The following is a 72,089-nucleotide window of genomic DNA, read 5'->3' as shown; positions in this document are numbered from 1 at the left end:
GAGCTGTCCAGTAAGTGATGTTTTCACCTCATTTATAAATAAGTTGAGAAGTTCCGTGATTTCCTCACTAAACTGGTTCATAAATTAGGCAGTTGTAGACTATTCCTTACTTTGTGAAAATGCTCTCCATTTTAAGCACTGAGGACCTACTCTCTCCTGGTTATGTGCTTCACTTCTGACTACTTCTGCTGTTTCTTCCCCTTCTTCAGACTGAATCCACCCCTTGAATGTTGCTGCCCCTGCAGGTCTGCCTTTCTCTCTCCTTTGGCTCTACATGTATATTTTCCACAAATGAATGCATTCATCCTCATGACTACCCATCGTACACACATGTCTCCTCCCATTAAGTTTTCAGCCTTAATTTCTCTCTACACTTCAAAGTTCACCTGGTTATCCTGAGGGCAGTAAAGCTACAACTGCAGTTAAAATTACTATGGGAAACTACCATCCCTTATCCCTTCCACCTGTTCAATACATGCTTCCTTTTCTTCTTGTTACCAGTAACATCAACACTATTTACCTCTTTACTGGAATTCTGACACTTCCATTCTTAGATGCATGAGTTCAATCATTGAGTTCTGTCAATTTAACCTCGGGAACTTTCCCCAAGCAGATTCTTTCTTTCCACTTTTTGCTGTCACTGCCTCAGCTGAGGCCAATACCGCCTCTCTACTTGGATTAAAGGCTCTGCCTTCTGCAAATCTCTCCCCACTGCCAACCCTTCTCCACACAGTTGCAAGTCTTAGCTTCATAGAGAGCAAATCTGTAGTTGTTACTCTTTTGCTCAAACACCTATCTTGGCTCCCTATTCCTTGCGGATTAAATCCAGATTAAATCCAGATGCCTCTGGTCTTGTCCTCCTTGTCGCTACTGGTCTGTTGGGCCAGTGAAAACAGAAATTGGCACCAGGATGAAGCAACTGTGTATTTTAGTAAGACTGTGCTTTTTAACTTCTTGTTCCTCAATGTCATAACTTATAAATGGCTATAGCACAAGTCATAAAGAGAAAAACGACCTTATTTGTCGTGTAAAAAGTATAGACCATGAGGTGCCCAAAGTGTAACATGGCTTGTCTGAATTGATTCCTACCCTGTCCCTTGTATTACCTTAAGTCAAAAAAAAAAAAAAAAAAATTTATCAGTTGCCCTAAATGAAGAGTCTGAGAAGAACAGGGCTTAGGCAGAGCCACGTTAAGATGTACAGAACAGGTCTTAGAACTTTATCTCCATCTCTGGGCTCTGCTTGCATCTGTTTCATTTCAGTCTCGGACAGGTCTTCTCCATGTAGCACCGAGATGGCCACTGGTGACCCTGAGCCTATAGCATTTGCTTAGATCATGATTCCATAGACACAAAGAAAATCTCTTTGATTGGTAGGCCTGAGTCACAAATCTACCACCTTGGGTTGAAGTTCTAGGCTCACTCCTACTCAAACTATATGGGTTAAGCAAGACTTTTTTTTTTTTTTGGACGGGGTGTGGAGGCAGGGCAGGGGGTAAAGGATAGTTTCCTAGTGAAAAGGACAAACGATATATGTCCACTATGCTTCTCAACATATATGCTTTTCTTCATTCATTATAATTCAGTATCTACACGATAAACTTCCAGGTGTCCAGGCACCAAAAATAGGGCTCATGTAAAGAAGAAACACTAAAGACAGGAGTTCCTGACCCAGTGAACAGAGGTGATAGAAATTTTTCCAAAAATGGCATTCTGATAAGAACCTCAACAGAAGGACCAACTACAACACTGATTCTGAATTTGATTCTATTCTTTCCTAATTTCAATGTATCTAAATCTTCGGTATCATGGCCCTAGAATTTTCCCACAGACCTAGCAACAGCATGCCCCGATTTCTCAAGGCAGTTATGGTTGTAAATATTCTGTTCCAGGCCCACTTGTAAGTTCACTGGCATATGTCAAACCACAGGAACAAACAGGGGGTTCAAAAAAATAAGAGCCCTATATAAAAAGATTTCCTTCTTCAGTTTTCATTTAGCTCACTCAGGTCACCAGGGGCTCCAGGAACTCCAGCAACACCCCACTCCTTAGAGAGCAGAGCTGGTGCAGAGATTGTCTACTATGTAAATTGATGAGAGCAGGAGTGAATCTCCCATAGACAAATAGACCGAATGATGTTAAACTGAAAGGTAACGAGGGAGGAGGAATGATCATTTGTAAAGAGAGAAGTGTTGAAGGGCCCTTCTGCCTAGCAAACATAAATACCCTGAAGAATAGAAAACTGTGGGTGGATGTGGGGCCTGCTTAATGTGAATCCTACATCAGGCGTTTGTAGGTGATATAAAACTCTGATGTGCTGTAAAATTTATATCGCTCCCCAAAATGATCTACTGGTAGAACATATAAATTTTGCAGAAACTGTTAAAGCTGTCATAAAACCTCATTGCTACAGATACAGTAGGTGTTTCAGAAATACACACCAAAGCAGAGATTTGTAATCATTTCAGTGTGGTTCATAAAAAGAAGCACATTGTGTTTCAACATCTGAGAAACTACAAAGGTCCCCTTCTTCCAAAGGCCTGTTTTATCTTATTTTGCATACTTAAAAAAGAGACAAGCGGAGACAAATAAACAGTCAAAATATTTAAACTCAAGCATTTCCTTATATGCCCACGTTGTTAGAAAGGTAGGAGCAAATGATTATTTCTTTACCAAGTTCACATAGAGTTGTTGGCTCTGTTTAATAATAGTCGATCTTGTTCAGGCTGAACAAACTGGTCCCTGTGGGGGGGGGGGGGGGGAAGGCAGCAATAAATCAATGCCCTAGATGTAATCTTGGTGTCTAGAATGCAGAGAGAGATTTTGGTGCATAATGGCACTGGTTTGTCTATTGTCATTCAGACATGAGCTGCATCAGAAAAGGGCTTGTGGGAACCTGATAAGAGGTGGTCAAAAGTGGGCCATAAATCACAGAGAGGCAGTATTCTGCTGATTTCATACACACGCAATTTCTGGGGCAAAAAAAAGAAAAAAAGTGATAGATTTGCAATTTACTGCTTATCACATCTGCTAGAAGTTTCATAATACAAAAGCCTGACCTTCAGTGAATAAACACCCTGGTTGACTACCTGCTTTTGTGGAGGAAATATGGCACTCCAGCCACCTAGAGCTGGGAAACCCTCCAAAGACCTATTTAACAAGCCCCCTTAGATTTTGAGCCATGCAGTAGTGAGTTTTACTCATGGGCATCTCCTCAAACAAGGAGTGGATGGTACTTACTGAAAGAAACTGGATATTTAGGTCTAGGGGAACGAATGGACTGAAGGGATCATATGGATTGCACACTTGTTCAGCACTTGTTAACTTTCTGCAGATCACTGGACCACAACATCTTCTCAAATAGTGGGGGCAGGGGGTGAAGGGGCAAGGGGAGTAGGAAGGATGAGGACTCGAGGAATTTGCTGCAGCCCAGGGAAGGGAACGCAACCTTCCCAGGCAAAGAAAGAACCATCTAGAAAGCAGAACAAAAATTAGTGCAAATTTTCAGTCAGTCATGTTTTAACTCAATATTTCTGGCTCATATTTCTTCCAGGGAAAAGTTTGAAAACACTATTTTTTTTTAATTGAGGCACTTTCAAAATTAATTTATATGCGATCTTCATTTCAATATAGGATGGTTCATCTATAGTTAACAGTGTATATGAAAACAATACATCTTTATAATTTTAAGCTATGTGAAGTGAGTCAGTACTCCAACAGTCTCCAAATTCTCTCCTTGTTCCCAGATTGAGAGAATCTACATTTTCCTTAATATATTCTTCCCTGAGTTAAAAATGCTTTGAGTGGATCCAAGTTTTAAAAGAAGTAACATTATGTTTAAAAATTATTTATTAACTAAAACAAAACACCAAAGATGTCTTTTCAAGCTTGGATTTGTAATTACAAACCAAGTTTGTAAAATGTTTCAATTGCTTTATGCTTGTTCAAATGAAAAAAAAAATTACTCAGTCTTTCAAAAAATATTGATTATTTAGCTGCTATGTATCAGAAACTCTTCTAGATTCTGGCAATTAGCAGTGAACTGGATACCAACAATCTCTGCCCTAGTGGAGTCTAGAGCGTAGTGGGGCATACAGATAGCAATGATGAAGGAACTCCAGGATATAGAATGTCAAGACAATAAATACTATGGAGAAAATAAGCAGGCAAGGGTCTGGAAAGTGCTGAGGTGAGTGCGGAAGATGGGTGAGGTATATATATTCTTTACATTTTAAATACTTCCCAGTAGTCAATACTTTAACATTTCTCCCACACACCTTTTAGCCATGACAATAGCTAGAACTGGAAGTGATTCATTTGAATCTCATCTCTTTGCTGTGTCCTTATCTACTTGTACATGGACAGGGTTGCAGAATGGCCAACAGGCTAGGCAAACCAAGATCATGCTCTTGAATGATCAGGTTGGCCTATTTCACAATTCACCATAGCACCTCTTAAAGACAGCACTGATAACTGGGCATGGATGGAAATATTAGTACTACCACCTGAATATCAGTTACTAAGAGTCTCGAGGGATACAGGAAACTCCTACTCCCTTTTCTTTACAATAGCTGTTTGTGTTTGTTTGTTTCCTCTTTGCTTCTTGGCAAAAGTAGCAAGATTTAGGTTCTACTCTTAATTAGATCAGTCTGGGCTTTGTCACTGTCTTCCTCTATCTGGGTAAGCAGAACTGGGTAAAGTATTTTGAAAGATTATGAAAAACTATTTGGCAGTTTCTTGATGACCACACATATTTTTTATTCAACTCTCTGGAAGGAATTTTAACGATCTTTTGTATCAAGTGTGATGATTTGGCTGAAGTAACAAAAACCAGCTTCCAGTGGCTTAAACAAGAACTCCCAACGACCCACAAAACTGGGTATCCAAAAATGGGTTGGGCATCAAGCCTTTATCTCTCTCCCATTCTCTCAGCTCTTCCTTGTGTCCTGGGCTACTAGTTTTGTCTTGCGGTCTCAAGATGACGGGGGCAGGAAGGGCTGAGATAGTGTAAAGGAGCAGAGTGAGACAGAGAGAGACAGACAGACTGATGACAGGGGTGGGGAAAGGGTTAGAGTTCTCTTAAGAACCCAGAATTTTCTTCCTCAAAACCTTCGAGAAGACGGATTCATTTGCTTTACTGGCCAATATTGCCTTAATTCAGCCCATCTCTAAGCCAATTACAAGCAAAACATTGCATAATTGGCTTAGCCCCAACAGAGCCCATCTCTCAATGGCAGGGACCTGTCTTAATCATGTTTTGTAGGTGCCTCAGGCCCAAACACTATGATTTGTCCATAGTGGATAGTCAATTATTTATTTAATTCATTCATTTATTCAAAATGTATATCAAGTGCCTATACTTTTCCAGTTCTTAGCACTCGGGATTTATCAGTTAAAAAATTTATCAGTAGAAAAACAATATGTTCTTGTTCTCATGGAGTTTACAACCCAGTGGAGGAGATTATACACAATAAAGAAATGAGTAAATCAAGTGATAGTAAGTGCTTTGTCAAATCTGGTGATCTTAAAAGAGAAACTCAATTCACAAGAATTAGCAATCAGTGGCAGATTCATGAGTATCTTCCTAATCCAGAGATGAGTTGAATACTTCTCTTGTCCTAGGGCCACAGCTGATGTATAAGATGCCTCCATCAGACAAAGAACATACTAGAAAATCATGTGCAAATGCCACACTTCCCTTTTCTTAACCCTACATATTTAGACTGGTTGGCTCTCACCTGCATTGCAGGTTTAGAGTTTCTATCTCTCGCTTCTTATTCCTCCTGGATAATTTGCTGCTTTTTAAGCCTTACTTTGCCTTTGAGAAGCCTTCACCCACTGCTGGCTTAACTGGCTGATAATTGGTATTCCCACCATCAGCGTTAGAACTGTACGAGGTGCTCTACTACTTAATCTCACATATAGTGTCGGGAGGTGGGTAGTACCATGATTGTTTTGCCGATGAGAAAACTGAGCCCCCATGGGTTAAATGACTTGTTCAGTGTGATACAGCCAGAAAGCCCCAGGGATATGATTCAAATCCAGGTCCTCTTGAGCGAATCTAATATGAAATCTATCTCTCTTCGTAAAATGTTTCTTATCATGTTAAAGGTGTTTCTCCTAAGACTGTAGAAACCATGCTACATATTTCTTCCCTCTTCCCCACACCTCTGGTACCTAACATTATCCTGAAAGTAAATCTGCTAATTGATAAAGAGTATTTTAATTGATAACTGACTGCAGAGGACCTCTCACTTGTGTGAAAACAATGCAACAGCAACCTTAGAATAATATTTTTCAAAAAGAAAAGTAGTTACTTTTAACTAGGTGACGGCAAAGATATTCAAATAATAAATGGATTTACTCTGATCGCTATGCAGATAGATATTAATGTGGCGTCAAAGCATTTCCATCAGTTACATGGGCATGCGTTGGCTCTAACAATGACATCGTAGAAGCATCAAGGCCTTTAAAGATAGTGATTAAGGAACAACATGGATCATCATTTTAAAATAACTCTTCTTCATGGCTTAAAGTACAACTGTTACCAACAATCATAACAACTCAAGTTTATAGTCGTAGAGTGAGCACACTGAGCAGTTGCTGGACTGCCTGACACTCACGTGGGATACGGAGGCCATCAATCTGCCTCTGCCATTCAAATAAGGCACACCCACTGTAAATGCCTCTTGGAATTTATGCCACACATGAATAGTCATTAATTTGGATGACCAGCACACTGCTCAACCAAAATTGAAAAACAAAATATTTAATATACTTCAGTATGATTTAGTACATATAAACATGGTGATCATAAATCAAGAGAATTTCCCCCAACAGGAAAGGCATACATTTTCCAGATCCATTTTAGAAATCTAAACAATTTATGCTATGGCCCCAACTGTCATGGGATCATGGAATTGTGGCATGATGGGAACCTGGAAGAGTGTGTGCACCCGTCCCTCTCCTTTCTCAAGGCCTCCTTCCCAGCGAGTCTAAACACAGGAAAGAAATGTTAGAGACCTGTAGAGAAGGGGCTTTTAACAGTTTATTTGTTTGTTTTGCAATTATAAAGTGTAATTACATATTACACATATATTCTCTCATGAAATTGTCTTTATTGACAAGTAGGGAAACAGCTACTGAAACAAATGGAACCTGAAATGCAGAACAAGTGAAATGCACTAGAAGATTATTTCTTGCTCACATAATAGACAAGGCAGGCATTCTTTGTTCAAGATGGTGATTTTCCCCTACCTGAGAAGCCACATGGTGGTTCAATAACCCAGGATGACTAAGGCTCTGTCATTTTCAACATAATTTCTCTAAAGCCTCTGTGGTCTTTTCCACCCTAGTCATCCAGAAGAGCTTGGAGAAGCATGTGTGGGAGATTTCTACAGACCCTGCCTTGGCATTGCCTAGGACTCTGTCCCATGGTGACTTTAGCTACAGGGGAGGCTGGAAAACATGGCTGTGTCTGTGTGCTTAGAAAGAAGAGAAGAAGGTACATTTCGGTGAACAGTGGCCATCCCTGTCTCAGTGATAAATGTTCTTTGCTCTACAGAACATTTTCCCAGAGTTATCCTACATATTGCTTCTCAGTGTCCCCTGGTTCTCTCCTAGTGTTTATCTGTATTCAGTATTCATTTTGGCACAAAGTTATGATTCAGAAGAAGGCAATCAAAAGGTATAAACCTCCAGTTATAAGATAAAATAAGTACTAGGGATGCAATGTATAACCTGATGACTATAGTTTGCTGTATGGTATATAGGAATGTTAAGAGAGTAGAATCCTAAAAGTTCTCATCACAAGCAAAAAAACTTTTTTCTTTTTCTACTTTTTTGTATCTGTATGAGATGATGAATGTTAACTTATTGTGGTGATCATTTCACCATATATGTAGGTCAAATCATTATGCTGTATACCTTAAACTTATAGTGTCTATGTCAATTATATCTCAATAAAACTGGGGAAACAAAGATTAAGAAGAGATGAAAGGGTAGAGAAGGAACTCACTGACACCTTTCTCTCCACTGATGCCTAGAACTATGCTCCAGCCTTTATTGACACTTAAAACAGACAACTACTTGAATTGAATTGAAACAGAAAAACAAAATCTTCATGATGATTACCTACCACTTTGAGGCATATTATTAAATTGGTCTTCAGTCTTCTCGTCTCCTCCCCACATGTCAGTGCCCTGCACTCACAAGCCTCACATCCAACCAATAACTATCTCCATAGATCACCTCCGAAGACCCCCTCCCCCAGGCTAAAGCAAACTAGTAAATTCATTCTCCTTCAGCAGTTCTCAGCATCATAATAAAGAGATGTGCATGATATTTCTGGAAATTAACAGTTTGCCGAATGTTTACTAAGTTTGCTTATAAAAGGTCTCACAGATCCTCTGCTTAGCTCACTTTGCCTTTCCTCATTATGACAAAGGTCAAATTACGTTCCATGTCAGAATGAGTGAGAAGGTGTGATAGGTTTACAAAATAGAGCAATTTACCTGGGTCGCTTTAAGTATTTTAGAGACTACAGGCTAGGCCCAACCAGAGACTTGAAGAAGTTGATGTCAGTCAGAGAAAGACAACTACCATAAGATGTCACTTATATGTGGAATCTGAAAAAAGCTAAACTCATAAAAACAGAGTAAAAGGGTGGTTTCCAGGGGATGAAGGTGGAGGAGTGGGACAGATGTTATTTAAGAGTACAAACTAACAACCAGTAGTAAATAAGCCCTAGAGATCTAATGCACAATATAATATATACACAATATTGTACTGTAAACATCAAACTGCTAAGAGACTAGGACTTAATTATGTCAACCACTAAAGATTAAGGATAGAGGTGCTAGTTACCACTACAATGGCAACCATAATATACAAATGTATCAAGTTAACATGTTGTACACCTTAAATTCACATGTTATATATCAAATATATTTCAATTAAAAATATATTAGAAAAAAACACATAAAAAAGAGTTGATGTCAGAACACTATAAAACTATCTTTGAATACTCCTGATTCCAATTCCCCAGAGGCCACCTTGAATGTAGCAAGTTGAACCACTGGAGATCCTCTGTACTTCGCATACTTTTGTGTCTGTTACTCATGTTAGAGAATAAATATCCCCCCCGCTTAGGACTTTGAAATTCATTGAAGAAACATGAAATAGTATTCTAGGCATTTATGAGGGTTCATTTCATTCCACTACTTCTGAGTGCATTGAAAACATTTTCTATAAGTTTTCCCACCCTGGTTTTTACGTACAACCCCTTTACTTTTCTTCCTTCTCTTCCTCTCTGCCTGCTGAATATTTCTCTTCTTTCTCTTCTAAAGTGTGGGGACTAGAATTGGTCCAGAGTAAGAGAGAGGAAGAAAAAAACCTTGAAGTGTTGCATTCTCACCCCCCACCTTGCCTGCATTGAGACTGGCCACCAGAGAGATTTCAGGCTGGCTATCTCCCTCCCATCTTCCCTTTCCTCTCCAAATTTGTGCAGATGGCAGCAACATGATGGGTCCCGTGGTGGTAGATTTTATCCCATAAAACTAGTGTCAGCAAGATCTCCAACTATCAGTAAATACCTTATCAAGGGGTTACTAACCGCTGGAAATGTATTTTAAATAGTACAGGTATTCCTCCTCTTTTTAGAATAGTGGCCTCCTAGACTTCGAAACTTAATGAATTCATGAATTAAACAGATATTCATGCTGGGAGCACATACTTTTAAGGTTATGAAATTTAGGAATCCCGTTTTATCATCATCTGATTGCCCCACTCTTAAACTGCTAAGAGTCGGCATGGCATTGTACTGGAAGTTGTATGAGATTCTGCATCAGAGATCCCTGAGTCTAAGTCTCGACTCTGTCGCTTAATACCAGTTTAACCTTGGGCAAATGGCATATCCCCTCTGACCCTTAGTTTACATATTTTTAAAGTGGGGATAAAATTCCTGTATTTTAAGGAGTGGTGGTTAAACGACAGACCACGCATTCTGTGCTTAACATTGTAGGGACGCTAAAATCTCCTCCTGGCCCTATGGGCATCTTTAGGGCAGTAAACTTGTGTCTGATGTCTGTATTAATGAATAAATGGAGGAGTGAATGAATAAATCCATCTAGTTAGTGTTCAAAATTTTTCTAAACTCCAAAAACACCAATTGATATACCAACAGCCCTAAATAAGAAAGATGCTATCAGCTACATGAAGCAAACTGATGACCAGAACAGTCACGAAATGCATGACCATTGTCCAATTAATGCCACAAAGCCATTTGTTAAATGTTTCTGTAAACACTAGCGCACAACTCCCCACTGAAACAAGAAATGGATACCTTGGGTATTGCATTTGACACTGTTCTCTTTGACCCCAAGTGTAAGGATACAGATAAACCTATCCGGAAAGACTACTGTGAAAGTCCAGAAAAGGTACACTCCAACTCATCCCCACCTCCCCCCTACAGTTACCTAGAATATCAAATTGGAAACTTTAAGGTCATTGATGACGATTAAAAAAAAATTAAACATCCTGCCAAAACGTTCCGATCAGTAGGAATTGCTTTCTTAATATTAGCTGAAGTGTATAAACCAGGATGAGGCAGAAGATGATGCCACCAGGATTTCCCACACCTGTATTTTTATTTCTTATGTTGTTATTATTTGAGCATAGAATACTTTTAACCATATCTTGAATGGCAACATTTTTCTGACAGATACGATTTGTTCCTTTAAATAAGAGTTTTGAGGACATTTTCCACATTCTGACCTGTGATTTCATTTTATTCAGGGCCAGCTGCTTTCCCGTAGACTGAATCTCTGACATTTATAATAGAATTGAACAGTGTAATAGGATTCACTTAACAAAAATGTTGCTGTTACATGAACTTTATGGGACCTTCCATTGAACAAGGGAGGCCTGTTTTACCATTGTCTTGATTCTGTTTCATGATAGAAATGGAAGCAACAAAAACAAGAGCTAGGTCTCTGCATAAATGAAGCCACACCATTTTTCTACAGGGAAGACAGTCATAAAATGAAGGCAAAATTAAAACAACATTTTACCTTTTACTCTTTTGGTAAGAGTCTCTCCTTACTTATGGAAGAAAACATTTCAATATTCTGCCAAAACTTTTAATGCAGTCCAATTGCATCCTGATTAAAGCCTCTCAAAGCCTTCCTGCGTTCTTGAAGTCTCTGGCACTGTGCTACCGCTTCCAAGTAGCTAATGTGCTGTTATTTTACAACACTCTGCCAGAGTTGCTTTTCCTCAAACAAGAATCTTACTAGCTTTACCATTTGGCAGCCTGTAGCATGTCAAAAAAAAAAAAAAATCCATAAACCAGATGGCGGAAATACAGAATAATCTGTTTGGGAAACCCAGGTTATAAATACGTGCATGTTGGGAAAAGGGCAAAAAGTTGAGGTAAAGCAGCTGATACAGCTTTCAGGCTGGGCTTCGGTCACGACCATTTTTAGCCTAGTGCACGGAGAGATGTCGATATGTTTATTTTCTATTGCATTCTCCCTCTCATGGTCAAAATGAACCCACAGGCATTAACTCTTCTCCTACACTGGAAACCAATTCGAATCCTCACTTAGAAGGTTTAGTCAAGGTTTTATCGGCATGAAAGTGTATCCTTCCATGCGGGTAGGGAGGGTGGGAGTGAGGTGTTAGGACTGGAACACATAATATTGTGACCCAGTTTCTTCCTTCCTTGACCATTCTCCAATGCGTGTGAGGATCTCTCCTTACCCTAACATAAACTTCTGAGTGAAGTAAGGTTAGAGTGAAAATCTAAGTTAACTTTGAAAGAATAAAGATGATTTACAATTGCAGCTGTGTGTGTCTCTCAGGGGTGAGTGACTGTCAGGGGTGAGTGAGTAGGTGGGAGCTGCAGTAAGGGGAAGAATAAACTCTGTGTGTGTGTGTGTGTGCGCGCGTGTGTGTAGGGGGACTGAGTGTGTAAGACCATTGAATTCATATGAATAGGAAAACCTTTTCGTGCTCCAGCTGCTGAATCACACCTCTTTCTGTGGCCTTCGAGAGTCACAGCCTACCCACCACTCATTAGCTGAGGCTACCCAAGGGTTATCTTGTCCCATCTGCCTGCTGTGTCTAGGGGGCACACTTTTTAGGCACTTCAGATGGACAGTTAACTCTTGAGAATGACGCTCTGGGACCAGCACCAACATTGCAGTCAGTTATATGAAGACCCACAAGCAACTGCATGCTTAGTTCCCTGTCCTCACCATCCTAAGGAAGAAAGCTGAAAATTACATGCTGTAGTAGCAGTAATCAAAGGCATGTATAGCCCACCGGGGCAACGGTAAAAACATCGGCTATATTGATTCTTCTCTTAGGTTCCAAGGGTTTCTGGGCTCTCTTGAGTATCGCCAAAGACTTCAATGGGCTCCCTTAGCTGCTGTCCCTCAGCACTCCCGGTCTCTGCCACTGACTGCCACTGGTGGCTGTGGATTGTGGATACTTTCCTGTGTTTCTCTCATAACTTCAGCAACACTAGTGTAATCACACCAGACTATCACACCTCTGTATCTGCTGTGTGGAGGTAAAGAGAGAATCCTCTTCCCACTGACATTTTCATCTTTCTTGTTGAAGCACCAAAGGAGAGCTATGGGCCCACCCCCTCCCCCCAGCCTCTTAGTACTCCTAGAGGCAAGTGCCTTTCATTATTTCTATCTTCCAGCTTTCTGTGGAGTTGGGACAAAATTCAAGTGACAAGGCCAGGACTGTGGCTGTGGCCAATATAGCTATGGTCAATATCAGCCCTTTTAGTCCAATGGCCTTCACCTTCCCAATGATAGGGTGTCCAAGGAGTTATTGTATGGTTTTCTGGGATCCTCTCTGGGATGAGCCATAAGCTCCAAAAACGTGCCCAGATAATCCTCCACACTCTGACATGCCCAATTTTCAAGTGATTTTATGGTACTGTTACTCCTGCATCCTTTCATGTAAATATTAGTTACAATGGTTCTATGTTATTTAGCATTTGTCATGATTGAGAGATGCTCAGCCCTACATAAATTTACAGTACAAGTTCATTATTTATATTATTAATAAAAAATTACTATTCACATTAACTAGAAAAGAGTTATTGTAATTTTCAAGTGTTTACAAAGGCCAACTCTTAAATTTCAACTAACTCAACCAGCAATCTTCCATTCTCACGGGATTCTCTAGAATCCTTTTAACAGTTTAAACAGGTACTCAAGATCCACAGCCTCTTGGCTCTGGATTATTGTGCCTCTTGAACTATCTCAGCAAGATAAGCCCTCCTAAGGAATGAATTGTATCCTCCCCCAAATTCATATGTTGAAGCCCTAAATCCCAATGTGACTGTATTTGGAGAGAAGACTCTTAGGAGGTAATTAGGTTAAATGAGGCCATGAAGGTGGGGTCCCAATCTGATGTAATTATTGTCCTTATAAGAAGAGATACCAGTCATTCCATCATCTCTTTCTCCCTTCCTCCCTTCCCCCCTCTTTCTCTCCCTCTTTCCCTGTCTTCCTCACCCTCCATGCACCACAGAGGAAAAGCCATATGAAGACAAAGCTAGAAGGCAGCTGTCTATAAACCAGGAAGAGAGCTCTCACTAGAAACCAACTCTGCTGGAATTTGATTATGGACATCTAGACTCTAAAACTGTGAGAAGATGTATTTCTGATGTTTAAGCCACGCCCTCTATGGTATTTTGTTCCGGCAGCCTTAGCAAAAGAATGTAAGCTCCATCACAATGGATCAAGTGCTTGATTCAATTAGGCTAGTTTCCTCTATAAGAGGAGAACCAGAAAATCACATTCTAATCTGTTTTAATGAAGAGCTAATAGAAATGACCTAAGGGCTCAAGAGAGGTAGCATAGGTGAGGTGGGGTGTAAAAATCATTTAAGGTAATGCTCTAATCAAAGGCAACATAGAAAAGCAGAGACTGCACTACTAGGTATTTATCCAAAGGATACAAAAAATAGTGATTTGAAGGGACACATGCACCCCAATATTTATAGCAACAATGTCCACTATAGCCAAAACATGGAAAGAGCCCAAAAGCCTATCAACTGATGAATGGATAAAAAAAGATGTGGTATGTATATATTTATATATACATAGATCTACACAGACACACACACACACACACACACACACACACACACACACACACACAGAATATTACTCAGCCATCAAAAAGAATGAAAGCTTGCCATTTGCAACAATGTGGATGGAACTAGAATGCATTATGCTAAGTGAAATAAATCAGTAAGTCAGAGAAAGACAAATACTAAATATAATTTCACTCATGTGGAATTTAAGAAACAGAACAGATGAACATAGGGGAAGGGAAGGAAAAATAAAATAAGATAAAGACAGAAAGGGAGGCAAACTAAAAGAGATTCTCAAATATAGGGAACAAACAGGGTTGCTGGAGGGGAGGCAGGTGGGGGGATGGGGTAACTGGGTGATGGGTATTAAGGAGGGTACTTGATGTAATGAGCACGGGTGTTATATGCAACTAATGAATGACTAAATTCTACCCCTGAAACTAATACTACATTATATGTGAACTAACTTGAATTTAAATAAAATCTTGAAACAAAAAAAAGCAAAGAAAGCCAGATATCATGGAATAGGGGGGAAAAAAATGTGATTTATCAAACTCCATGAATTTTAATTTTAGAGCCAAATCCAAGTTTTCTGTCTGTGAACCATTTCTTGTTTACAAAACACAAGTCTGGCCCTATCTTGCAGTTCATTTATAGCTATGGATTTGGGATCTGTAGGAATACTTTCAAGCCAGAGATTTTCTACTTTCCTTGCAAATAGTTCTATCCTACTTTGAAAGAAGACAGATTTTTAGGTCTTTATCTGTGTAAGAACAGAAACATGTTTTTTATAAGAAATTGGGTTCTTAGGGTGCCTGGGTGGCTGTCGGTTAAGTGACAGACTCTTGGTCTCGGCTCAGGTCATGATCTCAGGGTCCTGGGATTGATCCTCACATTGGGCTCCCTGCTCAGTGGGGAGTCTGCTTCTCCCTCTCTCCCTGCCCCTCCCCTCACTCACATTCTCTCTCAAATAAATAAATAAATCTTTAAAAAAAGAAATTGGGTTCTTTATTTTTTTTAAGATTTTATTTATTTGAGAGAGAGAGAGAGAGCCAGACGCAGGGCTCAATCCCAGGACCCTGGGATCATGACCTGAGCTGAAGGCAGACACTTAACAGACTGAGCTACCCAGGTACCCCAAATGGGTTCTTTATTTTCTTCATTGTATCTCCTAATTCCTTTACCATCAGGTTTCAAAGCTGGATTCTTTCTCTTGTAATCTCTTGTTTTAGCTCTAAAGATTTTCCTGGGTAGAGAGCCTTATATACTATTTTGGTCATATAACTTTATCTTTCTATATGTAGATAAATCATAAATCTATATTTTCATCTTTATCTCTCTCATAAGTTCAAGATCCATAAATCCAAGTGCCTTCTAGATATTTCTAATAGAATATTACACATCAGCCATCTCACACACTTCATGGGCCAGATGGAATTCATTATATTTTCCCCAAAACTGTTCCATTTCACATATTCAAAATTCTGTTTAATGCCTCATCTATTTCCTAATCTCCCAAACTAGATGGAAACCTCAAAGACCTTCAACTTGTCTCTCTCCTTGGCTCTCTCCAGCCTTATGACCTACAATCTAGTCACTTATCAAATCATTTTGTTCCTACCTCAGATATGTCCCTCAAAACCTGACAATCCATGCTTTCCCACTGTCAACATCTTAGTGTAGGTTTTCTTAATTTTTTCTTCTTTTATGTTTTCTTAATTCATTGTCTGGACTCCCACAACCTCCTGGTTCATCTCTCAGCCTTAATGCAACTAGAGCTAGTGTTTCCCTATTTCAAATTTATACTTCATTGGTGTCCCCATGGGCTTTTATCCAGACCACTCTCCTAAAGTTATTTTTATCCAAGCTGTCAATTACCCCTCAGGTGTAAAATTTAATGGATTCTTTTCAGTTCTCATCATCAAAGCCTCTTTTCAGCATTTGATACTGTTGGCTACCGTTTTCATAAAAATCTCTGCTTCTAGGTCTTGAACCTTTTTTCCCTTGTTATTTTCCGACCTTCTTATTATTTCTGCCCATTTCCTTTGTTGACTCTTCTTCCTCTGCTCACCCTTTAAACTGGTTTTCTAGAGAGCTCTGTCGTTGCCTTCTTTTTTTTTTAATTTCAATTAACCAACACATAGTACATCATTAGTTTTTGATATAATATTCAATGATTCATTAATTGCGTATAACACCAGTGGTCATCACATCACATGCACTCCTTAATGCCCATCACCCAGTTACCCTATCCCCCCCACTCCCCTCCTTTCCACAACCCTCAGTTTGTTTCCCGGAGTCAAGAGTCTCTCATGGTTTGTCTCCCTCTCTGATTTCTTCCCATTCAGTTTTCCTTCCCTTCCCCTATTGCCCTCTGCACTATTCCTTATATTCCACATATAAGTGAAACCATATGATAATTGTCTTTCTCTGATTGACTTATTTCACTTAGCATAATACCATCCAGTTCCATCCATGTTGATGTAAATGATAGGTATTCATCTTTTTTGATGGCTGAGTAATGTTCCATTGTGTATATAACCACATCTTCTTTATCTATTCATCTGTTGAAGGACATCCCAGCTGCTTCCTGTCATTGCTTTCTTGTTTCATTCCATTTGTTTGGCCAAATGATCTCATCTTCTCTCCCATGGCTTCAGCTGCCACTGGAATTTTTCCTTTTTTTTAAAATTTTATTTTATTATGTTATGTTAACCACCATACATTACATCATTAATTTTTGATGTAGTGTTCCATGATTCATTGTTTGCGTATAACACCCAGTGCTCCATTCAATACGTGCCCTCTTTAATACCCACCACCAGGATAACCCGTCCCTCCCCCCCACCCAGAAACCTCAGTTTGTTTCTCAGAGTCCATAGTCTCTCATGGTTCATCTCCCCTTCTGATTTCCACCCCCTTCATTTTGAAGGGCGGGGATTTTTCTTAATTAAGGCCTTCCCCCTGAGCTGAAACAATATTTTCATCTTCCAAATGAATATCTACAGTTTGATGATGTCTCACAGAAATCTTAAATCACAATGTTCCAAACTAAGCTCCTTCTCTATTTCCCATAATTTCTTTCTTAATTATTTCTTACAAAGTATTACAAAGTATTTCTAAGCAGCTATACAAAACAGAGCCTCACTTACTAAACTTTTTAATAGATTCTATTATCCAAGAAGAGGAAAGTTCAAGTTCTTTAGTATTAGTATAGCAGGCGCCTTTGAAGTCCAGCATCATCCTCCCTCAGCCCTACTCTGATTGCAGCTTCATCTGCACTGGAATGCTCTGTGAGAGCTGCCTTCCTTGAATTGCCAACCTCCCTTCCCAGAATGAGCCATTTGTCTTTCTGCCTTAGTCTTCTCTAAAGCTACATGCTTGGCCAATACACAGCACAGCCCAATGGTGGGGGGAAGGTTTATACTTCCAGAGGAAAACCTCAGCCAATGGGAGATGGAAGCCAGCAGATAAGGGACCAAGCCTCCTATCCCTCCAATTCTGGAGGTATCCTCTATTATTCTCAGAAGTCCAGGGCCAAATCACATTTCTTGCCCACATCTGTGCCATCCACAGCCCAATGTTCCTATCTCATGCTTTCTACTCCCCCATGCCAAGTCCTTGTCTCTGGCTCTGCCTTGGGGGAAATCCTAAATAAAGACAGTTGGTTCAGAAGTAGTGGTAGAGAGAAGGCCCTCAGGTTGGGTTTCTGGGACTCATTGTGGAGACAGAATGAAGAACCCCATTGTTAGTCACAAGCTCCTGGGGTGCTGTACCATCACAACTCTGAGAACTCTGAATGGCGGCTCAGGATGCAACAGAGGTGGAGGAAGTATTAGGCCAGGCAGTATTTCTAGCACTTGGACACTATGGGAACATTGGTAATTTCAAGGATTATGGATTAAACTGGTTTTTGTAAACTTCTTTGGAAGCCTTGAAACCAAAGAATGATAGGAATATTATTAAGTAAATTATGGTAGGCCCACTCAATAGAATTTTACATCTTTTAAAATAATTTGGGGGGATTTTTAAAGCAATATCAACATAGGTTTTTGATATAATATTAAGACTTCAAAAAGAAGAATAGGGACATGAATCTTCACTAGACTTAAAACTTTGAAAGGAAAGTATCTATTCTGAGGAATATCTGTGTTGAAAGGGAAAACAACTAGGTGCCAGTTTCTCTTTTATCTATTTTTAAAATGTTCTTTGATTGTGGCTATATTATTATATGGATAGGTCGATAAAACAGATAAAAATTTTACTTTACTTTAAATTAAAAGTACTTTTTAGAAGTATTGAACTTTTAAAACTGGTCTTAGATATCTAAGTAAAATTTTGGAAAAATTTTCTCTCTTTAGATGAAAAGTAATACTGTTTATAAGTTCTTTGTACGCATTAACATTTCTGTATTTGTATCTACTAGTGAAGAAAGTTGTTGCAGAATTCCTTGGCCCGTGCATGAACAGATTGTCATCACATGGATAACCCTTTTGATGTGAGATCAACTAGGTACTAAAGTTGCTGAGCTGACTAGACATGTCCATTAATGCAGATTTTTTAAAAACTATGTCTCATTCCACAAATGTTTTAAAATTTACAACACAAGTATGTTGTGTTCATTGTTGACATAATTAGAAATATGCAAAATAGAAAAGTCTTTAAAATCACCTATCAGGGCGCCTGGGTGGCTCAGTTGGTTAAGCGACTGCCTTCGGCTCAGGTCATGATCCTGGAGTCCCTGGATCGAGTCCCACATCGGGCTCCCTGCTCGGCAGGGAGTCTGCTTCTCCCTCTGACCCTCCCCCCTCTCATGTGCTGTCTCTCTCATTCTCTCTCTCTCAGATAAATAAATAAAATCTTTAAAAAAAAAAAAAATCACCTATCAACTCACCATTACATCTCAGAAGTTTTTCTGAATTAAGAAATTATAAAATATATCATGCATGCAGGAGTTTATGCAGTTTAAAACACATTTTCCAGTTTCATAGAGTTTGTCCTGTATTTTCAAAGCCCCCATGTGCTCTTTCCTGACCACATCAAACTTCCAAACTCCAGGGAGCAAATATACTGAATTTCATGTTCATCATTCATTGCTTTTCTTTATATTTTATCATATATGTGCATGTCTTCAAGCAATACATTATTTCATTTTCCTGTTGTTTTACTTTCTTTGAATATAGAGATTCCTCGTGTATTCTTGACTTCCCTCTTTCCACTCATTAAAAACTGTGATATTAAGAACTACCACATTGTATCATGTAGCTGGGCTTCATTCCCTTTTATCACTGCATGGTGTTTTTTTTTTTATCTGAGTATATTATAATTTATTGGTCTATGCTACTGCTGTTAGACATTTGGGTCATTCAACTTGTGTTATTATGAATAAGGCTACTATGTCTATTATAGTACATGTCTCCTGATACACACAGGCAATAATTTATCCAGGGTAAAAGTGGACATGGCTTAGACCAGCATGGTTGTTTAAGAGTTCCTACAGCTTCACAGTTTCACCAACACTTAATACTATCATACTTTCACATATCTGATAATCTAGCAAATATGAAACGTTAACCAGATATTTTATTTTAATTTCCATTCTCCGGATTAATAAGGAGATTGAATATTCTTTATTTGTTGGGTTTACTTGTGTGTGTGTGTGAAATGCCTGCTCATGGCTTTTGACCATTTGTCTTTTAGTTGTTTCCTTCTCTTCCCCCTCCTTCCCCTCCTCCTCTCCCCCATTCTCCTCTTCCCCAAAGACCGCCTTACATCCTAGGTAAGACTTTGATGGTTACATGTGTAGTAGACATCTGCTTCCAGTTTGTGCTTGTCTTTAGTCCTTCTGTAGGGGGTGTGTGTGTGTGTGTGTGTGTGTGTGTGTGTGTGTGTGTGTGTGTAGTTGTTGTTTGGATGAGCAGAAGTCTTACTTTAACATAGTCATTTTTTTTTTAAGTATGCTTTTTATTTGGTCTTGTTTTAAAAACATTCCTCTCTAACATCATAAGGATATTCTCCTGTATGTCTTCTCCAATAGTTTAAAAATTTTACCTTTTACTTTTAAGTCCTTAATCCATTTGGATTGTTTCTATATATTATGTGAATTATCTGCCAGCCCTTGCATCCATCATTCCTCTTCAGTCTTACTTAGCTCTGTCCTATGTCAAGTTGCCTTGTATAAGTGAGACTGTTTCTCACCCCATATTCTTCTAAATAAGTACTGACATTTAGCAAGTTAAATTCTCCTCTCCCTGCCCCCCACACCTTGTTATATTTTATTCAGTACTTTCTTGGCTGTTCTTTACACTTTGCTCTAGAATTGTCCTGTCAAATTATACACATACACACACACACACAGACACTACACATAGATTCTAGAATTTTGGTAAAGATAACATCAAATCTCGACATGAATTTGTGAAGATCTGATGTCTATAATATTGACTATTTCTATCTATGAATATGGTAATTTTCTATATCTATTTAGGTTTTTCTGATTGTCTTTCAATAAAAATTCATAATTTTCTTCATAAAAGTCTTGTATATATTTTTAAAAACTATTCCTAGATGCCTTTTTATTTGTGATTATATATGGTGTACATTCTTTAAATTATTTTTTTCTAAAAGTGTACGGTCAGTGTATTGAAATACATTTAATTTGTTTCTTGATTATATACTTAGCAGACTTTATACATTCAGGGGTTAATTCTAATAGTTTTCCTCAAGATTCTTTTGGTATTTCATATAAGCAACACTATTACCTATAAATAATGGAAGTTTTCTTTTTTTGCAATCATTGTAATTTTGTCTTTTTCTTGTCTTACTGTGCTAGCTGAAATTGTAACTACATTGGTGAGCAAAAGTGAAGATAGAAGGCATTTTTGTCAGGTTTCTTATTTTAAAAGTAATGTTCTTAATTTCACACCACTAAAATGAGGTTTGCTGTGGGATTTCTTCATAAGGACCCATCATCAGAATAAGGAAATTCCCTTCTATTCCTAGTTCATCAAGAGGTTTTTTTTTTTAATGAATGAATGAATGTTGGATTTATCAAACACTATTTGTGCTTCTTATTAAGGTGGTTATATGGTTTGTCTTCTGTAATATGTTAATGTAGTAAATTACACTATTGGTATTTTTCAATTTTAAACTCACCTTGCCTAACTGTGCCAACCAACTTGGTTATTTTTATACATTTCTAGGTTATGTTTGCTAATACATTTATTTAGGATTTTCGCATGTAGGTTCATGAGTGATATTGGCCTATAGTTTTGTAATTTTTGTAATTTTGTATCTTATTGCAGTAGCCTCATGAGAGTAGTTGGGGAACATTTCCTCATTTTCTGTTTTCTGAAAGAATTTATGTGACATTCATAATTATCTGTTCCTTAAAATAAATCTCTTTTTATCATGGGAAGATTTTAGCTATTAAATCATTTCCCTTAAAGATTACAAGATCATTTAATTTTTTTCTTGAGATAGCTTTAATATTGATAATTTTCTTCAGATTTGTTAATTTTAACTAAAATTAAAAATTTACTGGAGTGAAGTTGTTCTTAACATTTTTTTTCTATCTTTCGAGATCACTGTTACATCTTTTTTTCTAATCATGCTTTCCTGAGGTTGATCAAATTTATTATTATTTTTTTTTTAAAGATTTTATTTATTTATTTATTTGAGAGAGAGAGAGAGAAACAGCATGAGAGGGGAGAGGGTCAGAGGGAGAAGCAGACTACCCGCTGAGCAGGGAGCCCGATGTGGGACTCGATCCCAGGACTCCGGGACCATGACCTGAGCCAAAGGCAGTCGCTTAACCGACTGAGCCACCCAGGCGCCCCAAATTTATTATTTTTTAATTAATTTTTTAACCCTTGTTGACTATGTTTTCCAGTTTATTCATTTCTGACTTCATATTTTTGTCACTGTTATACTTCATTTGGGTCTATTCTGTTTGGGTTCTAACTTTTAAAGTTGAATGTTTAGCTCCTATATTTCCAGTCTTTCTTCTTTTCTAGTGAATGCATTAAGGTCACACATTTCCCTTTAAATATTGTTTTAGCTGCATTCTATTCCTTTTGATGAGTAGTATTTTCTTATTATTCAGTTTTGAGTACTTCTGATTCCTATTGTAATTTTTCTTTTACTTATAAATCACATAAAAATATTTTTTCTTAATTTACAAGTGTATAGATATTCCAAAGTGATATTTTTATTGGTACATAAATGAATCACACTGTCTGCAGAGAATGTGTTGTCTATGATACCTGCCCTTTGAAAATTATTTAGACTTGCTTTGAAGCCAACAAATGATCAATTTTCATAAATATCCCAGTGTGCTTGGAATTCATGTAATTTTCCAGTTAGGGGTAGTGGAGAAGAAGAGGAACTTTTCTATTTATGCCTATTAGAATAAGCTTGTTAACTATATTCTGAAATAGTCTATATATTTATTATTTTGTTTCCTTATGGATCATTTACTGAGTCATACATTATAAACCTCCCACCAGGTTTTGAAATTTTGTTATTAAGTGAATACAAGTTAAGAATTGTTTAAGCTTCCCGATGCTTTGGACATTATCTAGAGATAGTGACTTCCTTCCTTCCTTCCTTCCTTCCTTCCTTCCTTCCTTCCTTCCTCTAGTGATCCTTTCTCCTTAAAAACTAATTTGCCCAAAAAAAAAAAAAAAAAAAGAAATGAGGATAATAATAATGCCTATCTTATAGAATAACTAACATTTTGAAAAACTAATAGGGAACATGGGTAGGACTTTGGGGTAAATGTACTCAATAGATGTTAGTTTTCATTTTATAAGATGAAAAGATTAAATTAAAAATTCAATAGAAAATGAAATGACCAAAAAAAAAAAAAAAAACTAATTTGCCCAATATTAATACAGCTATATCAGATTTATTTTGGTTAGTAGGTCTCCTTATTTTACTTTCATTCTTTCTGTGTACTGATATATTTGATCTGTTTCAGGATTGTATGAGTATATGCCTGTGTATTCATATATATGTTTTAAACAGATTACTAGCATATTTTACATGCTGCTTTGTTGCTTGCCTTTTGCTTCAAAATGTGATGACTGTTTCCTTATGTAAATATTTCTTGCAAAAATTTTTATTAATAGCTACATAGGAGTCCACAATATGTAAGTACTCTGCTTTGAGAATATTTTGTTTTCCTCAAGTTTTTACTATCACGAATAACCTTGTAATAAACTTTCCTATACTACATCTTTGTAAATGTCTCTGGTTGTTTCCTTATATAAATTCCTAGAAGAGAAATTTCTGGTTCAAAAGATGAATTTTTAAAAATATTTTGAGACAATCATTTGAGAATATATTGAACTAACTAACACTTTCATCAGAAGTTTAGCAGGGTGACTGCTTTCCCATACCCTCACCAACATTAGGACTTAATCTTTTATCCTTGTTGTTGTGATGAGAAAATAAACAAACAAATGGTTGTCTTTAAACAAATGGAAAGATTTTCCACACTCACAGATTGTAAGAGTTAATATTGTTAAAATGTCCATACTACCCAAAGTAATCTACAGACTCAGTGTTATCCCTATCAAAATTCCAATAGCATTTTTTCACAGAACTAGAACAAATAATACTAAGTTTGTATGTTACCACAAAAGATCCTGACTAGCAATGTCCACAATAGCCAAACTGTGGAAAGAGCCAAGATGTCCATCAACAGATGAATGGATAAAAAAGATGTGGTATATATATACAATGGAATATTATGCAGCCATCAAAAGGAATGAGATCTTGCCATTTGCAATGACATGGATGGAACTGGAGGGTATTATGCTGAGCGAAATAAGTCAAAAAGAGAAAGACATGTATCATATGACCTCACTGATATGAGGAATTCTTAATCTCAGGAAACAAACTGAGGGTTGCTGAAGTGGGGGGTGGGGTGGGAGGGATGGGGTGGCTGGGTGATAGACACTGGGGAGGGTATGTGCTATGGTGAGCGCTGTGAATTGTGCAAGACTGTTGAATCACAGATCTGTACCTCTGAAACAAATAATGCAATATATGTTAAGAAAAAAAAAAAGAAGAAGAAGATAGCAGGAGGAGAAGAATGAAGGGGGGAAATCAGAGGGGGAGACGAACTATGAGAGACGATGGACTCTGAAAAACAAACTGAGGGTTCTAGAGGGGAGGGGGTTGGGAGGATGGGTTAGCCTGGTGATGGGTATTAAAGAGGGCACATTCTGCATGGAGCACTGGGTGTTATGCACAAACAATGAATCATGGAACACTACATCTAAAACTAATGATGTAATGTATGGTGATTAACATAACAATAAAAAAATTTAAAAAAAAAAAAAAGATCCTGACTAGCCAAAGCAATCTTGAGAAAGAACAAAGCTGGAGGTATCACAGTCCCAGATTTCAAGATATACTACAAAGCTGTAGTAATCAAAACAGTATGGTACAGGCCCAGAAAACAAACACATAGACTAATGGAAGAGAATAGAAAGCCCAAAAATAAACCCATGCTCATATGGTCAATTAATCTATGACAAAAGAGACAAGAATATACAATGGGAAAATGATAGTCTCTCTAATAAACAGTGCTGGGAAAACTGGATATCTACATGCCAAAGAATGAAACTGGACCACTTTCTTACACAATACACAAAAGTAAACTCAAAATAAATTAAAGATCTAAATGTAGGACTTCAAACTATAAAACTCCTAGAATAAAGCATAGGCAGTAATACCTTTGACATTACCATTAGCAACATTTTTCTAGATATGCCTCCTGAGGCAAGGGAAACAAAAGCAAAAATAAACTATTGGGACTACACCAAAATGAAAAGCTTTTGCACAGAAAATGAAATCATCAACAAAACAACAAGGCAACCTGGGAATCGGAGAAGATGTTTACAAATGATATATCAAATAAGGGATTAATATCTAAAGTATATAAAGAACTTATACAACTGAACACCAGAAAGATAAATAATCTTATTAATAATGGGCAGAGGACCTGAACAGACATTTTTCCAAAGAAGACATAAAGATGGCCAACAAACACATGAAAAGATGCTCAATATCACTAGTCATCAGGGAAATGCAAATCAAAACCACAATGAGATATCACCTTATACCTGTCAGAATGATTAGTATCAAAAACACAAAAAACATCAAGTGTTGGTGAGGATGTAGAAAAAAAGGACCCTCATGCACTGTTGGTAGGAATGCAAACTGGTCAGCCACTGTGGAATACAGTATGGAGTTTCCTCAAAAAATTAAAAATAGAAATACCATACAATCCAGTAATTCCACTACTGGGTATTTACTCAAAGAAAACAAAAATGCTAACTTGAAAAGATACATGCACCCTATGTTTACTGCAGCATTATTTATAATAGTCAAGATATGGACGCAGCCTAAATGTCTGCCAATACATGAATGGATAAAGAGGATGTGGTGTGTACATACATTGGGATATTACTCAGCCATAAAAAAGAATGAGATCTCGCCATTTGTGACAGCATGGATGGACTTAGAGGGTATTAAGTAAAATAAATCAGACAAAGACAAATACCATATGATTTCACTTATATGTGGAATCTAAAAACCAAAACAAACAGAACAGAAACAGACACATAAATAAAGAACAAACTGGTGGTTGCCAGAGGGGAGGGGATAGGAGAATGGGCAAAAAGAGGTGAAAGAAAGTGGGAAATACAGGCTTCTGGCTATGAAATGAATAAGTCACAGGGATAAAAAGCACAGCATAAGCAATATAGTCAATGATATTGTAATAGTGATGTATGGTGACAGATGGTAGCTACACTTACAGTGAGCATAGCATAATGTATAGACTTGTTAAATCACTATGTTGTACACTTGAAACTAATGTAACGTGTCAACTATACTTCAATATAAATAGTCTTGTTATTTTATATATCTCATCATTTCTGTCTTATCTAATCATATTCTTTACTCATTTTCAAAAAAATTTCATTCTTTTTGATTTGTAGAAAATCTATGTAATAGTAATCCCATGCTCTATAAACTTATTTTTTTTCTAATTCGGTTTTTATCTTTTATGTTAATAGCATTTTTACATACAGGTGCCTATTTTCATATTTTTCATTAATAAAATATAATAATCTCTTTATTTGCAGTTTATCTCTGTGTTACGCTTAGAATGATCTTCCCCTTTCCAAAATTATATAAATGTTTAGTTAAATTTTTTTCTAAATCTTTTATAAATCTTTCATGGATCTTTTAAATCTCACTTTTGATATTTAAGTCATCCCTTTATTTGGAATTTCAGTTGGTAAATTCCTTGAATACAATCTCTTTTTCAAATAACTATTTTTGAATCTTTTTAAAAAATATATATTCTTCTCTCATTTGTTTGCAGTGCTGCTTTTATTGTATATTGAATATGTAAATATTCTTCACTTGTTTCTAGACTGTTTTTACCTATTTCACCTAGTTCTTTTTAGATTGTTCTATTGATTGCCTATTTATTCCATGGTTAGTGCCACACTTATTTAACTACCGTGGCTTTATAACACGCCTTTTTTTTTTTTTAAGATTTTATTTGTTTGAGAGAGATAGAGAGAGCATAAGCAGGGGGAGCTGCAGGCAGAGAGAGAAGCAGGCTCCCTGCTGAGCAGGGAGATGTAGGACTCAATCCCAGGACCCTGAGATCATGACCTGAGCCAAAGGCAGATGCTTAACCGACTGAGCCACAGAGGCATACCTATAATACACTTTATTGTCTAACAGTTCAAGTGCACATCATTTAGTATTTGTTGGCTATTCTTGCCCAGTTACTTATTCAGATAAACTTTGAAATAATTTTGTAACATCTTGCAGCACAAGTATCTTTTTGGGAATTTGATTAGACATAGATCAATTTTATAAATTAACTCAGGAATCAAGTCTCTTATATATGACATGTCTTTAATTCTAGTTAATGGAAAAGTATAAATGAGATCTAGTTGATGTCATATGCATGGGAAGTGGGTAAGTAGCACAAATGTTTTTCTAAGACATGCTTTCCCTGTTTTAGTCCTGAACCTCAAGGAAATATGGCATGGAAAGGGGGTTTTCTTTCAGTGATTTCCCTGCCTTTTTCCCCATGTAAAACATTTCACAGCTTGTCTCATTACAGCATTTGTAAAAACAGTCTGAAAGCAGTGGTGCATAAATGAATTATTTAAGTTTTGCAGCAAATCGTCCTGATCTTGCTTGCTGCTTCTTAATGCACTTTAAGTGAGCCCAGGGAGGCGAATCATAGAAGACACGGGGTGGAATGTAAACCAAGTTTTATTAGCCACAAAAAGCCACACTATAACATTTATTAAGTATCAGAGACAGTGTGTTTAAATAAGTTTGATTCGCTGAATAATCACCAATGTTGCAGCCATCTTCCCTGGATAGGAGCACTTCCTTGTCAAAAACATTTATTTTCTTGTCACTTCTGTTAATATAATGGGCTCTTGGGGTTTTGTGAGAGTTTCTTAGCAAATAGTGATTTTCAACAAATTACTATGTGTCTCCCACTGAATACAGCTTTAATAGCTGGGGGGAGGTGAGGAAAACTACACTTGCTGTTGACTGAAAGTATATCATCTTATTATCAGTGCCACATTTAGGGGCTACAGCTGCCCTAGGAAAATGAGGAGCCAGGCACCCTCTCAAGCCCTTCCCAGGCCTTCTTCCAGTTAGCAGTGTCAATAAACTTGAAGTTCCCCTAGTCAGACTGGCCTAAGGCTAATACCTTTTCTCTTTTGGGGTGAAATAGCCCTTAAGACTATAGAATTTATACCACAATTACCAACTCTTTATTCCATATCTTTTTCTTTCCCCTGATGCAAAGTGAAAGAGACAGATGCTCAGAATGTTTGCGTGTAGGTGCACTTTTCTAATCTTACATCAATACGGTGAGTTGAGGTTAGGTGCTTCCAGGATGCTCTGCTGTCTTCATCTGCATTATAAATCCTTTTTATCTTTAGCCAAGGCCATTATATTAATTCCAGACAGAAAATAACACTAAAAAAATTAAATATACCTAAGTACTCAATGGAAAGACACCAGCTGATAAATATTTAATGCAACCGAGAGCTCACGTTAGAGATCTGTGAAACACCGCCTGTCTGTGTACTTGCCCTGCTGCTCTGACAAGATGCAGTGGCCGTTTGTAAGTGTGGGTGTTTGTGTGTGCATGTATGTTTGTGTGTTTAAACCCTAACTCTGTGAAGAAAGGAAGGAAAGAATGAAAGAAAGAGGGGAGGAAGGAAGGAAAGAAATACCCACTTACTCTTTCTAGTCTTTATTGGAAATAGTCTTTCTGACAGGGAGACTCACTGATTGTCTTCTATGCATTGCACACAGACCTCTGGTGCTGCAGGTCCAGACATACTGGGGAAGGATCACAGTATGGCACTTGGGAATCAGATTTTACCGTCCACACAGCAGTTTGGCATCGGTGAACAGATATTTTCCTCAATAAGGGTACCGACCAAGATTGTGGTTGTGAGTGAGAAGAAGATTGTTGTTCCTCTGGGTTTCTGACTGCCCACGGTCTTCAGTTCCTTTGACTGGAACATGGGCTTGTCTTGGAATATTGATTTCAACTTAAGGGTATGGGGCAATGAGATTCATTCATTCACTCACTCATTTAATCAATCATGTAACAAACACTTCCTAAATGCCTACTGTATGCTAGGAATTGCTGGGTTTGGGGCCATCTCTACGTGAAGTTTTTCATTATTTACTAAGTGATACAGAGTAAGAAACGGACATTTGTAATATAGGTAATGCCTCACATGACATGAGGAAACATAGGTGGTTACAGAAGCTGTAGGTCAGACACGGACCCATTGACCCAGTCTTGGCAGAGGTGTGGGACTGAGGAGGGTCCAACAAAACCTTCGAAGATCTGAAATCCGAGCTGAGGCTGAACAGACAGTTAAACAGGAGTAAGAGTGTCTGCAAAGGGTTGGAGGCAGAAGAGAGTGCTCAGAGTATTGAGAGGACCCTAAGTGGTTTGGTAGGGCTGGAACTTGGAGAAAGCATGAAGCTAGTGTCGTAAGCAGGGGTCTCTTCATGGCCAGCCTGAGAGCTGCGAGAATTTTCACTTAGCTCTTGAGGCTACTGGGTTGAATTACAAATTCTAAGTAGAGTAGTTACACGACCAGATTTGCAATGTAGACAAGTCACGGTTTCATTTTTTTATTGAAAGAGATCACTGTTTGCAATGTCAAAAATAATTTGCAGGGGACAAGATGAGTTTAAGAGAAAAATTAAATGGTTAATTCTGCTAAGAGCTGACTGTCTGACTCTCAATATCTCATTGGAAAGGGGTGTGTGTATGTGTGTGTGTGTGTGTGTGTGTGTGTGTGTGTGTGTGTTTTACAATTTTTCTAACAAGACTGGTGATTTCCCAGATTTATCAGGAAAAAAAGGAAAGAGTCAAAACTGAGACAAGTGTTTCTGGCCTGAGTTACAAGATAGATGTCAGTCCCTGGGTAGGATGTGACAGGAGAAGGAATTGGATTCTGAGGAAGACCCATGGAGTCACAACCCCTAGAGGGCAACCAGGTGAAAATATCTTGAAGACAGTAGACATTCAGGTCTGGAGTTCAGGAGAGAGATTCTAGTTCTTACTTTCACTGACTTAACCATTCCATAGTAGAAATGATTAGTAATATCATCTGTCTACCTTCAAGGGACCATCTGATGCACCTCCATAAAAAGATAGGTCAGCAATTTAAAATTCCCAAATAAAAACAGCATCAGACAAAAGTTTTTTTTTATGTTTTTTCCTTATAATATCAAATATTGAGGTATCAGGAAATAGCCAGGCTTAGGATTTTTTTTTCATAGTTTTTTTCTCCAATGTTTGACATTGTAAATAAGGAATAAATGTTTGCTAAGTCCAAAGGTGATAAATATTACATAATGTTTAGAAGGATTCTTAATTGGCAGTAACATTAGACACCTTTGCATTAAGTTATTTACTTAAATAAGGGTTTTCTATCTTAGGACATTAGGGCACCATTAAAAAAGAAGCCATCTTTATAGGGAATTTGAGATCTCTGGGGTCATTGGGAGCAGAAACAACCCTGTTGGAAATTTTGGACTTATGTGATGTAGTAAAACTTAATGGAGAAATTCAGAAAGTGACTGGATAAAAGAAAGCTGATTTAGGGGTGCCTGGGTGGCTCAATTAGTTAAGCATCTGCCTTCAGCTCAGGTCATGATCTCAGGGTCCTGGAATCGAGCCCCACATTGGGCTCCCTGCTCAGAGGGGAGTCTGCTTCTCCCTCTGCCTCTCCCCCTGGCTTGTGCCTTCTCTCTCATTCTCTCTCTCTCTCTCAAATAAATAAATAAAATCTTAAAAAAAAAAAAAAAAGAAAGCTGATTTAAGTTCACATCTTTTTCCTGGGGGATTCTGTTAAGCAGTGAAATGGGTTTAAGGACTTCTGGAAGAGTTAAAACAGAAAATAATACCCAATAGTGGATTGGTTTTGGTGGTAAATGAGATACAATTGAGAGAAAGTCCTTCTCTGCATGTTCTTGTGTGTGTTTCACTTTTTTTTTCTCCATATCTATTTTTGTTTCTCATTGGCCCTGTCTTGGACTGATTGTATCTGTAACACAACAATCACTGACACCATTTCATTTTATTCATAGTATTAAATAATGTGTTCTGGTTTTCTGAAGAGTTGACTTAATAAAAATTTTGAGGTCTATTTTCTACTTCCAAGGTGGTCTGGGAGCAGGTGTCTGGGTCAGAGGATAGGGTGAGTCAAGGATTTGATAAGAAAAATGCAAGGATAAAGAGGAGTTATACAATGATTGAATAAGTGCAGAAGGCAAATGTCTGCTTAAAGAGAGAATTAGAGACTACAATGCTCCTAAGGTGTAGGAGACCAGAGACCGTGCAAGAGTGCAATGATCTGTATCCACTTGGCCAAAAAGACTCACAAAACATGGACTTTCTCCACAATTGCAAATATTTTCCAAAGGATAACATGCTCAATATTCAGTAATGTGATTTTAATTGGTGTCTAAGCCTTCCTCTTTGACATCTCTTCCATCACCAGTGTTTGTATGTGTACGGGGGACAGTCTGCACCTCATACCTCACACTGGGGGTTTTGATCTCTTTAGCACCTTTCAGGAAGTGTTTACTGCTTAAGTGATTGTCCTACCTGAAATTTATATTAGTCACACCAAACTACTTTGGAAAATCCTATGTTGTTTTTCAAAGTTTTGACATTTTCTATTGGTTTAATTGTCTTAACTGGTTTATGCCTATTTCTGTTAACACAACCATCTTTTCTTTCAATCTTGGATTATAGTGTAATATTTTTGAATATATTTAAAGCAACAATTAAATGTCACCAATACAAAATAACTTAACTGAAATAATAATTGTATGAACAAATTGCTTCCATGAAAACCATGCCACACTGACTCACTCTTCTCTCGAGACTTTAAAAAATTATATTTATGAATAGATAAAACATGTCAATAGTATGTAATTCCAAAAAGCCAAAATAGTAAAAAGTAAATTTCCTTGTTCCCTTCCCCAGTGACAACCACTTTTACCAGTTTCTTATGTATCTTTCATATATATTCTGTCAACATATACACATACACGTATATGTATTATTTACACAAATGATAAATATACTCAATTTTTGTACTTTGTTTTTTTTCACATAATACTCCATCTAAAAAGTCCTTCCATTTCAGTACATATAATTAACTTATTCCTTTTTACAATTAAGTAATTTTATATCATTTGAATTTGCCATGTTACATAACTGATAATCCTTTATTAGTGGATATTTTGGGGGTTTTTTTAGTTTTTAATATTTCTGTTAATAACAATATAGCATCATTCTTATACATACATAATCATGCATATATGTGAGTATATCTGCAGGATAGATTCCTAGAAATCAAATTGCAAGGTTGAAGCAAATAAACATTGTAAATTTTGATAGATATTGACAGATTGTCCTCTATAGAAGTTGCACTAATATATACCTTTACCAACATTGCATGAGAATGGCACTTTTACCAAACTAATATAATGAAAAAGTCATCTTTTGTTTTAAATTTTGTGTTTTTCTTATTATGAGTGAAGTTAACTTTATAGGTTTTAAAAGACATTTGTTTTGGGGTGCCTGGGTGGCTCAGCCATTTAAGTGATTGACTCTTGGTTTCAGCTCAGGCCATGATCTCATGGGTTGTAAGATTAAGCCCTGTATCCGGTCAGTAGGGCGGAATCTGCTTTAAGATTCTCTTCCTCTGCCACTCCCCCCACTCACACGCACCCTCTTTCTCTCTCTATAAATAAATAAATAAATAAATAAATAAATAAATAAATAAATCTTTAAATGACATTTGTTTCTTTGTTGAAAACTCTGTTTATGCTCCTTATCTAGTTTTTTATTGGCTTTTTTTTCTTTTTTTTAAAGATTTTATTTATTTATTTGCCAGAGAGAGAGAGAGAGGGAGAGAGAGAGCAAGAGAGCACAGCAGGGGGAGCAGCAGGCAGAGGGAGAGGGAGAAGCAGACTCCCCGCTGAGCAAGGAGCCCAATGTGGGACTCGATCCCAGGACCCCGGGATCATGACCTGAGCTGAAGGCAGACGCTTAACCAACTGAGCCACCCAGGAGTCCCCTTTTTTTTTTCTTATTGGATTATAGGAGCTCCTTATATATATATATATATTTTAAAGATTTTATTTATTTATTTGACAGAGAGAGACAGCGAGAGAGGGAACACAAGCAGGAGGAGTGGGAGAGGGAGAAGCAGGCTTCCCACCAAGCAGGGAGCCAGACGCGGGGCTCAATCCCAGGACTCTGGGATCATGACCTGAGCCAAAGGCAGACGCTTAACGACTGAGCCACCCAGGTGCCACAGGAGCTCCTTATATTGATAAGAATTTATTACAATGCCTATGATATATATCTTAGATTTTTTACCAGATTTTTTAATCTTACATGTTTTCTTTTTATTGCTTCTCTGTTCATTTTTATGATAAAATCTTTTATCCAGTTGACATTTATTTTGGGATATGGTATAAGTTAGGAATCCAATTTTTTCAAATGTTTTTTCAGTAGCCTTGACATATATTATTGAATAAATCCATCTTTTCCAATTGTTAAAGCCTTCTTTTTGCTCGTCAGTGTTAATTTTTTCTTCTTGTACTATATATACAAAATTATAGATTCTATTTGCTTGTTTATTCCCTATTATCTTTTACTGTTACTATTTTGCTATTGTAATTGGGATTTTTTTTCTTCCATGATATTTTGTAATTTGTTGCTATCTCTACATAGAAAGATCCTGGATTAGTTTTGTACTCTTCCACATTTCTGTATTATATTATTGTTTGGAATATATCATTCAGTTGAATCTTTAAGATCTTTCATATGTACAATCAGAACATTAAAAATGATAATTTTAGGGGTACCTGGGTGGCTCAGTTGGGTAAGTGTCTGACTCTTGATTTCAGCTCAGGTCATGATCTCAGGGTTGTGACACTGAGCCCTGCATCAGGCTCTGCACTGGGCATGGAGCCTGCTTAAGATTCTCTCTTCCTCTGCCTCTCCCCCACTGCCTCTCTCTCCCTTTCTAAAAAAAAAAAAAAAAGATAATTTCACATTCTATTTCCCAATTTAAATGATTTTTACCTCTATTTTCCTCCCTCATTACAATGGCTATTATTACTAGAACAGTGGTAAATAACAGTAGTGATATTTGACATGTTGGTGTTTTGGAATTTACTGCTCATGCATCTAGTGTTTGTCTGATAGGCAAGATATTGACCTTAGAGTTGAAATACATTATGTGTCAATTCCCATTTTGTTAGGAAGTATTCATCTTTCCTATTTTACTTAAAATATTTGTGTTTTTCTTTTCTAATCCCTGGCTCTTTTTTATTTTTTATTCTTTATTATTATTATTTAATTAGGCTCCATGCCCAGCATGAAGCCCAACGTGGGGCTTGAACTCACGACCCTGAGATCAAGACTTCAGCTGAGATTGAGAGTCAGCCCCTTAACTGAGTCTGACTTTTTTTTAAGTCAAGTTGATGTAAAATTTTATCACATGCCTTATCAGCACCTATAAAGATGCTTATCTGACTTTTTTTCCTTTTAATCTATTAACATGGAGCATTGGAATCCCTGGAATAAACCCTACTTGGTCAGGAGAATATATTCTTTTCATATACTGTTAGATTCTTCCTAACAATATATTATTTAGCATTTACTTTGATATTCATAAGGGAGATCAACGTGTACTGTTCTTTTTATGCATTTTTAGGCTTTGATGTGATATATTGGCTTCATAAAAAGTTTGGATGCATTAATTTTTACTATCTTTAAATGCTATCCCATAGTCACTTTTTCCATCAGTATTGGAGGAAACTAAAATGTGTTTTCTCTGTTTTCAGGGCATAGAGTTTAATACATATGAATCTGATCCATCCCAAACAGGGTCCAAGAAGCTTTCACCTCTAACCCATTGTTATTTCTTGCTTACTCTTCCAGAGAACTTTTTGTGTAAATAAAAGCAAAAATTGATACACACACAAACACACACACACACACAAATATTCAAATAGTAGTATACTCTGTAAACTCTTCTTCTGTGCCTTGATTTCTCACTTAATAGTATACCTTGGAAATCTTTTTGTTTCAATATAATTTTTTTCCTGAATTTTTTATGACACCTGCATGGTATTCCAGTGTATAAATGTACATTATTAAAATGTCCCTTTTTAATGGGTTGTCATGTTTTTTCCCCATCATTATCTATTAAAAAATAATGCTGCAATAAATAACTTTATACATACATCATGTGTGCAAATACATTTACAAATAAATTCCTAAGGTAATGGCTAGGACAAATGTTACGGGCATTTGGAATTTTGATGCATCCTCACTTAATAAATGTTAAATCTAAAAAATATTGTCATAATTTATAATCCCTTGCCACTAACTTTGAAATATAAAGGTCCCTTGTTATGCTGAGCACGGTGATGGGTGGTGACTCAAATTGAAGAAACCCAGAGTACATTAGTACATTAAATTGATCAGCATAAAAGGGATAGGAAAACTTGGGAAAAAGATCAGATCCTGTGCAGAGGAAGAGAAGAAGAACAGATATAGACAACAGGAAAGGGGAGAGAACCTACAGGGACTTAAGACAGAGAGAAGAGAGTATAAGTTGAAAGAACTAGAAAGGAGGTAGTAGTTGACATAGGAATTTAAATGTTGGTGAAAGAAAAAGGTATTTAGACAATTTGCGGGTAAGTATGGTGTGTAATATGTAATATAAACCTCCCTCTCCATTGTTCCTTTGTCCATGAAAGCCTATGTATAAAATGTACATTATTGGTCATGATTTACATAATGAATTCTTTCCTTTGGGAGGATATAACAATCTATAAAATATGCCAGTTGTTTCTAAGTGATAGGCAGGACAATCTAAGGAGGTCCTGTTGCATTTCAAGGAAAAATGTGTATCTTTGTTAAGGGGGGTTTGTATGTGCACATGTGTATATAGACATGCACATATTCTTTCATGTATACACAAATATAATAATTATTTTAGAATCTCATATTAAAACTGTCTTAGAGGGGTGCCTGGGTGGCTCAGTCGGTTAAGCGTCTGACTCTTGATTTCGGCTCAAGTCATGATCTCATGGTTGTGGGATCAAGCCTGCATTGCGCTCTGTGCTCAGCAGGAAGTCTGCTTGAGATTCTCTCTCTCCTCTCCCTCTGTCATTCTCCCTGCTCAAGCACTTGCTCTCTGTCTCTCTCTCAAATAAATAAATCGGAGTGGGAAACAAACCATGAGAGACTATGGACTCTGAGAAACAAACTGAGGGTTCTAGAGGGGAGGGGGATGGGGGGATGGATTAGCCTGGTGATGGGTATTAAAGAGGGCACATACTGAATGGAGCACTGGGTGTTATATGCAAACAATGAATCATGAACACTACATCAAAAACTAAAGATGTAATGTATGGTGATTAACATAACATAATAAAAAAAATCTTTAAAAAAACTGAGAGTGAATAGTTTTTGTTTGTTTTTGCTTAACAGAATCATCACCTTTTGGTCATTTGGTTATTAAAAAACACTGATCATGGTTGCACAACAATATGAATATATTTAGTATCACTGAAGTGTACACTTAAAAATAGTTAAGATAGTAAATTTTGTGTTACGTGTATTTTACTACAATAAAAAAATTGTTAAAAATATGCCAAAAGGCAGGGTGCCTGGGTGGCTCAGTTGGTTAAGCGACTGCCTTCAGCTCAGGTCATGATCCCAGGTTCCTGGGATCGAGTCCCGCATCGGGCTCCCTGCTCTGCGGGGAGCCTGCTTCTCCCTCTCCCACTCCCCCTGCTTGTGTTCCCTCTCTCGCTGTGTCTCTCTCTGTCAAATAAATAAATAAAATCTTTAAAAAAAAAAAATGCCAAAAGGCATAGTCTGGAAGGTATAGGGAAATGAAAACAACAACAAAATAACTCTCTATGATAAATACATATTTTGAGCGTTTGGCAGCCTAGGGAGGGAAGGGCAATTAGGGGATATGGTAAGAAGCCAGAGAGATGAGGAGAGGTGAGAAAAGAAAAGGAAAGCAGAAGATAGTAGGAGACCAGGATCTAAGAAGGGACAGTCTATAAGACATTCCTAGTGGAAGATACTGTCAAGAGACTTTTATGAATTTAGACGCCTAATAATATTTAAGTTGTTTTGTTGTTGTTGTTATGTGCTGAACATCTCTCAACACACACACACCTAACCTACTGTTAGTAAAGATCTGTTTTGATCTTGAGGTACTTTGGAGGAAGTAACAGACTAAGCTTGAAGTAAGGTCTACCAAGGTGCAATGAAACAATACAAGAGATAGGATATGCAGCAAGTGGGAGGAGGCAGGGTGGTAAGCAACAACTGAATAGAAGCAGGAAATCTCAGACAAAGAAGACAAGGAAACATAGGATATTAGTGGGGCAACGTTAGACTTCCCATAAGATCTAGATGAAGACATGAGCAAGTTGCAGCAAAAAAAGATTAAGACTACATAATTTATAAAATCTTTTTTTGGGGGGGAACTTAAAAATTCACATTTCTCTGATTTTCTGAGACATTTTGCTGTCTTTTTGTTTACATGTGGAATGCTTTGGTTTAACTTAGTATTTATCCTTCAATGAGCACTCAATATTAATTGATGGTAATGTTGAAGGTGATGGTGGCCGTGGCAGCTGAGATAGAAATGGGGCTAAAACACCTAATTAAGGAAGAGCATTGCTGTGGTTATAGATAAGGAACACTTGCACAGTAAGGATTCCTATTTGGCACATGAAAGCATCCTCTCAGGAGATTAACAGAAACAAAAGAGATAGAAATCATCATCTAGGACTCTTATCTCCAACCTGCCCATCAGGTCTGAAGAAAGAATATCACTTTAATTTACAAGGCACACTTATTTAAGGCAGCTACTTTCTAGTATTCAGGTTCAGATTAAAAGTCAAAGGTTTCTATGTAACCCATAAAGAAACAGTACATTCTAATTTATGCATCACTTATGTTCACATTGGACCTTCTGTGGAAGGATTATATTTGATTTGTGATTTGTACTTTACTTGCATTGTAATTATTTTGCTTTTTCACTGTGAATAATCATAAATAAATAATAAATATTTCTTTCATGGATAATCTTGAAGTAACTGAAAAGGGAGACAGAAGAAAGGAAAGTTGGTAAATCCTATGTGTCCTCACCCCCCACAGGTTCTTAACCCAGTCCCGATGGGTTTTGACTAAGAACTCTACCTTGTAATGTGATGAGACTAGGCATACGATACAGTATCATTAGTGTTGTTGTCCACAACCCATAACTGTAATTATTAACATTCACAAATTTACCTTTAATGTATGAAGTCAAAGAGAAACAAAAACCGTGACTAATTCTTTCACATATTTGGCTTAGAATTCCAATATTTCAGAGAACAAAATATAGGCTATTGCCAAGTTGTGGCATGGAGAAGGGCATGTGGCTATGTGTCAACTGGTGGTTATAGGATCATGTGGTCAAACTAAAAGACTTTTTCTTAAATCTCAGTGCTATTGTGCTGTGTGGGAGCCAATTCTTGGCTAGCCAGCCAGTCAAATGGTATTAAAAATCCAGACTACATCTAATTTGCCCTATTTCAAGAGTGAACCTGTTTTGAACAAGCTTGATTTTATTTTTAATTTTTCAATGCCTGCAAACCTTTTACTGTAATTAGAAAGGAAAGTTCTAGCATAAGAGACAGGAGGAAAGGTTGCATTTGGCTGGCATTTGGTATCTTATACAAAGCTAGCTGAGGGTCTGTTGCAAAATATGCTCTGTCATCTAAGTTGCTGGCTGGTTTTAGAGTCAAGGGACAGTAGGGTATGGATTTGTGTCTGCTAAACTGAGTCCTCTCAAAAAAAGGTTTTATTTACCCGAGCTTTTTAAAAATCACATCAACAATAATTCTAATCCCTAAAAAAAAAAAAAAACCAACACAGGAAAATTTAATGAGTCTGAATGCTCACTCACTCACAACACTTGTGTCAGAAGCAGGGGAATTTGTACAAAGAGTAGGAAGGTTAAGTAAAGTTTCAGGAAAAGATAAAAAGCGGTTTTAGCTATAAGGATAGCTACTGGACTCAGGGCTCCATTATGTGATTACAGCTACCAGGCTGGTTGCCAAGCCCTCAGAGAATGCCAGCAGTCAGTCCAGGAGGTCATGTGGTTTGAAAGTCCTAAGATCAGAAATGGAAAACTAAATGTACTAGTTAAGAATTTGGATTCAAGAGTCAGGCAATTTGGGTTTATGGCCTGAATATAATACTTACTAGTTCTGTGACAATGAGAAAGTTCATCTTGTTTTTCCCTACCTAGGCCCTGGAATCAGCCATTTTTCCAAGGAGTTCCATTTCTAATGGGGAATGGTAAATAGTAACCAATAGCTGGGTAATAAGCATGTTTATTGCTACTTGGATGTCACTACTCTCAGTTTCTCTTAGTGGACTGGGAGCACATGAAGGCAGCTGGGGGGTGGGGGGGGGCGGGTGCAGGGCACAGTGCAGTGCAGCAGCTGTGCACCAATGGCTGGTAGCAGCACACACAACGCTTTAACAAAATTTGCACTGAGCCAGCAAATCAAGAAACAAACTCTTAATTACAGAGAACAAACTGATGGTTACCAAAGGAGAGGTGGGTGGGGGCATAGGTTAAATAAGTGATGGGGATTAAGGAGTGCCCTTGTCCTGATGAGCACAGGGTGATGTATGGAAGTGTTGAATTACTATATTGTACACCTAATATAACACTGTATGTTAATTGGATACAAATGAAACTGGATTTAAAATGAAAACTTAAAAAAAAAAAACACTAAGAAAACAGTAGAACAGATAAATGAAATCAGGAGCTGGTTCTTTGAAATGATCAACAAAATTGATAAACCCCTAGCCAGACTCAGCAAGAAAAAAAAAGAGAGAGGACTCAAATAACAAAATCACAAATGAAAAGAGGAGAATAGAGAGAATAACAACACCACAGAAACAAATAATTATAAGAGAATTAAGAAAAAGAAGGAAAACATTATAACAGATACTTCAGGCATTAAAAAATTGATGAATAAATATTATAAACTTTATGCCAAAAATATGACAATCTAGAGGAAATTAGCAAATTCTTGGAAAAATAAAACTTACTAAAAATGACACAAGAAGAAATAGAATACCTTATTTGTCATATCAGTATTAAATAAATTTTATTATTAATAAAATTACTTACTACTAAGAAAATTCCAGACCCAGATGGTTTCACCAGTGATTTCTACCTAATGTATATGGAAAAATATTTCCAACTTTATAGTAAATGAAGATACACTCCCAAAGCATTTTATGAGGTTACAATAATCTTGATATCAAAACCCAATAACAATGCTAAAAAGAACTATGAGAAGTCTCTCTCACTAATAAACTAAACTTTAGCAATTTGAGTCCAACAATATCTAAAAAGGATAGTATCATGAACAAATTGTTTTTTTCCTATGAATGCAAGCTTTCTTACATTAAAAGCAAAGTAATTAAATATAAATAATTAAAGCCTAAAAAACCATGTGCTCATAGAGTCTGACAAAGCAAATGATAAAATTCACTATGTACTAAAAATAAAAATCCTTAGCAAAGTAGGATAAAAAGAATCTTAATCTGATGATTACTATCTATAAACCTACAACAGTTTAATGGCAAATGTTAAAAGCTGTCCCTTTGAAATTGAGAATAAGAAAAGGATGCATTTATTACTACTCTACGCAAAATTTCATTAGATGTTCTACCCAGTGCAGTGAGACAATACATACATACATACATACATACATTCATTCATACTACATAAATACCAGAGGATTAAAACAAAGAAAACTTTCACCAAAGATATTATTTGTATACAGAAAATCCAAAAGATTCTAAAAATAAAACATAACATTTATAAGAAATTTCTGCAAGTTTTCTGGATATGACAGTAATGTACAAAAATAAATTTTCTTTTTATATACTGCCAACAATTAGAGGACTTCAAATAAGAGAATGCTAATTATAACAGTATCAAGAATATAAAGTACCTTGAAATAAGCCTAACATAAGATGTGCAAAATGTCTATGGGGATAACTTCAAAATTTAATTGAGAGATCTAAAAGAAGTCAAAACTACTTGAGAAACATGTGAGATTTATGGACTAGGAGATTCAATAGTATAATGATATCAATTCTCCTCAAATTGCTCTATAGATTTAATGCAATCCCCTACATAGTCCTCAGAATGGCAAATTTTAAAACCTCTGATAACACTAAGGCAAACTAATTCTATGATACGGGAATTTTTACTTATGTAGTGAAATCATATAAGTCAGTATACTGGTTAATTCAAGGATTGAGGGGATTGCAGTACATGGGGAACTTCTGGGAGGCTAGCAATCTATTTCTTTACCTGATTGTTTTCAAGGGTATTTTCTTTTTAATAATTTAAGATAAATATTTATGCTCTAAAGATATTTCTCTCTGTTATATTTCACAATAAAAATAATTTAAAAGAAAACTACTCAAACTAAACTACTTGGGAAAAAAACTGTCATTATTTTTACTTTATCAAAATAGGAAAAAAAAGACAGTAAGCATCATAGAGATTATTCACTAGCCACCTGGCATCTTGTTTTCATCTCTCTTGGACAAAATTATAGTAGTAATTGGCTGATAAATTTCAGACACATAAACAACAATTAAACCTGGGCATGTTTAGCAAATGCTTCTAAAAATAAATGATTATATTACCTTTACTATTCACCTTTGGACTATGTCAACATGTAAAATCCATGGTTTTGTGCATAGTTTCAGAAAGATTGGGATTAAACTTTAATATTTATGGTGAGAGACTATTTAACAAACTATAGAAATGATCCCTGAAAGTATAGTCTTACGGTGAGAGACTATTTAGCCCCATCATTTACATGACACCATGCTTTTGTTTTTTCCTTGTTAAAACATAAACTCTGTGAGGGTAGAGGCTTTTAATTTGTTTAACACTGTATCCACAGCACTTAGAATAATGCCTGAATCATACTAAGCAGTCAGTAATATTGTTGAAAAATAAATGAATAAATTAATCCATTTTAATTGTTATATTTCTAAATAATAGGACTTTGGAAAAATACTCCTATCTATTTACTGAAAGAGGGTTTGTTTGTCTTTTTTCCTTCTTCAATGAAATTCTTTCTTTGACCTTAAGAGAACTATTTCAGCTGGTTAATATTCTCGATGGACATTAGCTTCAGTACCAAAAGGTATACAGATAGGTTTTAAGGTAAATTAGAGAAATCTTTGCTATTTCTTATCCAAAGATCCTTCAGCAGTACACATCTCACCAACATCCTCATTCATTTAGATGTCTATTGATTTCCAGGAGATACTTGTAGATTATGAAAGACTTACACTAGCACAAAGTAAGTCTGTTTGAACTTTGGAGGCAGCTGAAAGGACACTGGTCCTAACACTTGCTTGAAACGTGAAAGTTTCCAACTCAAAGATACCCATAAGGCATTGTGCAGCTTTTTAGAGTGCACTTATTCTAATCCCAAATAGTGATAAAGCATTTGTTATGGTGATTCCAGAAAACATCCTACTGCTTTATATCAACCTTAAACAACCTTCTACCTGCTTTTCCTTTTTTCAAAAAAATTGATCCCACCAGACACCTCAGTATATGCTTTATATCATTTACTTAATCTTTTTAAAGCTGACCTCCATTTTTCAGAATTATTTGTTCCTTTAAGCAGCCAGAAGAGTGACCTGAACACATTAGAATCTGTCTATACTAGATTGTGTGACTTGAACTTTATATTTACACAGGGGAAATAAGAATTTGATAATAATTTTTTTCAGTATTATTTGATTTTCCTTTCATCCTTTGGTCTGAATTGGGAGGACTGAGAATATTAAATGACTTGAGTGACTTACTGATTTTTTTCTATTAAAAGCTAAAGATACAGCTCCTAAATGTTGTTTTGAAAAAAATTCTACTGTCAATAGGAGACATTATTAGAAAATGCACAATATGCAAATAAGCTCTTAACCAACATGAAGCTCACTTCTGTCAACCTTTGACCACATAATAAATCTATTCAAATTTCAACAAAAATTGAGATCCCAGCTAGTCCACATATACTGATGAACAATAAATATTATTTCAAGGAAGAATTATTAACATTTGAAAAAAGTGTCTTTGATAATTTAAATCCTTTCCATATTGTTGAATCATTACAGTTTGTGTCTTAATATAAAGTTCTGGATACTGACAATATTATTTTCTCCATTCCCTATGCTCTCATTTAAAGGCTTTCTCCATTTTTGATGTGATTGGATGCTTTTATATACAGTTTCCCCCAAATAGCCTTTAATCTTGAAACCTTGTCCAATAACTTTTGGAAGAGTATGGTGATCAGAATAAATATTTAGTGTTTTTTTCTTACTAAGTCTTTAATATCATGGTAGTTGGTACAGTATATTTGTAGGGAAGACAATAAGATTTGTTATTAGTCACTCAAGAGCACATACCTCTTATGGGTATAAATGACAATAAACACATAAAAAGATTTCCAACATCATTGATCATCAAGGAAATGCAAATCAAAACCATGAAATACCAATTCATACACATTGGGATGGCTATAATCAAGAAGTCAGATAATAAGCATTGATAAGGATGTCAGGAAATCAGAAGCTTCATACACTGCTGGTGGGAACATAAAATGATGTAATCATTTGGATACAGTGTGATGGTTCTATACATTTGATAAATGCATAAAGTTTTATTCAATATCATAATGATATAGAACAGTTCTATCACTCCTAATTTTTCCTCCAACTGCTTCTTTGTAACCAACTTGTTCTTGAAACACCCAACTCCCAGAAACCACTGCTCTGTAATTTACTGTAGTTTTACCTTCTCCAGAATGTCATACCAATAAAATTACATAATTTGTAACCTTTTGTTTTTCACTTCTTTTACTAAACTCAAGAATCAACCACTGTTGTGTAAATCAACATTCTGTTGCATTTTCTTGCTAAATAGTTAATATTCAATTGTATGGATACACCACAGTGTCTTTATCCATTTACCAGTCGAAAGGCATCTGAGTTGTTTCCAATTTTTGGCAATTATAGCTAACCATTAACATTCAGGTATTTTTGTGAACATAAGCTACTTTTTTTCTCCTGGGTAATCAACTACAAGCAAACATTCTGGGTAATATTATAAATCTATATTTAACTTCATAAAAAATAGCTAATTTTTTCATAGTACATTTTATACTGTACATTTATACATACTGTACATTTTTCTAACAGATATTATACTCCCACCAGCTATTTATAAAATTTCATATGGTTTTACATCCTTATCATCACTGGGCATTACATGTTTTCTTTGCTTTTTTGCAATTCTAATGTAGTGTTATCTCATTATGGTTTTAATTTGCATTTTACTAATGGTTAAGGATCTTTTTTTAAAAAAGATTTTATTTATTTATTTTTGGAGAGAGAGAGAGAGCACAGACATGGGGGGAGAAGCAGAGGCAGAAGAAGAGGGAGAAGCAGACTCCTGGCTGACCAGGGAGCCTGATAAGGGACTCAATCCCAGGACCCTGGGATCATGACCTGAGCCAAAGGCAGACCCTTAACCGACTGAGCCACCCAGGTGCCCTGGTTAAAGATCTTTTAACTTATTTAATTGTCATCTATGTATGAAGTGTCTATTCAGGTCCTTTACTCATTTTTTAGTAGTGTTTGTTTTATTGCTGAATTTTGAGAATTAAAAAAAATTCTAGATAAAGTCTGTTGTCAGAAACATGATTTCTATGGACATACACATTCATTTCACCTGGGTAAATACCTAAAAGTAGAGTGGCTTGATTGTGTGGTAGGTGTATGTTTAACTTTTTAAGAAATAATCTAACATGACCAAATAGGGTTTATCCCAGGAATTCAAGGTTGGCCTAATATTCAAAAGTCAATTATTGTAATTCATCATATTTAAAAAATAAGTTAAAAAATACCATATTATCATCTCAATAGATTCAGGAAGAGCATTTGACAAAATCCAACATCTCTCAGAAGACGATTTCAACTTGACAAAGGCATCCATGAGAACTATCTAATTTCATATGTAAGTTTAAAGGCTGAATATATTATTTTAATATTAGGAAGAAGACTCGTACTTACCACTTCTATTCAGTGTTTATTGGAAGGTCTAGCCAGTGCAAAAAGTAAAGGAAAAGAAATAAAAGACCTCTATATTGGAAAGAAAGAAGTAAAATTCTATTTGCAAACAAAACTTTTTGAAAATTTCATTAAATATACAAAAAGGCTAACAGAACAAATGAGTTTAGCCATGTTGGAGAATACAAAATCAATATACAAAAATCAATTATATTTCTATGCACCATCAATGAACAATCAGAAATTAAAATTAAAAACAATACCACTTACATAAAATGTAAAAATATGGAAAACTTACACATAAATATTACAAAAGATATGAAAGATTTGAACACTGAAAACTGTAAAACTTTGTTGAGAAAATTAAATAAGACCTAAATAAATGTAGAAATAGACTGTGTTCATGTTTAGAAAGACTCGGTGTTGTTGTGATGTCATTCTCTCTAAAATGATCTATAATATAATCCAAATCAAAATCCCAAAGAGTTTCTTGAAAATAACTGACAAATGGATTATGAAATTCATGTGAAAATACAAAGAACATAGTATATCTAAAGAAACATTGAAAATGGAGAAGTAGTCTGATTTTACAGACTCATTATAAAGTTCCATTATAGTAAGTGTGGTATTGGCATCAAGGTAGACAAATAGAACAACAGAATAGTGTTCAGAAATAAAGCCATATTACAACGTAGAAGAAATGGTTAAATTCCTAAAAACATATCATCTTCCAAAACTGAACCAGGAAGAAACAGAAAATCTGGACTGATTACAAGTAATGAAATTGAATTGGTAATCCAAAAACTACCAAAAAAATAAAAATCCAGGACAAGATAGCTTCATAGGTGAATTCTACCAGACATTTAAAGAAGAGCTAATACCTATTTCCTCCAACTATTCCAAAAAATAGAGGAGGAAGGAAAGCTTCCATAAGGCCAGTATTTCCCTAATACCAAAACCAAAGGCACCACACACACAAACACACATGCACGCACACACACACAAACTACAGGGCCAATATCTCTGGTAAACATAAATGTAAAAATCCTCAACAAAATATTAGCAAACCACATACAACAATGCATTAAAAAGATCATTCACCACAACCAGGTGGAATTTACTCCCAGGATGTGAGGATGGTTCAATAATCTCAAATCAATCAATGTCATACACTACCATCAACAAAACGAAGGATAAAAATCATATGATTATCTCAATAGATGCAGAAAAAGCATTTTACAACATTCAACATCTATTCTCTCAACAAAATGGAGTTAGAAGGAACATACCTCAACATTGTAAAGGCCATATGAAAAATCCACAGCTAACATCATCCTTAATGGTATAAAACTGAGAGTTTTCCCTCTAAGAACAGGAATAAGACAAGGATGTCCACTCTTACCACTTTTATTTAACATAGTACTGAAAGTCCTAGCCACAGCAATCAGATAAGAATGAGGCATCCATATTGGTAAAGAAGAAATTAAACTGTCACCATTTGCAGACAGTATGATACTATACACAGAATATCCTAAAGAATGCACCAAAAAGCTACTAGAGTAATAAATGAATTCAGTATAGTGTTTCTATACATTAACAGCAAGGTCATAGAAGGAGAAATTTTAAAAAACAACACTATTTACAATTACACCAAGAAGAATAAAATACCTAGGAATAAAGTTAACCAAAGAGGTGAAAGACTTATACTTGGAAAACTATAAAACATTGATGAAAGAAATTGAGGATGACACAAACAAATGGAAAGATATTCCATGCTCCTGGATTAGAAGAAACAATATTGTCAGAATATCCATATTACCCAAAGCAATCTACAGATTCAATGCAATCCCTATCAAAATACCAACAGCATTTTTCACAAAACTAGAACAAATAATACTATAATTTGTATGGAACCACAGAAGACCCCAAATAGCCAAAGTAAACCTGAGAAAGAACAAAGCTGGAGGTATCATAATTCCAGATTTTGAGACTACAAAGCTGCAGTAACAAAAACAGTATGCTACTGGCACAAAAATAGATGCATGGATCAATAGAACAGAACAGAGACCCCAGAAATAAACCCATATTTAAATGGTCAATTAATCTATGACAAAGGAGGCAAGAATCCGGGGAAAAACAGTCTTTTCAATAAATGGTGCTGGGAAAACAGGATGAAAACTGTTTTAAAAGAATGAAACTAGACTACTTCCTAACACCATACACAAAAATAAATTCAAAATGGATTAAAGACCCACATGTGAGACCTGAAACCATAAAAACAGCAGAAGAGAACACAGGTGATAATTTCTCTGATGTTGGCCACAGTAATATTTTTCTAGATATGTTTCCTATGGCAAGGGAAACAAAAGCAAAAAAAACTATTGGGACTACATCAAAATAAAAAGGTTTTGCACAGGAAAGGAAAAAATCAAGAAAACAAAAGGGATAACCTACTGAATGGGAGAAGATATTTGCAAATGACATATACAATAAGGGGTGAGTATACAAAACATATAAAGAATTCATGTAACTCAACATCAAAAACCCCAAAAAAACCCAAAAAACAAAAAAACAAACAATCCAATTAAAAAATGGGCAGAGGATTTCAATAGACATTTTTCCAAAGGAAACATACAGATGGCCAACAGACATAGGAAAAAATGCTAAATGTTACTAATCATCAGGGAAATGCAAATCAAAACCATAATGAGATATAACCTTGCACTTGTTAGAATGGCTAAAATCAAGAAGACAAGAAACAACAAGTGTTGGTGGGGATGGTGAGAAAAAGGAACCCTTGTGCACTATTGGTGGAAATGCAAACTAGTTCAGCCACTGTGAAAAACAGTATGGAGTTTCCTCAAAAAAATTAAAAATAGAAATACCATATGATCCAATAATTCCATTATTGGGTATTTACCCAAAGAAAACAAAAATGCACCCCTGTTTACTGCAGCATTATTTACAATAGCCAAGACATGGAAGTAACCCAAGTATCCATCAATAGATAAATGGATAAAGAAAATGTGGTATATATATATACAATGGAATTTTATACAGTCATAAAAATGGATGAGAGTGCCATTTGAGACAACTTGGATGTGCCTGGAGGCTATTATGCTACGTGAAATAAGTCAGACTGAGAAAGACAAATACCATATGATTCCACTAATAAATGGAATCTAAAAAAAATAATAAACAAACAAAAAGCAGTATCAGAACTATTAATACATAGAACAAACTAATGGTTGCCAGAGGGAAGGGATTTGAGGGTTGGGTAAAATGAGTGAAATGAAGAGGGAGATACAGGCCTCCAGTTATGGAATGAGTAAGTCACGGAAGTAAAAAGCAAAGCATAAGGAATATAGTCAATGATAGTGTAAAAGTAACGTAGCTAATATAGATAGTAGGGATACTTCTGGTGAACAAAGCATAACGTATAAATTTGTCATATCACTAACTTGTAAATCTGAAACTAATGTAACATGGTGTGTCAACTATACTCAAATAAAAATAAGAAAAAAATAAAGTCATATTATATTGAAAAAGGTGGAAAGGAGAGAAATAATAGCCTTTTAACTCAATTATGATAGGACAATTAGATATACATTTACAAGAAAATTAACCTTTATCCCTATCTCTCACTATAAACAAAATTAAACTCAAAATGGATTATAGATGTATGTTTGTAAATATAAAACTTAAAAGCATAAGTCTTTTAGAAAAAAGTAAGAAAATACCGATCTTCAAATAGGCAACAATTTTTAGGTATGACATAAAATTTACCATCTTAATCATTATTAAATGTACAGTTCAGTGTTACTAAATTCATTCATAATGTTGTACAATTATCACCACTGTCCATCTCCCTAGCTCTCTCATATTTTAAAATCTTTAAAACTCCAAATTCATTAAACAATAACTCCCATTCTTCCCTCTCCCTAGTTCCTGGAAACCACCATTCTACTTTCTATCTCTATGATTTTGACTACTCTAAGCATCTCATCTAAGTGGAATGAAGCAGTATTTGGGGGTATTTTTGTGACTAATTTATTTAACTTAGCATACTGTCCTCAAGTTTCCTCCATGCTGTATCATGTGTCAGAATTTCCTTTTAAGGCTGAATAATATTCTATTATTTGCATATACCACTTTTGCTTATCTATTCATCAATCAACAGATGCTTGGTTGCTTCCATGTTTGAGCTTTTGTGAATAATGCTGCTATGAACATGCGATACAAACATCTCTTTGACACCATGCTTTCAATTCTTTTGGGTATATACCCAGAAGTTGAATTGCTGGATCATATGGTAATTCTATTTTTAACTTTTTAAGGACTGTCATCTGTTTTCTATGTGACTATGCCATTTTACATTCCCATCAACAGTGCAGGGTTCCAATTTCTCCACATCCTCACCACCACCTGTTATTTTCTCTTTTGTTTTGTTTTTGATACTAGCTATCCTAATGGGTGTGAGGTAGTATCACATTGCAGTTTTGACTTGCATTTATTGAATGATTAGTGATGACCATCTCTTCATGTGTTTGCTGGCCTTTTGTATATCTTCTTTTTAGAAAGATCTATTCAAGTCCTTGGCTCATTTTTTAGTCAAGTTGCTTATTTTGTTGTTTTTGAGTTTGGTGGTTCTCTACATATTCTAAGTATTATAAAATATATACTATATTATTATTGTTGCTATTATAATTATTATATTATATATTATACATAATATCATTATTGTATCATTATATATGTGTATAATACATGTAATAATATCCAGAATATATATATATATATGTATAATTATATCATGTATTCTGGATATTGTCTGAACAGATGCATGATTTGCAAATATTTTCACCCACTCTATGGGTTGCCATTTTACTCTGTTAGTAGTGTCTTTTGATTCACAAAATTTTAAAATTTTCATCGAGTCTCATTTATCTACTTTTTGTTTTGTTGTCTGTGCCTTTGATGTCATATCTAAGAAATCATTGTCAAACCCAGTATCATGATTTTGTCCCCCCTTCTTTTTATGAGTTTTATTTTTTAAGGTCTTACATTTAGATCTCTGATCCACTTTGAGTTAATTTTTGTATATGGCATTAGGTAAGGGTCCAACTTGATTCTTTTGCCTGCGGATATCTGTTTATTCCAGTACCATTTGTTGAAAAGTCTGTCCTTTCTCTGTTGCAAGGTCTTAGCACCCTTGTCAAAAATCATTTTACCACATTTATGAGGGTTTAATTTTGGGCTCTCTATTCTATTCCATTGGTTCATATGTCTGTCTTTATGTCAATATCACACTGTTTTGATTACTTTAGCTTTGTAGTAAGCTTTTAAGTCAGAAAGTGTGAGTCCTCTAGCTTTGCTCTTTTTCAAGATCATTTTGGCTATTCAGGGCCCTTTTCTGCATTTGTCATTGGGATTTTGATAGGGATTGCACTGAATTTGTAGATCACTTTAGGTACTATTAACATCTTAACAATATTAAGTCTGCCAATCCATGAACATGGGATGTGTTTTCATTTATTTATGTTTTTCTCACTTTGCAGATCTCTTCTCTCCCATATTCTTCTCTGAACCATAGCTGCCTTGGTCTCCCTATACTCTCAGCTCTATCTCCTTAACTCAGGGAATCTACCAGGTTCTGCCTCAGTTTCTCATTCCTGTACCACAGTCTGGAAAGTCTCTCAAGACAGTAATCTAGGCAATTGTCGGGCTCACTTTGTGTATTTCTCATTGCTCAGTGATTATTGACCTTTTTGCCTGTATCCAGTCTCTTGAAAATCATTGCATACTATATTTCCTATATTTTGATTGCTTAAGGTGGATAGGTAAATCTAGTCTCTGATACTCCATCATGTTCAGAAACAGGAGTCTTAAATCAGGGTTCCTTCCCAGCTATAAGCAAACTCAGGGATTAACTCTTTCCTGGATGTTAGCAAATCTATCCTGCCTTGGTATGTCTCTGATACCCTCAATTAGATTTTTTTAAAGTATTTTTTCCACTATTTCTATGCTCTAAGGAATTTTGGTCTAAAATGAACTAGTCTACCATTGCTGGAAGCAAAATTTCTACTATGCAATTCATTTTTTATCTTGATAATATATCTTACTATCTACTGAATTCTTGATATATTCTCTAAGACTACTTATTGACCTTTCCAGCCATGGCTGGAGCAATTCAACAGACATTCCTTAAATAACTTCTGTGCATAAGGCATTATAGGAAGTAATGTGAAGGTTACAAAATGTTGGAAGACTTGGTCCCTATTTGTGTAGATTTTTATGGGATAATTAAAAAAATCATAATTAATTGGGGTATAGATATAAATGTAACAACACTATGTATACTAATAATGTTAAAAGCCACTTAAATGCCTAAAATATATAAAGGTAAAATACTTGTAAAAGTGCTTGCACTTTGGTTGTCAAAGCAAACTTTTACTATTTGTAGGTATTAATAGAGCCAACAGTAAATCAAAATCAAATTGTTTCCCTAAGTTGAATTTCCTAGAGCAAAATTAAAGACTTATAAGATGCAAATAATCTTATAAGGTGTAGGCTTCACTTTTCCTACTAATTAATTTATTTATATAACATAAAAATGTTGAATGACTCCAATGTTGTTTTAGGCCCTAAGGTAACAAAGATCACTGAGACAAAATAAAATACACAAACATGGAATAAATTGATGCACAAACATATTCAGTAATTAGTACTAAAAATAAAACTTTAAATGGAAAAACAAAATGAGATTTTCCTAATGTTATTTCAGCTTCATTGATATAAATTAACATTCATCCAAGCAATCATTTGTGAACTCACACAAATGTGTGCATACATGCATATATACAAACAGATACACACAAATATGTTAATTTAGAGTTAAACAGGAGAACAAATAGAAGTCACAAAAGGAATTGGTTATTGGAGCTCTCAATGTCACAGGAGATACTGAAGTAAATATCTATGGAGGCTTAGTAGTGCTTAGTTAAGGGATTTTTTTTAGTTTTTTTTAAAATTTAATTTTATTATGTTATGTTAATCACCATACATTACATCATTAGTTTTTGATGTAGTATTCTACGATTCATTGTTTGCATATAATACCCAGTGCTCCATTCAATACATGCCCTCTTTAAGGTTTTTTTTTTTTTTTTAGTAAATCAAAATTACAGACTTTTATCTTAGAACTATTTCAATTATTATTTTTTAAAGATTTTATTTATTTATTTGAGAGAGAGACAGCCAGAGAGAGCAAAAGCAGGGGGAGCAGCAGAGGGAGAGGGAGAAGCAGGCTCCCAGCTGAGCAGGGACCCTGACATGGGACTCTAACCCAGGACCCTGGGATTATGATCTGAGCTGAAGGCAGACGCTTAACCAACTGAGCCCACCCAGGCACCCCCAGTTATTTTTTAAAACAAGTGAAAAGAAATACAAATAAATTTCATGGGACTCTCAAAAAATAATCTTTTGACATTGCTTAATGGCTTTGAGAGCTAAGAATTTGACCCTTTATAGACAACTCTTGCACCACTACAGTAGGCACTTTACTGGCTGAAAATCAGTCAATGACTAGTCAGTTATAAACCTCCCATGATCCAAATGTTGCACATAGGGAAAGTGCATCAAAAACCACTGAGAACTCAAACTACTGAAGCTATGAAGCCCCTGATGGTTCAAATTTCAGTCAGGATACAGTTGGGATTGCAGAATATTTTCTTAAACAAGTCATTATGATTAATTCAGAGGCTAGGATTATAGTTTGCAAGGAACTTTTAGTTGTCTTTGATAAATCAGATTGAGAAAGGTCAAGGAAATACTCAGGTCAAAGCTGTCTGCCCCCAATTTTCCAGTAACATGATAATAGTTCTTTATTCATACATATTTATCCCAAACTGCTCTGCGCAGAGTTTTCCTTGCAATCATGACTTAAGAGTTGATAAAAATGGTGACTTGTCTTTCAAAAACATTTTGGGTAATAGATTTATGAGAACATTCTTCTTGTAAGAAGATTTTTCAGTTATAGGACTTTAATTTCAAATTGTACATTGTATCAAAGAATGCAAGCTTCTTAATAGCCATGGTTTTGTGATAAATATTACTTCATGTTATACTTATATCCCATCCTTCCAGTCTACTCTTAAATCTTAGAAAAATAAATACAGTGGCCTTAGTGGGTTCAGAGATTTCCCTAAGTACATACAGAAAAATAGCAATCTCTCTATATATAGATAAATAGATAGATAGATAGATAGATAGATAGATAGATATAGAAATAAATACATACCTATATACATGTAATATGGATATATAGCTATATGGCTACATGCCTATGTATATATGTATGGAGAGATCTTTGTTCACCACATCAATTATGAAGCCAGATAAAGTGTGACAAGGAATTCATAATGTTCAGACATTCATTTAAACAAATTTTTCATTCCATAAACACTGCCTCAGCTTTCAAACATAAATAAGGAAAGATGAACTATTCATATCATCTGTCCAGATGTTTTGTGTTTTGAGACTGCATATTACAGCTGGACCAGTGATCTCTGATTCCTGGGAAACAGAGAACTCTGTAGCTCAACCTTAACACAGAGGGCTCTCTGGCTGCAAGGTGGAAGCAGGTGGACTCCATGTTCTGCATTTTTTACCCACAGAGCAAAATTTTTCATCAAGCAGGAGCTTCAGGGATAAAAATGCCACAGCTATTATTTCTTGAAATGCATTAAAAAAATCTTAAGGAGAGAGTTTAGATTTCTGATATTACCTTTTTATATCTTGGACTAAATACTGATCAAAAATGTATATATTAAAGCCATGAAAATAATATTTGGTATCTAAGACCTACATGTAGTCAAGATATTAGTGGGCCTCACAAAATTAGCCTTTGAGGTTAAAAAAATGCCAAAATATTAATGACCCATTAAATAAGAATAACTTAATTTTTTGATTAGCAAAGGTTTTAACTTCATGTAAGGAGTTTAAACATTCTTTTGGGAAAAGATTTGCCACTTAAAGTTCTTGGGACAGTGGCTAATTTCCCAAAGAAACTTTCAAATAAGCGAAGATAATCGTGAAATTGTCCTCCATAATAAAATGGTGAAGAATTTAATATTGGGGGTGGGGAGGGATATCTCGTATTCTAAATGATGCAGAAAGATTGGGCACTTGGAGGAAGGGTAAAAGATGGGAGGAAAATCTCATTGGGCCATTTGGTAAAAGAAGGACTAGAAGCATTTTTTTCCCTGTATGACAATGTATCAAAATCTCTGAGGTACCTGATCAAAATGCAGGTTTTCAACTTATCCTAGACCTACTGGATCAAAATCTCAAGACATGAAGCTTCTTAATCTTCATGTTCAATGAAATTCACAGGTGATTATTATACATTAAAAAGAAGTTAGAAAACCACTGCCACCAGAAAAACAGAGATATGGGAGGAGCAAGATGGCAGAGGAGAGGAGACCTAAATTTCATCTGATCCCAGGAATTCAGCTAGATAGGTATCAAACCATTCTGAACACCAGCAAACTCAACAGGAGATCGAAGAAAAGAATAGCAGCAACTCTCTGAACAGACAAGCAACGACTTTCTGGAAGGTAGACATCTGGAGAAGTGAATCCAAGGCGATATCTGGGAAGATAGACCTCAGGGAGGGAGCCTACATCAGCCGCTACCAGCAAGTGATAGAGCAGCAGAGCACAAAATGGGAACTTGTAGAAGTCTGCTCTGCTGAGGGACGTCACTCCAGTGGCTAAGCGGGGGGTGGAACCCTCACTGGGACAGTGTGGTCCAGGACCCTCAGGGTCACAGAAAGACTGGGGGTCCCTGAATGCGGCAGAGCTCCCAGGCATTGGAGCAGGGAAGCTGGCTGCAAAGATGGAGCCAAGGAGTGGGCTCTCAGCTTGGGGTTGCCATAAACCATGATCCGTGGCACAGTCAGGCTACTGCTCTTCCAGCAGGGACCCAGCAAGCAGCAGATCCGGGGATACTCCCCTTCTTCCCCCAGGAGGAGCAGCACAGGAGCGCACTGCAGGAATCTGCTGGGTTTGGAGACTCCACAGGGGCTCTGGTGCCAGAGATAGAAATGCTCGGTCACAGGCCAGGTGAGCACAGAGTGCAGCCAGAAACTGGGGAGACAGGAGTGATTGACTGCTTTTCTCTGGGGGCTCACTGAGGAGTGGGGCCCCAAGTTCTCGGCTCCTCCAGAGTGGAGATTGGGAGGCTGCCATTTTAACTCTGATCCTCCAAAGCTGTACGAAAAGCTTGCAGGGAACAAAAGCTCCCGAGAACAAACCCAAGCAGATTACTTAGCTCCGCCTCCGGCAAAGACATTTGAGAACCACTGCAACAAGCCCCTCCCCCAGAAGATCAGCAAGAACAGCCAGCCAAGACCAAGTTTACCGATCAATGAGAATGGCAGATCTTCAGCATTAGGGGAATACAGCACATAGAATTCATGGTTTTTTTCCCCCTGATTCTTTAGTCTTTCAAAGTTCATTTTTTTTAATTTTCTTTTTTTCTTTTTCTATTTTTTTTAATATTTCTTTTTCCCTTTTTCAACCAACATCTTATCAATCCCTTTTTTTTAAAATCTTTTTTATTTTTCATTTTTAGAGTCATATCTATTCCTTCATTGTAGTTAACCGTATTTTTGGTATATATATAAGTTGTTCTCTCTTTAAAATTTTGGGATATGGTTTCTTCTAACAGACCAAAATATACCCTAAATCTCTAGTGTATGGCTTTGTTCTAGTCTCCTGCCTGATCACATTCTCTCCCTTTTTTTTTAATTTCTCTTCTTTCTTTTTTCAACCAACTTCTTATCTTATTAATTCCTTTTATAAAATCTTTTATAATTTTCATCTTTACAGTCATATTCTATCCCTTCATTGTATTTACCCTTATTTTTGTACATATATAAGTTTTTCTTTCTTTAAAATTTTGGGAGGCAGTTTCTTCTAATACACCAAAATATGCCCAAAATCTAGTGTGTGGCACTGATCTATTCCCCAGCCTGATCATTTTTGATCATATTTTTTTTTCTTTTCTTTCTTTCCCTTTCTTTTCCCCCAGCTTCAGGTCTTTTCTGATTTGTTTAAAGTATATTTTCTGGGGACGTTGTTACCCTGTTAGCATTTTGTTTTCTCATTCACCTGTTCTCCTCTGGACAAAATGACAAGACGGAAAAACTCACCTCAGAAAAAAGAACAAGAGGCAGTACCAAAAGCCAGGTACCTAAGCAATTCAGACAGGAGTAAGATGTCGGAACTAGAGTTCAGAATGACGATTATAAAGATACTAGCTGGGCTTGAAAAAAACATGGAGGATACTAGAGAAACCCTTTCTGGAGAAATAAAAGAACTAAAATCTAACCAAGTTGAAATCAAAAAGGCTATAAATGAGGTGCAATCAAAAATGGAGGCTCTGACTGCTAGGATAAATGAGGCAGAAGAGAGCATTAGTGATATAGAAGACCAAATGATGGAAAATAAAGAAGCTGAGAAAAAGAGAGATAAACAACTACTGGATCACAAGGGCAGAATTCGAGAGTTAAGTGATACCATAAGATGAAACAATATTAGAATAATTGGGATCCCAGAAGAAGAAGAAAGAGAGAGAGGGGCAGAAGGTATATTAGAGCAAGTTATAGCAGAGAACTTCCCTAATTTGGGGAAGGAAACAGGCATCAAAATCCGGGAGGCACAGAGAATCCCCCTCAAAATCAATAAAAATAGGTCAACACCCCGACATCTAATAGTAAAACTTACAAGTCTCAGAGACAAAGAGAAAATCCTGAAAGCACCTCGGGACGAGAGGTCTGTAACCTACAATGGTAGAAACATTAGATTGGCAACAGAAGTATCCACAGAGACCTGGCAGGCCAGAAAACACTGTCATGATATATTTAGAGCACTGAACGAGAAAAATATGCAGCCAAGAATACTATATCCAGCTAGGCTGTCATTGAAAATAGAAGGAGAGATAAAAAGCTTCCAGGACACACAAAAACTAAAAGAATTTGCAAACACGTAACCAGCCCTACAAGAAATATTGAAAGGGGTCCTCTAAGCAAAGAGAGAGCCTAAAAATAACATAGACCAGAAAGGAACACAGACAATACAGTAACAGTCACCTTACAGGCAACACAATGGCACTAAATTCATATCTTTCAATAGTTACCCTGAATGTAAATGGGCTAAATGCCCCAATCAAAATATACAGGGTATCAGATTGGATAAAAAAACAAGACCCATTGATATGCTCTCTGCAAGAGACTCATTTTAGACCCATAGACACCTCCAGATTGAAAGGGAGGGGGTGGAAAACCATTTACCATGCTAATGGACACCAAAAGAAAGCTAGGGTGGCAATTTTTATATCAGACAAATTAGATTTTAAACCAAAGACTATAATAAGAGATGAAGAAGGACACTATATCCTACTTAAAGGGTCTATCCAACAAGAAGATCTAACAATTGTAAATATCTATGCCCCTAACATGGGAGCAGCCAATTATATAAGCCAATTAATAACAAAATCAAAAAACACAGACAACAATACAATAATAGTACGGGACTTTAACACCCCCCTCACTGAAATGGACAGATCGTCTAAGCAAAAGATCAACAAGGAAATAAAGACTTTAAATGACACACTGGACCAAATGGACTTCACAGACATATTCAGAACATTCCATCCCAAAGCAATAGAATACACATTCTTCTCTAGTGCCCATGGAACATTCTCCAGAATAGATCACATCCTGGGTCACAAATCAGGTCTCAACCAGTACCAAAAGATTGGGATCATTCCCTGTGGTATGTATATACAATGTAATATTATGCAACTATCAAAAGGAATGAGATCTTGCCATTTGCAATGACGTGGATGGAACTGGAGGGTGTTATGCTGAGCGAAATTAGTCAATCAGAGAAAGACATGTGTCATATGACCTCACTAATATGAGGAATTCTTAATCTCAGGAAACTGAGGGTTGCTGGAGTGGGGGGGGGGACGGATGGGGTGGCTGGGTGATAGACACTGGGGAGGGTATGTGCTATGGTGAGCGCTGTGAATTGTGCAAGACTGTTGAATCACAGATCTGTACCTCTGAAACAAATAATGCAATATATGTTAAGAAAAAAAAAAAGAAGAAGATAGCAGGAGGGGAAGAATAAAGGGGTGAAATCGGAGGGGGAGACGAATCATGAGAGACGATGGACTCTGAAAAACAAATTGAGGGTTCTAGAGGGGAGGGGGTGGGAGGATGGGTTAGCCTGGTGATGGGTATTACAGAGGGTACGTTCTGCATGGAGCACTGGGTGTTATGCACAAACAATGAATCATGGAACACTACATCAAAAACTAATGATGTAATGTATGGTGATTAACATAACAATAAAAAAATTAAAGAAAAAAAAAGAAAAGCAAAGCTGGTGGCATCACAATTCCGGACTTCAAGCTCTATTACAAAGCTGTCATCATCAAGACAGTATGGTACTGGCACAAAAACAAGACACATCGATCAATGGAACAGAATAGAGAGCCCAGAAATGGACCCTCAACTCTATGGTCAACTCACCTTTGACAAAGCAGGAAAGAATGTCCAATGGAAAAAAGACAGTCTCTTCAACAAATGGTGTTGGGAAAATTGGACAGCCACATGCAGAAGAATGAAACTGGACCATTTCCTTACACCACACAGAAAAATAAACTCAAAATGGATGAAAGACCTAAATGTGAAAAAGGAGTCCATCAAAATCCTAGAGGAGAACACAGGCAGCAACCTCTTCGACCTCAGCCGCAGCAACTTCTTCCTAGAAACATCACCAAAGGTAAGGGAAGCGAGAGCAAAAATGAACTATTGGGACTTTATCAAGATAAAAAGCTTTTGTACAGCAAAGGAAACAGTCAACAAAACCAAAAGACAACCGACAGAATGGGAGAAGATATTTGCAAATGACATATCAGATAAAGGGCTAGTATCCAAAATCTATAAAGAACTTCTTAAACTCAACACCCAAAGAACAAAGAATCCAATCAAGAAATGGGCAGAAGACATGAACAGACATTTTTCCAAAGAAGACATCCAAATGGCCAACAGACACATGAAAAAGTGCTCAACATCGCTCGGTATCAGGGAAATCCAAATCAAAACCTCAATGAGATACCACCTCACACCAGTCAGAATGACTAAAATTAACAAGTCAGGAAACAACAGATGTTGGCGAGGATGCGCAGAAAGGGGAACCCTCCTACACTGTTGGTGGGAATGCAACCTGGTGCAGCCACCCTGGAAAACAGTATGGTGGTTCCTCATAAACTTGAAAATAGAGTTACCATACGACCCAGCAATTGCACTATTGGGTATTTACCCCAAAGATACAAATGTAGTGATCCAAAGGGGTATGTGCACCCCAATGTTTATAGCAGCAATGTCCACAATAGCCAAACTATGGAAAGAGCCAAGATGTCCATCGACAGATGAATGGATAAAGAAGATGTGGTATATATATACAGTGGAATATTATGCAGTCATCAAAAGGAATGAAATCTTGCCATTTGCAATGACGTGGATGGAACTGGAGGGTATTATGCTGAGCGAAGTAAGTCAATCAGAGAAAGACATGTATCATATGATCTCACTGATGTGAGGAATTCTTAATCTCAGGAAACAAACTGAGGGTTGCTGGAGTGGTGGGGGGTGGGAGGGATGGGGTGGCTGTGTGATAAACATTGGGGAAGGTATGTGCTATGGTGAGCGCTGTGAATTGTGTAAGACTGATGAATCAGAGACCTGTACCTCTAAAACAAATAATACATTATATGTTTAAAAAAAAGAGAGAGAGAAGATAGTAGGAAGGAAAAATGAGAGGGGGGAATCGGAGGGGGAGATGAACCATGAGAGACTATGGATTCTGAGAAACAAACTCAGGGTTCTAGAGGGGAGGAGTGTGGGGGGTGAATTAGCCTGGTGATGGGTATTAAAGAGGTCACATATTGAATGGAGCATTGGGTGTTATACGCAAACAATGAATCATGGAACATTACAACAAAAACTAAAGATGTAATGTATGGTGATTAACATAACATAATAAAATTAAATTAAAAAGAAAAAAGAAAAACAGAAATACCAGGAGGGATTTGGGGGAAAACAAATAGATACACTGGTACAAAGTGAATACATCTTCAATAAAGATGATTCAAATTATGAAATGCTAGATGGAAAAGGGTTTCTTCTGGCAATCAGTGAAATAATTGAGTTCTGCTAACTAATTTTTATGGTACCAAATAATCAGCCCATGTGGTTGAAAGATAATTGTCATAGAACTTACAGGAAAAAATATTTTCGTTCATGTTTTGTTTCAGAAAAATTTTCTCTATTATGAATCTATTTTGTTATGAAGAAGAGTCAAGTGAAGAGAATCTCAGTTTTCTTTGCTGATTGAAGATCTTGTACTTTCTCCAAGCCATAATTGTGATCATCATTTTACATCTGCCAATGATAATAACAGTTGGTAGAAATACCATAAAATATTGGGCTAAATGTGTATTATATCTATAGTATTCTCAGAGAGCAAATGGCCTCAGGAGGTTGAGAATAGGTATTACAAATGTTGGGTGAATTGGAGTCTGTATTTTTACAACCACAGATGGTGTGAATGGGGCTGGAATGAGCTTCTGCTAAAATGTCTAAGCCCCAAAGCAGTCAAGTCATAGTACTAGGTGGAAGAAAAGAATATGAGAGCAGAGAGCTCTATCACACAAGGGTAGTGAGCCCAGGTGTGCACTAATTTGGAATATAAATAGATCCTTTGTCCTCAGGGTTGTTCATAGCAGATAGCCAGCACTGCCATGCACTATACCAACTAGCAACTACCTAAAAATGACTCAAAACGTGAACTCAACCAGGTGTGTGAGTGTGTGTGTGTGTTAGTCAAATTCGTGATATTGCTTTGGGAAGAGAACATTTTGGTTAATTGGAGGTGCCAGTAAGTTAATTAGGTGTCATATCATGTATTTTTTCTTCTTTGCTCACATTTTGCTGGGTATCTTTTAGAATACATACTTTAGAATGAAGGATGTGTTCTTTTACTACAGTCAAAAGAAGAGAAATCAAGTCTGAATACAGGATAATAGCAAAAGCAGTTATCACTAAATGAAAAGAATACAAATTTATGGCATCCAATTCTTTTTTTTTTTCAGAGTGAAGTTTATTTCATTGTTTTTCCTCATTATGAAAGGCTATTCTTTTTAAAGAAAAGTCTGAAAATATGGAAGAGTAAAAATTACAATAATAATTATAACTATAATAAACCTCTTAAGCCTATTATCTTGAAGACAACTATTGTAAACCTTAGCAAATATATTTTCAGAGTCTTTATGTGCACACAGTGCATATATTCAACAATCATTTTACTTTTACTATTTTGTATCATAGTTTAGTTTATTAATAAATTACTGATTTTCAACCACCTTTTACCTATAAAACAATTTCATATGGTTCAAGCTATACATCCTATTTTTCAATGTTTATTTTCCCTTTAAAAATATATCATGAATATCTTTTCATAATAAATTACTATAATTTCTGCATAGTTTTCCATTATGTGGAAATTTATTAACTGATCCTCTTTTAATAGACATTTAGATTTTCATTTTTTCCTATTACTAATAGTGCTTCCATAAACATTCTTATGGCTAAATCTATCCCACATACTTCCACCTCCCCTGCCAAGAAATACATTCTCATAAGTAGAATTCTTGGATGAAAAGACATGTCCTAGAAATACATTTTTTTAGCCTACTATCTTTCCACAAATGTTCTGTGATGTTATTTACTTTCTATGGCTACATCTACACACAAAGACAGGTTTTGTTATTCACTACTTATACTAGCTACTAACATGTTGAACATAATACAGTGTTTTGGTCAAAAGCTTTGAAAATGACTTTTTCTTCAGCTGCTCTGTGTGTATGTGTGTGGGGAGAATGGGGGTGCTGCCAAAATTACAAGCCCTAAATGTATTGATATCATTATCTTTCTATTTTCTTGGTTCAAAATTATTTAACACTGTGATACTTAGAGATGGTGAACAAGGTCTGCACTAATCAGATGAAACCTTCTCTCATTCCTCAAATGAACCCCTCAGGTGAAAACAAGTATTGAATGAGAAGGATTTAAATGAATTCCTGGCTTCTTTTCCACATTGGGCCTGTAGAAACCTTGTCTATAATTGCTTTTTTATTTTCCAGCATTCATGTTTCAGTTGCCCATAATAAACATCAACTAAATCTTGAGGAGTCTTTCCTCACCTGTCCTTGACTGTTTAGTCAGAAAGCAAAGATAATAAAACTTGCAACATCAATTTGCCAGGCTTCATGTTGAAGGGCTGTGGAATTATAAAGTATTGTTATTGGTTGTTTTGAAAATAATAATTGAGTAGCTACAGCCATAGCTCATTCAGTGGTTCAAGAAAGCTGGGGTGGCAATTATGAAACTGATTAGGATTTAAGGTAAATACCAAAGAACATAGTCTTCCCAGAAGCTTGCAAGGTTAGAATGAAGCTGATATTACACTCCTGGCAGTGAGCCAGAACTGGAGATGTCTGAGGGGCTGGAGCCTCTTGACTCCAACAACTGTCTGACTTATGTTCCCAAACCTGGCTTGCGATCTCTCCAGAGTCAATGTCCTTGACTTCTGACTGCCTAACACTTCATACATGCCTCTTTATACTATCATGGAGTCACTTTCTGTGTGTCTATCCCCTGTACACTTTGGGGCCATGAAGGTGAAGACCACAATGTGTTCATATCTCCATGCAGCTCAGTGGTTGAAACACTGGAGGCCCTGATGAATGGATAAATAAAGCAATGATTTTAAAAAACACAATTCTTTGTCAATTTTAGTTAAAGATTGGGTCAACAGGAGTAGTCCCCATGTTCCTAAATTAGGGACCAAAAGTAGGAGTGTCAAAGCCCCCCGAAAAAATAACCCTACAATTTTATTAATTCAATCATTTTATAGATGTAAATAATGTTTGAAGTAAGCATGAAAAGCAGCATTTAATGGGAAAGAAGATACTGAATTATGACCAACCCCCTCCCCAAATTATTAGAAGGCAGGGAGTTAAGGGAAGAGATAAGATGGAATGGAATGGAAAAAAGGACTGGAAGAAAAACTGCTACCAGGAAACCAGCTCCCTTTCTTCCCACCAAATATTGGTCATTTACTATATGAAAAAAACAAGCCATTTACTTCTGACTCATACATTATATCTCAGAGAAGCTCAGTTTTGATTTTAGCTTTCTTGATGATCAGATCATGTGTAAGATGCAGGGGAAGTAATCAGAGAAATCCAATATCCAAGTACCTGGCTCAGCTGGACTATAGGCACTTTCTAAGAAACAGAGTTAGAGGTCAAAAAGTCTAGATGGTTCCTTCAAAACACAGGTATGCCCATAGGCTCCCCATCAAAAGTCTTGATAAATGAAAATGCCAAAGCTGCCATCCAGAGGGTGTATGCTCATGGTGCAAAAGCCACAGTGGCTTGTATACAGTTTTCTCTGATACTCTTTTCCTGACTCCAGGTCTTTGCACCTGCTGTTCTCTCTGACTACAATGTCCCTATACTCTCATACACCTAGCTCTTCTCATTCAGCTCAAATGTGACATTCTCAGAATTGTCCTCCCCAAACATTCTATTGTTAAACTGCTTCTCCCCAAACCATTTTTCTCAATGGTCACACTCACAATTATTTTCTTCATGGTACATGACAATATCAGAAACTATGTTATTTGTATATTTGTTTATGATCTGTCATTCCCCCCTAGAATATGAGTTCTAGGAGAATGGGGAGTCTGTCTTAGTCATCATTGTATCAATCCTGGTGCATGGTGGTCACCCAATACATATTTGTTGAGAGAAAGAAAGAAAAGAAAGAAAGAAAAGAGGAAGAAAGAAAGAAAGAAAGAAAGAAAGAAGAAAGAAAGAGAAAGAAAGAAAAGAAAGAAAGAAAGAAAGAAAAAGAAAGAAGAAAAGAAAAGAAAAAAAAGGAAGGAAAGAAGGAAGGGTTGAGGGGAGGGAGGGAGGAAGGAAGGGAGAGAAAGAAAAAGAGAAAGAAAGAAAGAGAGAGAGAGAGGGTTGGTTGAGAATCTCAGGTATGGTTTTTTGCCAAGAGTAGGACCACACTTTACATCAGGCTTGTTTAATCTTAGCATCTTATTACTTAAGTGAATTTTGCTTAAACAAGGTAAGACAGGCCATGTGGAATGAGCAAGCTCTTCTTAGGAATTCAAGAAATTGGAAATAGCAAAAGAGGAACACATTTCCTAGATAAGGGAAATGAGAAAGAAGGTGGCATAGGAGCAAAAGCAAGTGTCCTGTCTGGGTTGTAGGTAATACTAATTACATCCCAGGTATAAGAAGGGCATGCAGTTGAAATGTCAAGCCAGTATGTTGTTGGAGGCCCTTCAAGTGTCACAGAAGATGTAAGAGCCCGAAAGCAGTCCAACAGGAGGTCATAATTCTATCTCAGTTTTACAGGCTTGTAAAGGAAATGTCTAGATAAAAGCAGCTTTCGCACAAGAACACAAAGATTCTGTGTTTCTAGAGTCTGAGTAATGTTTTGTTAATTTTGGGTAGTTTAGTGTCAAGACAGAGAAGCACAATAGATTAATAGCTGAAAATGGTGGCTGGAGGAGCACATCAAGCTAGAGCATGAAGCTGAATCATGTTTAGCCAGGGTAAGAGGATTTATGCGTGTTTCCAAGTTCCCAAGATTGACATTCCTCTCAGAAGTTTCTTGGGTTTCTCTTGTTTCTCAATATTGCAATTATTAAAAAGAAAAAGCCGCATGAGGGTTATTTTGACTGTCACTCAAACAATTAAATATCCTAATTCCAGACTGTTTTATATTCTGAAACTTGTTCACAGAAAACTTCAAACATCAATAGATGTTCGTCACCAAAGGCCTGATTAATGAAAGGAGAGCTGTAGCGTTGGCTGAGAGAGAATGTTGTTCTGCAATTAGGGCACAAATGATCTTTCACTCTTCTGGCTGCAGATTATTTACTTTGGCCGAATTGAGAATAACCTGATATATGACAAGATTTATGAAACTTGAACAAAACTTCCAAAGCGTACACATGAGCATTGCTGACCAGATGGAATTTCTCAGTATAGTCTGCATGGAAACAAAGCCACACGTTTCCACAGTGCAACCAAAGAGTCATGTTAAAATTTTGTTATAAGCGCAAGCTTTTCTCATGTTAGCCCCCTCTTAAATCACTTTCTGTTAATGCTTGTTATTAGCAAGGATCACTGTTTACTTTGGATAGTATGAATGTATAGACCAAAACAGTGGCTCTGCTCACACATGCCCATATATGTATGCATATAGACAGACATGCACATATATATGCATGTATATGTATACAAATACATGCTTATGAATATACACATACATGCATAATAAATACAAAATAAAGTTGACAAGTAGAAAGTTTGGTGACACCAGCTCTTGGCAGTACATAAATAATCAAAGTTTGGCTTTTTATTTTTTAAAAAAATTTTTAAAGATTTTATTTATTTATTTGACAGAGGGAGAGATAGTGAAAGCAGGAGCACAAGCAGGGGGAGTGGGAGAGGGAGAAGCAGGCTCCCTACTGAGCAAGGAGCCGGATGCGGGGCTTGATCCCAGGACCCTGGGATCATGACCTGAGCTGAAGGCAGACACTTAACGACTGAGCCACCCAGGCGCCCAAAGTTTGGCTTTTTAAATTAAATTGGTTCTCACACTAAAATTAGAGAGCTGATTTTGTCTTTGGAAATTGAACAATTTTGTATAATATGTCCTTTAGTGTTAAAATTCTGAGTTTCTTCCAACATATTTTTATATACATCTAAGTTCTTGCATTTTTTTGTTGTGTTGTGGGAACTGACCTAATTTTTAATTCATGGAGATGTGCAGTCCCTATGTTTATGTATGTACATTTTAGCTGCTTGAAAACAGAAAACTAAGAACATCATAGTTTTTAGTCTAAGTGTCTTTTAGGAACACATAGAATGTTAGTTAAGTATAGTGTTGTCACTTTTCATGTTAACTCCTTCTATATTTTATTTAAAAATAAAGTAATAGGTCACTGTTTGTTACCATTATCCATTACACATAGGGCAAATATGTCATTGTCATTTTAAATGTAAAATTATTATTTACTGAGATATCTTGTTCTCATTCATACCAATCAATACTCATTGAAAAAAAAAACTGTTAGTTTTTGGGGCGCCTGGGTGGCTCAGTTAGTTAAGTGTCTGCCTTTGGCTCAGGTCATGATCCCAGGGTCCTGGGATCGAGTTCAACATTGGGCTCCCTGCTCAGCGAGGAGCCTGCTTCTCCCTCTCTCTCTGCTACTCCCCCTGCTTGTACTCTCTCGTGTGCTCTCTCTCTCTCAAATACATAAATAAGTTCTTTTAAAAAAATGTTAGTTTTAATCATATCATGTCTCACTGGAAGTAAAAATAATCACTATTTATGGGTTACGTTATTTCAGTTTTTTAAAACTCAAATTTTTCAAAGGGATACATGCACCCATATGTTTATAGCAGCATTATCTACAATAGTCAAATTATGGAAGCAGCCCAGGTGTCCATCAACAGATGAATGGGTAAATCAGAGAGGGAGACAAACCATGAGAGTCTCTGGACTCTGGGAAACAAACTGAAAGTTACCAAAGGGAGGGGGGTGGGGGGATGGGGTGACTGGGTGATGGGTATTAAGGAGAGCACGTGTTGGGATGAGCACTGGGTGTTATATGCAACTAATGAATCACTGAACACTACAACAAAAACTTATGATGTACTATATGTTGGCTAACTGAACATAATAAAAAAAAGCGGTATATGTATGCAATGGAATATTATTATTCAGCCATAAAAAAGAATGAAAACCAAGATTAAAACTCTTAATTGGAATTTTCTAGCTCGAATAAAAATTTCAGAGTCATGTAAATGACTCCCTGTTCTTAATTATCCCATAATGTCTTCCCATACTGAATGGAGAGGTCCTTTTTAATTCATAAAACAAATCAATTGTTTGGTGGAATGCTCAGCTCAAACCTGAAATACTACTCTTGTCAGCAATCCTAATGTTTACCCTGTATGTAAAAATAATACACAATCACTGAGAACATAAGTCTAGATTTAATATTTTTCTTCTCTTGCCTATGTTCTTTTTTTTTTTTTTAAGATTTTATTTATTTATTTGAGAGAGAGAGAGTTAGAGAGAACATGAGAGGGGAGAGGGTCAGAGGGAAAAGCAGACTCCCCAATGAGCAGGGAGCCCGATGTGGGACTCGATCCCAGGACTCCAGGATCATGACCTGAGCTGAAGGCAGTCGCTTAACCAACTGAGCTACCCAGGCACCCTGTTCTTTTTAAATATATGTATTAATTTGAGGGTTGTTTGAAGGGAGAGAATTAATATTTACCTTACCGTCTATCTTGTACCAGTGGTTATTTAGGAAGTTATATACTATCTCTCTCTCTTAACCCCCACAAAAACTCTATGCAGTTCTTATTATATCATTTTCATTGATGATAAAATTAAGGCTTAGAAAAGTTAAATAAATCATCTAAAGTCATGCATTTAGAATGTGGCATAACCAGAATCCAAATCTCCCAATAAAGAAAAAAAAAATCAGCCTTAAAATCTTAGAATACATTGTAACTACTCTATGACTTCTACAGATCTCTTTACAATATCAAGGGTAATCATAAAATATACAATTTCTGATAAAGAGAATGCTTTTGACATTATCACTTCTTTATTTACTGACCTTAGCACTTTTACATTTACTATGAGGTTTGCAAGCCCATAGGGAGTGAAATGATGCAGGGGTGAAATTAATCAATAAAGTGTTGAATCAGGCATGACCTCTAGGGCAAAGAAGCTGCTACAAGTCTAAAGTATAACACGCTCCAGCAAAAACAAGAGCCATAGAAATGCTCCTGTAGTGCTTCATGGTCACGCCTGCCCCAAGACTGATGGAGGAAGCAGCGTGAGCAAGGGGAGAAACAAAGGTGGAGCCTCTGGGGCCAATGCTCTTATGAGAGACCAGCCTATTGTTCTGGCTTAGACCTTGGACCACCAACTGACAATACCAAGGCCTGGGCTTCATTCAGTTAGGTTCCCTTGTCGGGGGAAGCATTTCCATACAGTGTTTAGAGATGAGGTCTCTGGAACCAGATTGCTTGGATCGGAATTTCAATTGGTCACTTATTATCTATCTGCATGGTCTTCACAAGTAATTTTAATGAATGCCTTAGTTTCCTCATCTGTGAAATGGGTATGATGCAATGAAGTAATGTGTATGGAATATGAAGAATTAAATGTGCCTGGCACATAAGAAAATCCCATAACTGATACATATTCTTATTATTAAAAACCCTTTCCATTGCCTCTAAGACCAGCACATTTGCTCCTTTTTTGATGGCAAGTTTATCTTTGAAAGTAAAACAAAAAACAAAAACACAAAACACCAAAAAATCCTTCCTCCTTCTCCATGGCCCTGCACTTTAACAATATTATTCTTGCTTAGCCAAACCTACTACACCTTTAAGAAGAAAGAAGGGATAGGCCAGGTTGATTTGCATCAGGATCTGGTTTAGTAATTGCATCAATGTGTTTACCTTTTAATTCTAACTTCAGTGATAAGGTCAAAAATGGTCATTCATATGCACAACCTTGACAAAGCAGAACTTAGACGCTCTCTCCAAAAAGCTAAGCAAGTTTCTGATTACCAAGGCAAGCTGTGTTATAATAAAATCATTCTCATGGAACAAGAAAGAAAATAAAACTGCTCAAAAAACTCAACAAATAATAAAATAAAATAGGCATTCATATATAATATACACACACGGATATTAAGGAGAATCTATGACACACTTGATCTAAGTCTTTAGGATAGGATTAAAATATTACTCTTGTTGGCATTTAGGTATTATTACATGTGGCAAGAAAAGATTCAAGAATTTGGTATGAAAAATACCCAGGTGTTAATGTGCTGGTTCAGTCAAGCATGCGCTAGAGACCTGGAACCCCCCCCCCCCCCCCCAGGGATGCAATACTGTTCTGGTCTAGTGGGTACTGTCATCAATGTGACCTTTACAGAGGTGGTCTGAATAAGTTATCACCATAAAGCGCTTGGAATGAAAAGCACCACATCAGTACTTACTGTGCTTTGCATTTTTTATGACTCAAATCTTTTACAAGAGATGAGCAGCTCCTAAAGATATTACAAAAGTGGTTTATAAATAGGAAGTAGCTATACTTGCAATTCATTGGTTTCTGAAAAGTTGTAATTGCTACATGAATATTTTTACAGCGTAAATGTTAATTGAAACATTCACTAAATAACAGAAAAATGGCAGACCTATAAATAACAATGCTACTTAAGGAGTGGAAAGGCTTATTTTTAGAAAATGTGAAGGTATGGTTTTTGTTTCCTTCCTACAAAAAGACTAATAAAAATAAAACCCTCTCTGGGAATAGACTACCATCCACTTATGGTGTATCTCTTCATGTGTTGCCAAACCAGCAATCATCATTGATGCCTCCATCTTGGTGTGGGGCATCCCAACATGTCTGCCATTTTATTTCTACCTATTGAAAAAAAGGCCAGCTGTCTATATGCAGCTGTTTTTATCAGCCATAAAAGATAATTTTGCTGCATTAACTCCTTAAGTTTGATAGATCCAGCAAGGCTTTGATGGTATAATGTCTTAATTTTTCATTCTAATAATAATTGCCTGCCATTTGAAATGAATAGTATCAAAACCAAACATTTCTGTGCTATAACATGATCTATGACTAATGAACATACTGCTTAGGAGGCCCTGGGCAGGGAAGTCCTGGCCCCCTTTCTAGTTCACGCAAAGGCAGTAAAAACATGAACACCAGGGAAAGGGCTGATGGTAAAGGAGCTTGAGGGAAAGTGACCCAGCTGTCCTCTACTCTTAAATCCATAATTGGCCATAGGTCTAATTCAGAATGACGCATGTTTTAGGATCTTTACATAGTACTATGGTTGTTTCTCAATGACTATCTTCTTCAGCTTTGAACAGCTCCCTAGAAACCCCTCATCTATGTCTTTCCTTCTTTTTCTTTTCTCTCTCTCCCTTCTACCATTATGTGCATAAAAAGTTAGTAATTCAATTATTCATTTGTTTGTATAGATTTTTTGGTTGACAACTTAGAAGTTTTTCGTTTTAAGTGTCAGAACATATCTTGATACATTTAAGTGAAAATAAGGTCATGCAAGTTTGTGCCAACAAGCTACTCAGGCTTTATGTAGTTATCGATTTATCTACCTAATGAAACTGAGTATCAGCAAATTGTTTTTTATTTTTTATAAAGGAGCTCACTTTCTGGAAGGAAAATTTAGTGAATTCAAGTGTAAACTTCCTATTTTGGGAATGTGGTGGATTTATTTTCATCAGTAAGTCAACATTTTCATCTACTGTTATCTTTCCCATATATGCCCTTTTTTTTTTGCAAATGATTATAACCTTTGAACCAAAAATTGCAAAAACATTTTAAACTCTCTTCTCCTTCATTAAATCATTACTCAGTGATTGTTTTTTCCTACTTTGTATGCTTTTCTATATTTTCTAAGTTTTTTAGTCTATCTCCTTAACCACTCAGCCATGTTTCCAAGTTTTCTAAATAGAATATCTTTCACATCTAAAATTAGAGGAACACCTACATATATAATTTTTAAAAATACCTTTCAAATTGTTTCACAATTTCATGCTATGCTTGTGGAAATTTACAAAAGAAAACTTCACCACTGCTGATAAATGAGCTATGTGAAACCCCATTCAAGGAGTACTAACATAGGCAGAGAATAAAGGATCATTTTTAGATTTTATTTATTTATTTGAGGAAGACAGAGAGAGAGAGAGTGAGGACATGAGCAGGAGGAAGGACAGAGGGAGAGGGAGAGAGAGAATTTCAAGCAGACTCTGTGCTGAGCCCAAGTGGAGCTCAGTCTAAAGACTCTGAGATCATGACCTGAGCCAAAAAAAATCACGAGTCAGACGCTTAACTGACTGAGCCACCCAGGTGCCCTAAGGATCATTTTTAGGTCAACTGGTGTTTTTTAAAAAATACCCATAACACAGTAGAGGAAATAGGGGGTTTTGGATGATTTTGAAAAGCTTATACCTTTTTCATCTAGTAAATAATACTCTTGACCAAACATAACAATACTATTGAAAATATTGCCTGGGTGAGGATCCCAAACACAATTTCTTTTCTGTGCCTAAAAAAACAAAAAACAAACCAAAAAAACAAAAAAATTTCTTTTCAAAATAATTTCAAATTCACAGAAAAATTAGAATAGTGCACAGAACTTCTGAATATTCTTACCCAGATTCACCAAGTTTTAACACTTTGCCACAGTGCTTTATCATTTTCTCTGTAGGTATTTTGTATTTTCCCCCAAACTATATGGGAATAGCTGCATACATTATGCTCTTTAACCCTTAATGTTTGGGTATTTATTTCCTAAAAGCAAGTGTTTGAATTCAGAAAATTGAGGACATAATGCTGTTATCTAACACACAGCCCATATTTCAATTTCTTTGATTGTTCCAATAATGTCCTTTATAAGACTGTTTTCCAATACAGGATGCAAGCCAGGATCTCTTTAGTACCCTTTAGTCTGGAACAGTTTATCAGACTTTCTCTGTCTTTCTTGGGTTTGACATGCAAAACTACTGGAAAAATACAGGCCAACTGTTTTACAAAAAATCTCATTATTTGTTTTTTTGTTTGTTTGTTTGTTTTTCTGACGTTTCCTTAGGTTCAGGTTATCCATTTTGGCTAGAATACTACATAAGCAAAGTTTCCCTCCAGAATATTACATCAGAAGGGATATGATGCCCTTTCTTAGTGACACTGATTTCGATTCCTTGGTTGAGGTACCACTGCAGCGAACATCCCTACTACCAAGAGTTCAAGATTTGCCTGCAGTGGTTTTTTTCTTCCTTTTCCTTCTCCTGCTTATCCTCCTCCTCCTTCCCACCCCCTCTTCTTCTTCCTCTTCTTT

The sequence above is a fragment of the Halichoerus grypus genome, chromosome 10 (assembly GCF_964656455.1).
Source record: "Halichoerus grypus chromosome 10, mHalGry1.hap1.1, whole genome shotgun sequence".
Lineage (NCBI taxonomy): Eukaryota > Metazoa > Chordata > Mammalia > Carnivora > Phocidae > Halichoerus > Halichoerus grypus.
The sequence above is the reverse complement of the archived record's forward strand: the minus strand, read 5'-3'. Positions refer to the sequence as shown.